The sequence below is a fragment of the Prosopis cineraria genome, unplaced genomic scaffold, assembly GCF_029017545.1.
Source record: "Prosopis cineraria cultivar Desert tree isolate PC_DT_omini unplaced genomic scaffold, ASM2901754v1 PC302, whole genome shotgun sequence".
NCBI lineage: Eukaryota > Viridiplantae > Streptophyta > Magnoliopsida > Fabales > Fabaceae > Prosopis > Prosopis cineraria.
In genome coordinates, this window is record NW_026555629.1 from 1 (window position 1) to 56312 (window position 56312).

A 56312-nucleotide genomic window follows, 5' to 3' on the forward strand; every position below is an offset into this window, starting at 1 on the left:
TTAATCATTATCATCCCAGTCACATTCAAATAAAGCTGAACCTAATTGAGGATAATTATTTCAAAGTGTTTCTTTTTGTGTTTTTACTCACGAAATCCAATCCTCAACTTTGCCAAATAAAAGTTGAATCCCACCAATCTACTATTAAATATAAGGAAAAATATGCAGTGGATACGGATACTCAAGAAATTAACTATGCAGGTTAATTTAGGTCAATCATACAGATAGGGATAGATCATTTAACATGGAATTTAAGTCTATTTCGGTTCTGATTTTTTTTTTTAAAAAAAAGGGACTGACTTTAGTTTCAATTAAAGAATTGATAATTAATAATATAATTATATCTTTTTTTCCATTAAAAAATTTATAACTATTTTCTTTTTAAAAAAAAGCTCCTTTTTTTTAAAAAAAATCCTTATATATATTTAGCCTCCTACAATTTTCTTGATAACTACTTCGACTTTTTAAAGGGTGAGCTGCTGGGGAACGGTTTGTGCTCATTTAAGATAGAGATTTAGACGGTCTAAATTAAAAATATTATTTTATATTAATTTATTAAAAAAAAAAATTAGAAAATTATAAAATAATTTTAATAATTTTTTTATTTTTAATCTGATCTAAATTTAATTTAAAGAATTTAATTTAATATTAAAATTTTTATAATTAAATATTTTAAATTTTAAATTTTCAGATATACTCTATATAGTCTAGATATTCTATGTAAAGTTTATATGGATAATCAATATACATCAATTATAAAAATTTTAATATTAAATTAAATTTAAATCAAATAAAAAATTTATTAAATTATTTTATAATTTTTTATTTTAATAAATTAATATAAAATAATATTTTTAATCTTTACCGTCAGATTAAAACTTGGACGGTCGGAGGTTCAATTCTCAATTTTATTATTGGAGAAAAACGAAAATTGCATCGACTTACAGCATTGGTCACGGCCTTCTTTACGGACTTCATATCTTCCAGGCGGAGCTTGGCAGTAGCCAACTTCCTCGGCCACTCCTCCACCCCTGCGCCGCCGCTTATCACCGTTCTACGGTCACGAACCCACAGCACCTCAACACAAATTCAATCGAAAAGACCACGCAAAAACCACAGCGTTACCACAAAACCCCACAGGTTCTTCCAATCCTCCAATTCCTTCCTCTGCCCTTCTTCCGATCGAAAGAAACCATCGTTGGCGGCGCCTCCGGATCATCCACCTTCCGGCAGTTCGCAAGCAACATAGACATCAACGAAATCCCATCACCTAAAGCGTGATGGATTCGGAAAATCACGCATTTATGGGCAATTAAAACGTGTATTTCCACAAGGGTTTGTCTGTGCTGAGTCCAGCAGCGTCGATGCACAACTCCGCCAAGTAATCGTTGACTGCCGATTCATCGTCGCCGGCAGTGGTGGAGATGGAATCTTCGATGACCTTGATGTGTTGGTCGATGTCGACCTCCGTTCGCCGCCAGTGCTCGAGTCCGCGATGGTCGCGTACCATGAGGCTGGTGAATCGTGGGTGTTGGAGCATGAGAGAGTCGCGGATTAAGGGTTTGATGGAGTCCACGTCAATGGGGTTCTTGACTCCGATGACACAGTGGATTACCTGATTCGTGTTTGGCTGGAGGAACAGCCGGCCGGCTGGAGTGAGAGGTTCACCGGATTCGTTCGCCGTCGACCTCATGAGAGAAGCAGAAATCCTTTGTCAGTTGCGGAGAAGAACTGTTCTGAGATCTTACTCGCGGCCTTGGGTCCCGCTCTTTGTAAAATCTCACACCAACTTGCAATTGCATGTTAGCTAATTAGCTAGTACTTAATGTGAAAGCGATAATTTAAACAACGCAGCAGTCTGATAAATTTTTAGAGGGTGATTCTTTTACATTTCTGGCGATCTGGCCATTGAGGCAGAACTAGGAAATGGACAATTATTTGTCATGGATGATAACAGTATAGTATCGACACAAGAGAGACTTAACCAGCCCAATATTGACTATTTCCTCTCTTTAAATTTGCTTTTTTTTTTTTGAATATAAAAAGAAAACAGAGTAACTAAAAAACAACTAGCAAAAAAAGTTCACAAAGAAACTTTCTTATTATTGGCCACCACCTTAATACAATAAGGTAGGAACAATCAAAAGATTGAAACTTACCTACTATATTCAAAGCAAACTTGGGAGAAAAAATGTAAAGTATTTTTAATTAAATATCATCTTCTAATAAAATAATTACTTATTTTTAAATTAACACTATCTTTTCATCTTTATTTTTATTAAATGCTCTACAATAAATATAAAATTATCATAGGAATATTAAAAAAAAACAAGAATTACATCTTGAAAGATTAAAAATGCTTTATATTTTTTAACATTTAATTTTTAAAAAAATACTTTATGTTTTTGAATGGAGGGAATATTTCTTTTTATGAATTTTAAAAAATGGATATAAATATAAGATTTTTTTTAATTTTATTTTTACTAGGTAAGAATTATGTAAATAACGAACTCTGCCAGTGGTTGAATAATTAAAAAAATTAAAAAAAAACTTACTTATAAACATTTTTTTAAAAGCCATAAATAACTTTTTTGGTTGAATATCTGCCATGTTTTATTTAGCATAAGAAATCTCAGCTCTGTTGTTCTCTCTGAGTTGGGCATGGCTTGGGCTAATATTTAGCACAACAAACCCATACTCGTGCTTATGGATTGGGCATCTCAACATTTAGATTATTTAGAAGCCTTGTAACCCACAGAAAAAAAAAAAAGTTTCTCTTTAGAAGCCCTAATGTATGACTATATAACTCTTCATCTTTCAGCTGCGTTCTTTTACAGCAGCGGAGGGAATTAGGGTTTTCGGCAATACAACAATGGAGCAATCACAGAATCAAGCTCTCGAACAAGTCCAGTGCTTCGGCCGCAAGAAGACTGCTGTGGCCGTGACCTACTGCAAGCGTGGCCGTGGGCTCATCAAGATCAATGGATGCCCAATTGAGTTGGTGCAGCCGGAGATCCTCCGATTCAAGGCATTCGAGCCGATCCTTCTCCTGGGGAAGCACCGATTTGCCGGCGTGGACATGAGAATCCGTGTCAAAGGAGGCGGTCACACCTCGCAGATATACGCAATCAGACAGAGTATTGCCAAAGCCCTCGTCGCATTTTACCAGAAGTATGTCGACGAGCAGAGACAAGAAGGAGATCAAAGACATCCTTGTTAGGTACGACAGAACCTTGCTGGTTGCCGATCCCAGGCGCTGCGAGCCCAAGAAGTTCGGTGGTCGTGGTGCCCGCGCAAGGTTCCAGAAGTCCTACCGTTGAATGCTTCGCTTCAGTGGAAAAGGTCTCTTTGTGGATTTATATTTCAATTTTCGGTTCATGTTTCATGCTGTGGAAGACTTTTGATGTCGACTAGTAGTTCTATAATTTTGGGCGTTTTACTTTATGGATTGTTGAGATGCTTTTATTTATATCGAGCGTGTCATTTAGGTTGCAATATGAGTATCAATGGCTCTATTTAATTTTGCTCAGTGGGATAGCAATGTTTATGAAATGAAATATGTTTTAGATGTTTAAAATTTACTATAAATTTCTTTGTTTTGTTGGATGATAACCGACATTTTTATTTGTTTATCATATGCTTAACATAGTGTCAAACATAATTAAAATGTTGGTGGACTACAGCGATTCGCGCTTAGTACACGCTTTTCAATGTGTTTAGCATGCTTTCAGGTTAGTGTTTCATCCTTTTGATTGAGATGACTTGTTTTTCTTTTTTTTTCGTGCTCTATTCCGATGATGTTCTCAGGCGTCCGTTGATTCTTGTGCAATATATGTTTAGATTGTGAATGATTATGTTCTCTTTGCTTTGATATATATCTTCTCTAATAGAAGAGGTTATGGGTTATGGCGAGCTGTTACGGGAACCCATATAGTATGCCGATGGGATGGATCTGATGCCGTTTTGCCTACCGTGTGCCTCGTATGAGGTTGCCTTGGTTTTATAATCCATGATTTAGTTGATTTTGCCTGGATTTGATAAGTAGTGGTCTTGCCATAAATTTGAGGCCTTCCCGGTGGATATTTGAGTTATCTTAGTTAAGAACTCAGTATCCTGTCAGAATAAATTTTTTATCTGGATCTGACGCTTTCTTTTATTTTTTGGTCTTTATTATGGATGAGTTATTATTTGCATTGCAATTCAGAGGATAAGGAAAGCTTTTTAGTATGGCAAGGTTGATTTAGGCTTTACAATTGAATTCAATTTTATGTTGAAAGTCTGAAGAGATGGATTATAATTTTTACTGATCATTGTTTCAATGATGCCGATATCCAGAAATGAATGCGTGTCATGGCTTCTAGCCTTCTAGCCCCGATGGGTCAGTGAGAGGTTTTTCTACTTTACTAACTATAATAAACCCTTGTTTCTCTGATTATGATTATGGTGCTAAGTTTTACTAGAATGTTTCTGAGAATCTATTTTATATGTATAGAATTTTAGGACGGACGAGTCTTTTTTAGAGGAGAGGATCCTCTCCTCTTCTCTTCCCATCATTTTCCCCTCCTCTTCCTCATTTTTAACCACTAAATCAAAATTTATATGGTTTAGATTGATGTCTTATAAAATGTTATGTTTTGTTTTGTTTTTGCTATATTTTTAATTGCTTATATTGAATTTTAACCGTATGAATTTTATTATTCATATATTTTTTATAATTTAACATTTTAATAATAATTTTATAAAAAATCAAATCTGAACCATTTAAATATCTAATAAAGAAGGGAAGAGGATGGGAAATGAATCGGGAGAATCCTTGCCCCTTTTTCAGGAACACAAACCGCGTTGTTCTCTTATTAATCTGGATCTTGGAGAGATTTGATGGTATATATTTTATTTAGACATTATTATTGAGATATTAAAATTGAGGGGGAAACAGACATAGTCTTGAATCCATGAAGTTAGCCTCATGTTTGAAAATAAATCTATTTGAAAATAAACCTTATGTTGGTCACTTGAAGTCTTGAAACCATGAAGTTAGCCTCATGTTTTAGTTTGCTGTGTGTGCATGACTGTGGGGAAAAAAACAGAAGGGTTGGTACATCCTTTGGACTTTGGAACATGCGATACGAGTACATGGTATCTAACCAATCTACTTTGCATTGGTTGATATCGATTCAAATTGTTAGAGCAAAGCTATAGCCCTTAGTTACTTGGAATAACCAGAAACTTGTGCATTATCTTTTTGGCTTGCTTAGAAATTTTGGGACCTTAGCAAGAATTACTAGAAGGGTCTAGTGTGATGTAATTAATCAATTTTTCCTGTAATTTTTGTCAAGGTACAATAATTAATCAAAACCTTATAAATAGAATTAATTAATAGATAATTAGACATGTATAGTTCATTGCCTTTGAGAGTTCAATTGAATGATCCTATTCCCATGCAATAAGGAACCTGTGAAATATCTTTAAAGTGAAAATAAAAAAAGACTAAATGTGCATTTATGTCATTGAAGTATTATCTGAGGAGTATTCAATATTTTAAAGTATTTGTTATATCATTTTCGACCCTAAAATCATTAAAATAAAACAATTTTGCCTTCAATGTTAAATGCTCTGATATTGATTGTTAAATTAGGTGAAAGAAAGAGGGGGGGTGAAAATTGACCCAACATGCCAAGTATGCTGCCACATCAACCCCACTCTAACCCCTTCCTTTGTCTAATCCCTTCCAACCCGCTCCAATTTCTCTTGCATCTCCTATTCATCTTCTCTCAAGGCGTCTGTCATTTTTCTGATGAATTGGATGATCAATCAAGATCTAACAGATATTAATCAGATCTCCATGGAGAACAAGATTGAAGAACCATCCTTTAGGCATCAAAATGAAATCTCAAAAATCAGTGGACCGTTATAGGGATGCTGGCTAATTATGGTTAGCTTCTCGACGGAGACCCGATGACCATCAGCTTCTCGACCTGGTGTAAGTACTTTCGTGGCGCTAGGCCAACCACTGGTGGTCCCGTAGGAAGTTTGATCAAGGAAAACCACGATCTCCCTCTTAAGCGTGGCAACATTGTTGGTGCTACCGAAGGTGGGGGAAAGACTTGGTGGCTTGAGCATCTGGCTTAATGTCTCCCTGGAGATGATGCCGTTAACGCCACATGCCACACCAACGCCCTCAAGACAGTCTCATGTCACAGAAATGGGGCCTGCCAGACAATGTGTAATGGACATTTGTGGATATTTAGCATCAGGGTGAGTTATGTTTCGATTGAATTATTTTAAAAGTGAAAATGCGACAACAAATACTATAAAATATTATGTGCTATTTAAATAATTCTTTAAATGTAAAAATGCACTTTTATTTAAAAAAAACGTATAAGAGTATATGAATGATGAAGCTGTACTCCTTTGCTATTCAAGCATTTTAATTACCTTTCTTGAAGGAAAAAAATTAGTGACACTTTGTTTCCGCTTGCTCCTTTGAAGTTCAGAAAAAGGAAAAATAATTTTATTTACAATATCCATATTATCATATGCCTTTTGTTCACTGCAAAGTCAACGTCACTTGAAAATAACCAAAAAGGAAAATCAGAAAACAACTTATTCTTATTTATCCACCAATTTTATACCAAAATAAGAATTACGATCAAGAAAGACAAGGATATGGAGTGTTACATTAAGAAGACAAGAGAGAAATATTTAAAACCATGAAAAAGTCAACGTAGGCGGATTTCAGAATATTGATCTTTGCATGCTGTGGAATATTAATCTTTGCATGCTGTGTTGGGGAGGAGAGGATATCACTGTGGTGAAGTTTCAGAAAGTGAACTCGTATGATCCGACGGTAGAGAGTGACTCCATCACCAAGCGAAGCTTGCAAATTTCAATCCTGGGTCCACAGCAGGGGCCTGCCTTGCTGATCTCCAACTTAAAGTCTCTAGACGACATGACGTGTTTTTTTATGGGCGCATTACGTGGTGCCCCGATAGAATCTCTCCACGCGGTGTGTTGTCGTAGCGGATCACACCCCTAACCTTTGACCCGCTCGATCAGCCTCTTGTGGTAGTTGAGGTAATTGTCCTTGTCAGCATCCACAAATATGAAATCGAAGCTCCCATGATTCTTCTCCTGCATTTAATTTCTTTCAGAATTTTTTTGAATTGTTTCATTGTTTTTGAGAGAAATTTGAAGATGAAGAAAGTTTACATCTTTAAGGAGTTGGTCAAGAAGAGAAAGTGCAGGGCCTTCTCTGAATTCAATTTTGTGAGCAACATACCAGCTTTCTCAAATGTTTGACGACCCACCTCATAGTTCTCCCTACTAATGTTTGGGACAAATATTTATGAATAAAATTTGCAGAAAGAAAGTAGTTATTTTTTCTTCTGTTTTAATTAATAGCACAACCTAAGTAATCATTTCTCAAAACATTATAGTCATTGAGGACAAATATATCATTTCATCAAAAATTAAAATGAGAGGCAAATCTTCAAAAACTAAATAATAATTATCACATTTTACAGTATTTAATTATCCTTTGTATATTTTGAGATTTTTTTTTGTCATTTTCTCTTTCTTTCCCCAACAAGGAGAAATGTATTGAGATGAAAAAGAGTCTTGCAAATTGCAAAATATAAATAAGAGGGGGTGATGGCCCAATTATTAAGAATCATTGTTCAATTCCCCAACTTTTTATGAATAGTATGCTCTTCCTTATATTTTCCAAGATACTTTTTCAAAAATTGCAAAAAGCAATGCAAACAATTACATGCATTTGAATAAGATTTGAATTTTTATTAAAAAAATACTCATATTTAATATTTACCCATTACTTGAATAAGATTGTCTCGAAAGGATACCTATGAATAATCCAAAAAAAATTAAATACACTTGCAAATTTTAATTTTCTTTAAAAAGGAGTATAAACATTTAAAAATTCATTCATTTAAAACAACCCATAACTAGCATTTTCTCTTTCTCCATTAAATTATGGAGGGTATTTTACAATTGTATTTTTTAATGTATAATTGTTTTTTCCAAAATATATTATTAGAAAATGAAACTAAATAAATTTAAGTGCATCTAAGATACATACCTCTTGAATAACGTTATATTAATATTCATGACCATGGCCATGTATTTGTATCCTTTTCCTAATGGTCCACCAACCGCTCATTAATAACAATCCCATTCAATACATAAAAGTTTGAATATTCTCATGCTGTCTTTGGCTAATATCCCCTCCGTTTACAAATAAAAAATATTTTTAATTTTTTAATATATAACTATTATCTTTTTTAAAAAAATGTTCCTATTGGATAGATTATTTTATACCTTTTAGGGTGTAAATAGGGTGCATATAAAAAATATAGGGTTAATTTAAAGATAAGTATTACTTTATTAAAAATAAGATTTTGTTAAAAATGTCTGACATTTTTTAATAGAGGGAGTAATCTTTTATTGTTATAATATTTAAAAAATTATGTGATATAATTAACATTAAAATATGTCTTCTACTGCTGAATTTCTCATATTACGTGCTCAAAAGATCCAAATTAAATCCATATAACATATAGTGATCAGAAAGAAAGTGATTTTCTATTTGACTAATTTTTTATTATGACTTTGTATTCTATAAATAGAGACTTTGTTGAGTGATTTTGAAGATAAGATATGATGGGAAAAAAACAAGTGCAAAATAAATAAAGGGAATGATCTTTTGATTTTATTTTTTCACAATACCTACTTTATATTAATATATAAAGGAATAAAGGATTAAAAATAATATTTACCACTCTACCAAAGGAATAATATTTACCAAAAAAAGGATCGGAAACAAAGGAACCATTTTAAATAGTGGACGATCCTAAAAACCCCTCCTTATTGTTGGCACCAATAGGTAAAATTATAGTTTAAGTCATGTTCAAGAACATTATCCTTAAGAGTTATTTCACTACATTGGATTGATTACGCAACAGCTCCCCAGAATAACTCAAGCAATACTAACACTGATAAAGCAATGAGAGAGGAAGAGAGAAAGCCAATCTTTGAGGCTCTCTAAAAGCATGTGGCAATTATTACCTTTTATAGGTAGGTATCTCAAAAATTAAACAATAAAAACACATTAAACACAATTAAAAAATAATTTCATATAATAATGAGGTTTAATATATATGTTACGACATACTTTTTTTAAATAGTATTTAATACTATTAATTTATAATAATTTATTTTAAAATACTTATAAATATTTTATAATATCCCACAATCTCCCACAAATTTTAAAAGGAGGGAAATTTTTTTGAAAAACTATCTTATACAAATAATTTTATATTTCCACAAAATAGTTTTTGAAATTTTGAAAAATTGCCTAGTATCACGTCTAACTTGTGTGCAATTGTATGTGAGAACTTATTTCTCCTCTAAGCCTATTTATTAACCCAAATTTACATTTTAGTATTTATAAACTAAGGCTTCCATTCATTTGAGCAACATAGAACTTTTTCTTTTAACACCATTGCAACAATCTCCCATATATGTTAAAAGAATCACTATCATTTGAGTTATTACATAGAAGATAATCACTTCGAATTTAGTATCTTTCGACTTGAACTAAACCTAGACTAATAAAACTTAGAACACCAAAAAGTTGATGTAACTTTGTTATTGAACCAACATATCTTGGTTATGTGCTAAAGGCCTTATTAATTGAATTATACCCCCGTAATTTTCACTATTATCAGCAATTTTACACGTTATCGGCCATATGTGGGCTGATTTTAACAAATGTTTTAAAAATTTTGCCACAATCTCATAGGAGCAACCCTATTATACATTCGTATTGGTAATTTTATCAAGTGTATCTGCAATGAATATACCATCCAAAAGGATTATGAAAATTATTAAAAGCTTTTGCTCAGCCTCTAATCAATACATTCTAGTACTTTCTCTAGACATAGGAAATGACATAAAATTTAATGCTAGTAAAACTAATAAGTGACTTATTCTTATCCACTGAACCTTCTTCATAGAATCTCCAATCATAAAAGTTGAGTTGTCATCACCGTCAATTTCAAATAGGCTTAAGTCTCATTTTCCTCGACATTTTAATAATTAATTTCTTCCCTAAAGGTTCATTAAAAGATCTGTCAAATTTACATATGATCTCACATAATCGAATGAGATAACTTCCTCTTTTATCTTATTTAATTGTATCTCAAATGATGTCTACCTATGTCACTGTTCTCTTTACAATGACTATCGTCATTTGGCAACTGCATAAATTATTAACATAATATGTGTCAATTTTACTCTCAATGCAATATTATTCACTATGAAGTTTCTCAACTACTTAGCTTCATTACTAGCTAACTTTATAGTAATATACTCTGACTGACATAATATTTTATTTGGCTACCAATGAATTTTTTCTCATTTGAATGTAAAATTCAATCACTGTATTATTTCAATACAATGGAAATTCATTATATGTGATACCATCATTTATGGTATCCCTCAAACACTCACTTGTCTCATCCTCTTAAGACTACTTGATATGCTCAATCTCCATACAATATGACTATATCATGAAATTAACATTAATAGCTTTGGCACACTTTATTTGAATCCCTCAGCCACAAATCATATTATGATATCATACACCAAAATCAAACAAAGTAAAAACTAGATATTTGAACTTATCTCTTTTTTTTTATTATTATTTGCAATCAATTGGAAGAACTTTATCTATAGGCAATAGTTCTTAAAATTATTGACACCAATAGATAAAATCATAGTTTGAGTCGTGTCAAAGAACATTATCCTTAAGAGCTATTTCATTACACCAGGTTGATTGCACAACAGCTCCTTAAGATTAAATAAACTCATCCTACAAAATGAAAGGGAATACAGAACAACAAAAATTCTTAAAATAATTCAAGTAATACCAACACTGATGAAGTGATAAGAGAGGATGAGAGAAAGCTCATCTTTAAGGCTCTCTAAAAGCATGTGGCAAATATTACTTTTTATAGGCGGATATATTAAAAATTAGGCAATAAAAACACACTAAATACAATTAAAAAATAGTTTCATGTAATAATAGGGTTTAATATATATATATATATATATGTTATAATATAATTTTTTAAATAGTATTTAATGTTATTAATTTATAATAATTCCTTTTAAAATATTAATAAATATTTTATAATATCCGACCCTTACAACTTGCAAGGTGCGTCATTTCTCCCGAGAGGAATCATCATCACTTGTAATTTAAAGCAAAAACAGAACAACAACAACAACAACAACAACAAAAGAAACGTTACATAGAGAAAATCAACAGCGCACTTTTCATTTGATTCGACGGCAGAGAGTGATTCCATCACCAACAGAAAGCATGCAGATCTCAATCCTAGGGTCCACAACGAGAGCCTTGTTGAGCTCCAACACGAACTCTCTGTAATACGTGACGAACTTCATTAAGGGCTCATCGGGTGTTGCCACGACAGAGCCGTACCACAGGGTGTTGTCGTAGCCGATCACGCCCCCCACCCTCACAAGCTCAATGAGCCTCTCGTGATAGTTGAGGTAATTGTTCTTGTCGGCATCCACAAATATGAAATCGAAGCTCCCATGATTCTTCTCCTGCATCCATTTTTCCTCCAGTTTCAGCCTTTTTTTTTTTTTGCACTTTTTTATTTTGGGATTGAAATTTTAGAGACGAAGATGCACAATGCTTACGTCTTTAACGAGTTCGTCCAGAAAGGGAAGTGCTGGGCCTTCTTTGAATTCAATTTTGTGGGCCACACCAGCTTTCTCAATTGTTGGACAGCCCAATTCATAGAATTCTCTTTTCATGTCCATAGCCAGTATCTGCATAAAAAAATCAAACCACCTTGTTTAAAAAAAAAAAACAAAGAAAGAAAACAAAGAAAAGAAAAGAAACCGAATACTCCTACATTTTTTACTCTGTCGAAAAAAAAGTGAAAATTAATTAAATATTATAATGTTATGTCTAGACAAGTGAAGATTTAGATTTAGATTCAGACCAAATAAATGTTTCTATTTTAATAATAAAAATATAAAATCGCACAAATCAATCATTTATGTTGAAAATTTATAAAAACTTTTTTAATTTTTAAAATAAAAATAAATAATTGAGGCATCTATAAATTTCATTAAAATTTGATAATCCCTTGTATACACAAGTTTTTTAAAATTATACAAAAATATTAAAATTGAATATAGAAATTTTAAAAATAAAAATATACAAAATTTGAGTTATAATTCAGTAGAAAATTATATAAACTATTCTTTTTTTTTTATGAAATCATAACTGTCATTTTATATTTTCATGTAATATAAAAACTCCATCGAGCCAATTATATTATGAGATATTTTAAGTTTTTCTTTGCCAAAATTGAGACATTTTACGTAACGCATACAGATCAATCATTGCAATTAGACAACGTCCTAAAATATTCTAATCTCTTCAAATATATACGTTCATTAGATATAATTGAGGCTCCTAAAAAAATTAGGAAGAATGATATAAAAATCCTAAAAGGATCAATTAATTCAAGTGAAATCATAAGTGTCAAATTTTAAAAATTTACAACTCAATCTTTCAATTTTACAATTATGTTATAATGAATTTGCAACTTCTCTTTCAAATTTTATCATGGTTGAAAAATAAAAATTTTTATTTTTCTTGATAAAATCTAGAATATAAATTGTAAATTTATTACAATGGAATTACAAAATTAAAAAATTGAGTCATAAATTTTTAAAATTTAACACTTAAAATTTAACTTAAATTAATTAATCATATTTTGAAACCTTTCTATCGTTCTTTCAAAAAATTAATAAAGGTAAGTACTCACATTTTTTACGGGTTTACCTCGGGTAAGTACTGAGTACTATTACTTTACTCCCTCTGTTGCTAATAAATTACTGGCCAATTTTTTTTTTTTCATTGCATAAGTTACTTCAATTTATAATACATGGTAGTAAAATAACCGATTCTATTTTGGAATATGATTTTTTTAAAAATCAAATTCTCAAATAAAATTTGTTCAAAAAAAAAAATTCTCAAATAAAATTGACTCATAAGAGAACACTTATGCACACCTTGCCGTCATCAGGAAGAGCGAGGGCGGTGGCGAGCAAGGAGTAGCCGGTGTACACCCCAATCTCCATGGTGTTCTTGGCGTTCATGAGTTTAATTAGCATGTTTAAAAACTGCACTTCGTCAGCCGATGTGGCCATTATGTTCCTATACATCATTATTATTTTCATCATCAAAACCAACCCACAGATAAACCTGAATGCACATGTCAATGTATCATTACGAGAATCTCAAAGTGTACGTACAATGGATGCTTTTCTGTTATCTCTCTCAGCTCCTTCATGGATTCTGGTTCTCTCGGATACACACTGGTTTCCAGAATGTACTGCAACAATAACATTCGATCTTTGTCAAGTTAATAAGAAATGGCTTTGGTTTTGGGATACGTCGTCGTACCTGGTACAAAGCATCGCTCTGCAAGAGGTTCTTGCGGACAGCGTCGTTTTGGTGCATCGCTGCTTCACTTTGCTTTTGGTCTCCGTTGGAAGCCATTTGTTACCTTTTTCTGGTCTCTCTTCCTTGCTTTTTCGCTCTGCGTTTGAGAGTGGCAAAAGGCTGAGGATTGGGATGAAGATGAACGGAAAGATGGCAATATATATATGTGTGTGTAACCGACTACCAGCAACGGGTTGAGGAACATTTACGTTTTGTGGAAGACTTAAATTTGCGAAACACGTTAAGATTTTTAATTAACAACTTTTAATTTAAGAAAAAGAATTTAAAACATTTCTCTTGAGCAGTTTTTCATTTTAAAAAGGTAAAAGTGCACACTTGATGGCAATCTAACTCCACACAAGATTTTAATTTTTACAAAAATTTCTTTTCAATCCTCTAACTCTAATAATATTATTAGTTCCGTAAATAAAAATGGTTGGGATTGTAATTTTGAATGCTGATAAATAATTCGAAAATTGTGAAGTTAAAATGTGATGGAAAATAACGTGTGCATTAAAGTTAAGCAAATGAACCTGACACCTTTTGTTCGTTACAATAACTATTTTTAATCAGTGGGCTGGGCAATTCTAATTGCCCCTCTCTTTTCACTTTAGCTAATCCGCTATTATCAAATTGAGATCAAAGGATGAAATGATTTTCTTTATAATATTCATATTATTACAAGATGCCTCATTTTCTATGGAGAGGTGTCATCACTTGACAATTTAAAGCCAAAAATAAAAAATAAAAATCCACTTCAACACATTTTCATTCATTTCCTGTCGTATAAACAGAAGTAGACGTCACATAGACGACAAAGTCTTAGAACTTAAGATTAGTCAACAGCGGCCTTTTCATTTGATCCGACGGCAGAGAGTGATTCCATCACCGACAGGAAGCATGCAGATTTCAATCCTAGGGTCCACAGCGAGAGCCTTGTTGAGCTGCAGCACGAATTCTCTATAATACATGACGTATTTCCTTAGCGGCGCATCAGGTGGTGCCACGACAGAGCCGTTCCATAGGGTGTTGTCGTAGCCGATCAGACCCCCAACCTTCACAAGCTTGAGGAGCCTCTCGTGATAGTTGAGGTAATTGTCCTTGTCGGCATCCACGAATATGAAATCAAAGCTCCCATGATTCTTCTCCTGCATCCATTTTTTTTTTTTTCCAGTTTTAGTCTCTTTTTGTTTCATTTTTTTTTTTGATTAAAAATTTCGAGATGAGGATGCGTAAAGCTTACGTCTTCAACGAGTTCGTCGAGAACAGGAAGTGCTGGGCCTTCTCTGAAGTCAATTTTGTGGGCCACACCAGCTTTCTCAATTGTTGGACGGCCCAATTCGTAGTTTTCTCTGTTAATGTCCATTGCTAGTATCTGCATCAAAAACAAATAACAGTTCTTTTTTAAAAAATATTAAATAAAAATCCAGAAACTGAAGACCCCTGCATTTTACATTTAAAGCGAACATCATGGCTCATTGAAACGGATTAATGATAGAAATAAAGTGGGGGTGGGGCATTTCATTAAAATCTCTGGTAAAGGCACTCATCTCAATGCAATTCTCAGGAACTGATGATAAAATCACACAAATCATTCATTTATACAAAATTTGAGTATAATCACTGAAAATTTATATAAACTGTTAATCAATTTTTAATAAAATAATTTTATAAAAAAATTATAATAAAATAAAAAATAAATGCATTTCATTTATTGTATTCATAAATGTTATTTTATATTTAGATATAATATAAAGCCCCGACCAACCATATTATAGTACTAAGACATTATTAATCTTTTTTTTTTTTTTTGCCAACCATAAGATGTTACAACTAACTAATAATACAAATTCATAAATTTAAGTAAATTCGTGACAAGTATGTAAATTCACATTGTAAACTCAAATCATAAAACGAGTTTATCTCTATTAATAAATATCCATTGAAATATAATTGTAATTTAATTTAAATATACTAAAAATATAAATAATTAAAATTAAATTCATTTATATTGATAAATTATCCTATAGAAGACATAAAAATTTTAAAATAGAGGAACTTATTTTTGACATTTTTGTTTTTTTTTATTAATATTAGTTTTTACATTTCAAGTTTTTTTTTCTTTGAACCAGATCTTATAACTTTTATAAATTAAATTTTTTATAATATATACTTAACTCATTCAACTCAAAAAAAATTAATGAGTTTAACAAGTTTAATGAAGCTTGCACCTAGTTCAAGTTTATAAATTAATTGATATGATTTTATAAGTTAGAAATACAAAATGGTAAACTCATAAATTTAATTAAATTTATATTTAATTTAAATTTATGAGTGAGTTAACATGATTTTATAAATTTAAAATATTAAAATGTTAAACTTGTAAAATCAACTTGAGAATTTGACAACTATGATACAAATGCAATTAGCCAACGTTCTAAAATATTGTTATCCTTTTAAATATATATGCTTTTCTCAGGATATAATTGACCGTCCTAATAAAAAAATGAATCAAATTAATAAAGATTAATGGCCCGTTTTTTCTTTTGATTTCCGGAAGTTGCTTTTTCATTATTAATTAATAATTGGAATAAAATGAGACTTAGTACATCACCTTGCCGTCGTCGGGCAGAGCGAGGGCGGTGGCGAGCAAGGAGTAACCGGTGTACACCCCAATCTCCATCGTATTCTTGGCGTTGATCAGCTTCAGCAACATGTTCAAGAATTGTCCTTCGTCCGCCGATGTTGTCATTATGTTCCTGTTTTTTTTATTTTTATTTTTTCATTTTAGTATTATGTTTTACCAACCCAGAACCAGACAAAGCAGAACAAACAAACAAACCAACCAACCAACCCAAATATTCATAAAGATCAATTATGAGATCTTTCATACAAGTCTCCCTTACCAGGGGTGCTTTGCTGTTATCTCTCTCAGCTCCTTCATGGATTCTGGTTCTCTTGGGTATACACTCGTTTCCAGAATATACTGCAACATCGTTTACGTAGTCACATATATATTGATTCTCGTATCACAATATGAATATATGTTAATTATGAGAAGGAAAAAAAGGTTTCGATTTGGTGCAGTGTGAGTACCTGGTACAGGGCATCGCTCTGCAAGAGGCTCTTGTGCCCAACCTCTTGGTGCCTTCCTGCTTCACTTTGCTGCTTCTGTTCTCCGTTGGAAGCCATTTTGACACCTCTAAATGCTCAACCTTTTATCAACTTTTTCCCTTCTGAGTACTTAATTATGCTCTGCGTCGTCTAATGTTTAAAGCAGAGCTTGGAGATGAAGGTGAATGAACATGGCCGTATAAATAAGGCCGGGGAAGTCCGGCTTGAACCGGGGAGATTTTTGCTGTGTTTGTTTGAACCGGTCACTACCCGGTCGGGGGTTGGTGAAGTCGTTGGATGCGTGAACCTGGGCCCACGCTCCACACTCTATTATTGAGTCTATCATTGGGTCGCACTAGTCTAATTTTTATTAAAAATAATTTTATAATTTCATAAGATATTCTTAACTGGATTTTTAATAAAATAATTTATAAAAGCCAGATTTAGTTTTAAAAATACACTTTGGTAATAATCAGAGCGTGGGTTTAATTTGAATTATTTTTTAAAATGTAAGATACTCCATTTAATATGGAAAAAGAATTTATATGTAGAAGCTACTACTGTAAAGTTTTCAATTATTGTTCCCTCTGTTTGCAGTCCAAAAAAGTGTGCTATATTCTATCTTTTTGTTGAATGCAGCATGCATCTACAATTTTTTGGCCAGAAATAAGACACACTGTACAGGTAGGGGTAGGTCCAAGAGGGTGTGGTCGGAAGGAGTCGAAAGTTTATTGGGGTTGGTTTGGGGTTGGTGAGATTCAAAACAAAGTAAAGTTATTCAATGAATTATCTACAATTAATATTATTTATTGCCAACAATAATTAATATATATCCACGAGTTAGTACTATATAAGTTAAATGTTTGGACTTTTGTGTCGGAAAAAAAATATTTGGATTCATAAAAAACATACAATACCTTTCCTTAAAAATAAAAAATATTTTTTAAAAGTCAGATATTTAAAAATATAAGATATTTTTAATTTTTTAATATGTAATTAATAAATTTTTTAAAAAATATTCTTAATAAATAAATCACTCAATCATTTATCTTTAAATAATACATTCTATTAAATAAAGGTGAATATAAAAAAGTGATATCAACTTAAATACAATTAACTAATTTATTAAAATATAATTTAATTAAAAATATTTTATATTTTTAAATAAATGGTATGTACAAAATGTGTGGATCAATGTTTAGTTTTAAAAAATTAAAAATAAAATATTAGAAAAGAATGAAGGAAAGAAGGTTGGTGGGCACCATCGGAATACGTGGAGGAATATCTTGACAATGGAAGAGTTAGGTACTCGCTGAAAAAGTCAAGATCCTTCGTTGTTCATGCATTAATGTGATTGTGATGTTGCCTCCAATGGTTCAAGTGCAAGTGAAAATGTGAAATGCGCGCATGACTTCAATGACGTTTTGCTATCATTTATTTTTTCACTCCAAGAGGAAGTTCCGGTGAGATTGAAAATAAATTTTAGAGAAAATAATAAAAAAATTCTTCAAAATATATAAATGGCAACGAAATTCTGCAAAATATGTTAATTCTTATCAAGTCTTTTGAAATTATTGCATCAATAAATTTTAAAGTAAAAATCACGTTTTTTCTTTTCACCATTCTCCATCTCATACTCTATCTCTTGTATGCAGCATTCTCACATCCATATTAAATCCCACCTTCGGATCTTCCCAAGACCTCACCCACCGCCACGGCCTTTGATTTCTGAGACAAAGATGAATTCAAATGTTCTTTTTTTTTTGTTAACTTTACCTCAACGTGAATTTATTTGCTACAATCTGCAACAATGGCACAAAAACAAGCGTCCGCAATTCCAATATGCCCACATCACATTTCCCTCAATAAAAAGACTGTGATGACAGTTTACTGGGTAATGTGGTGCGGTCATATCATATGTACCCCAAAAATCAGTGAATTCATCTTTAAATCTCACATAAGCTTTCTCGTTGATCTTACATAAGCTTTCACAACGAATTCGTATCCCAGTCTGCAACAATGCTACTCATGTTGACGTAAAGTAAAAAACAAGAAATCCTTCGAATTCATCTTCGGGTCCGTTTGGATTTCAGTTAGGTATAATAGATTATGAAAATAATTGATTAAGTGGTAGATTTTAATTATAATTGATTATGTTATAACGCAATCTGTTTGGATACTATTTTTTTAAAATTAATTTTAACAGAATTAAAAATATTTGAATAATTTAATCAGAATCAATTTTTTATATAAATTACTATATAATTTAATTTTTAAATATAAAAAATTAATTTTTTGAGGATATAAAATTTGAATTTAATTAAGGAAAAAAAAAGAGAGAAGAGAAAAGAGTTTAATTTTATTTTTATTAAATTATGTGCTTTATATGTAATTTGCTCGTGGGCTTTCTTTTGTAATTTTCTCCAACGTTTTTTGATTAACTTTTGGCAAAAGCTGATTCCATCAGCTTACGAAAAAACGCGCGTAACATGCGAGAATCGATTTTTGTCTTATTTTGACTGTTTGGATAATTTGTTGAAAAAATCGATTTTGGAGGGAGAAAATCGATTTTTTCCCTTATCCAAACACACTAAAATTGGGAAGATCTGAGGGTGTAACTGAATAGCAGTGTGACAATGCTGTATACAAGAGACAAAGTAAGAGAGGGAGAATGGTGAAGGAAAAAAAGTGCCATTTTATTTTAAAATTTATTCACACACAAGTCTTTAAGAACTCAAAAAAAAAAACATATTTACCAAATTTTATTATTATTTGTATATTTTAGAGGGATTTTTTTGTCATTCTTCCCAAATTTATTTCTATTTACTTATTGAAAAGGAAAATTAAAATATCTATTACATCTTTATTATTATTTATTAAAATTTTGTTGCTAACGTTTTGAATAGCAGGGTTGATTAAAAAATTTATACAAATAGATAGGTAGATTCTAGATTAAAAAAAAAAAAAAGCAATAACTTTAAAAGCATGGACCGGAAATCATGTCCTCGTATCCTTTGCAGTTTGCACCAGTTGTCCTTCTAAGTTATTCCTATGATTTATGTCACTACAAAAAGACATGTTTAAGCGGCGGTCTTTATTGGCCGTTCTCATGTTTTTAGAATTGAACCATATATCAATCCAATTAACGGCTTCTTTGGATAAACAACTTCTTATTTATGGGAAGTGGTTTTCTACTTTTAACATGTAAGAAGTTACTTCTTCTATTTAAAAATATAAAGTATTTTTAATTTTTTAAGATATAATTATTATTCTTTTTTAAAAGTGCTCTTATTAATAAATAATTTTATAATTATTGTAGGGTTTGTAATAAAGGTAAATATAAATAGATAAGGTTAGTTTAAAAGCAGATAACTATTTTATTGAAGAATAAGATTCAGTTAAAAATATTTTATATTTTTAAATGGAGGGAGTATATAGTTATTTTTTGAGGATGAAAATTTACTTTTGAGATGTCCTCTTAAAAAGGCAATGCATGTGGGACTCTTCAACTTAAATAAGAATAGCTTTTATACTTGGAAAAGTAAGTAAGAGTTTTAAAATATTTCAAATACATTTTCCTTTAACTTGTTACCCTCCACTCTCTAAAAACCATAAAAGCCTCTCCATTGTGAATATTTTGCTTCAGATGGATGAATAAAATGCCAGCTTATTAATCTAATATAGGAAGTATTTAGCGTGAGAAAATTAAAGTGAAAAGGGAAAATGATATTCTAGCCCAAAAAAGAAAGAAAAGGGAAACGGATATATTAACAACACATGCATGCAAGTAGTATTGTATGCGTGTAATATGTTAAACATATGTTTTTAAATCTAGAATATAAATATTTTTAATATAGATCTTGTCTTACATAAATCACATTCTTACAAATGTAGAATTTTTGTGTATTTTTTTAAGTAGAGTCAAATATTATTAAAACACAAAATATGCATGCTCATAAAGCCATCAATTAAGGCCGAGCTTATCGGACCGACCCTTTTAAATTCAAGAAATGTAGGGTCGGGTCACTTCTTTGAGGTGTAAAATAGTAAATTGAGTTTAAAAGTTGTCTTCTTAAGCCTAAAAATAAAAGGGCCGATCCTTTTAAGTCTTATTATATTTTTTAAAAAAATTAATATAAAAAATAAATACTACAAAATTGAATGTTATGTGTAATAACTTATGAGGCTTCACAAGGAGAGTGATTAAATTATATTGATGTCGATGACAATACAAATTATCCAAATTTAGTCGACAGTGCTAGTAGAGTTTAATTATTATCGGTGTTGATTTTGTGATATTGCAACTTTTGATTAGACTTAAATTTGTTATTATGTGTATTGTCTTAAATTCATTATGCTAGACTTAAAATTATATGTAATAACTTGTTTAGGATTTTAAATATGTTTTTAGAATTTTAAATTGAAAAATAAAAAAGGGGCCAAGGTCCTGAAGGCTGACCCTTTAGCCTCAAGGCCTAGGGTCAGGTCGACCCAAATGAAATCTTAAAGTGAAATCAGGCTTACCAAATCCAGCTCGTTTAGGTCTTAACCCTTCAATAGCCGATCCTAATTGATAGCTCTACATGTTCATAAAAACCCCTAAGCAAAACACTTAAAGGCCTACACATAACAGGCTAAAAGAAAATAACAAAGAGGATAAACAAACTCAAAGGAAAACATACATACCCTATACACTAAACCATCATATAAACCTAAAAGACAAACAAAATCCAAAGAAGCAAAAGCTCTAATTATGCTTATCTTGATCATGCAAATGTTATGGAGTTGAACTCACAATGATGACATGAAGAACAAGCTTAAAAGCTAATTCACAATGAGCTTATTTAAGTGCAGTGAGTAAATTAATGAATCATGCAATTTTTTATTTAGTAAATCTTCTCCCGTAGCATTTTGAAAGCCAAAGCTTGATGTGAGGATGATTAGGATTTTTGGTTAAAACCTTGTGAGAGCCATCAAGATCATTAGCAGCCTCAGTTCCTACATCAAGAAATACAGAAAAGAATCTCATCAAACCATGAGGCACACTCATATTTGAAAACTTTAGTTGTGATAGAAGAAGAATATATGTTGGTGTAGAAACTCAATGGTGGCCAAAAGTCTAAGGAATAGCACTAATCTCCATTAGGGAAAAGTTAAAATGACCTCTATCACGATTAGAGACATCCATGAAGTCATAGTAGGCATAACCAATAATTACAGCAACTAGAACATGGACATATGTTTGTGATGCACAAGGATTGACCTTCCTTACCTCTTGACCAAACAAAACCATCTCTTGAAGCACATGTATATTGACATCTGTCTATGATGTATAAAGATCGAGCTTCCTTGTCTTGATCTTTTTATCCTCTAGTTAGTCATCAGTATGAGGCACAGAGAGTAAAGAAAATTTTCTCTTACAACTCATATAGGATGTAGCATCTTAAGTTTTAATCTAAAATTTAATTACTAATTAAAAAGGTAATTTAGTAAATTAGTATCTAGTTAAATTGTGATTTCATGTTGTTAATTGACCTTTTGGATTGTTGGATAGCTTCTATATTAAGATCTAGAAGACATTGGAGTAGATCAGGGTCAGAGTGGGAGAGTTGAAATGAGTTTTCACTCACTACATCACGCATCACGGCATAGCGCAATGTGTCATAACACATGGTACAAAAAGTTGATTAAATAGGTCATGAGTCAGGTCAAATTTAAAGAGGAAAAAGGGAGAGAAATGAAGAGAACAAGGGAAAAGGAAGTTTTCTTCATTAGGGAAATAATTCAGTGGTGCTTAAGAGTTAATTCTAACCTATCATTTTTCATGTAAGCTTTATACCTCTTTCTTCTTCTTATCTATTTCATTTTCTTTTAGTTTGAGAAGTTGAGAAATTATGTTTTGAGTTTATGAAGGGTTATTCTCTTCTCTAGCCTAATAATCGTTATAGGGTTGTTGGAAGTTAAGATTAAAGTTTTGTAACAAGTTTGATGGTCATTGATTGAGTTTTGAGGCCTTAATTCAATTTTAGGCTTAAGTAGAAGGTTTTAAATTGTGAAAAACTCTATATTGAAGTTAACGGGGTTAGTAGAAGTTGTGGGAAGCTTGTGGAGGTTGGTTAGGATTTCAAATTGTCCAATAATAGAGGTTAGAAATTTAGATTAGTTTAATTGTTCTATTAGATACTTATGTTCAGTTGAGTATTGACATGTAATACTTAATCTTGTAAATTGACATGTCTCAAGTGCATATTAAGAAATTTAAAGTATGAAGAGTGGTAACTACCATGGGTAACCCTTTTAATAAAAAAATTATTAAGATAATAGGATAATTCATACAATTTATTAGCTTGTTTAACCATCTACAAGTTATCTGTGAATTTAAGTATGTTATATTTTATTATTGTATGATTTTAGAACTTGTAGAATGGGAAAAGAAAAAAAATTTAAAAAAAATAACATGCATTTATTAATCATATTATAATTAAAAGACAAGTGAAAAAGATATATGAATATAATAAGTACATTGATTGCTTTGTGTGAAAATCATGGGCATGATAGTGAGAGTAGGAGTTTACTCTAGGTGAAGTAAAATTTAAAATTCATATGATCAAGCTAGCATCATAGGACATTCGGTGTAGCAAACAAGTTATGGACTATTACTATGATACATCTAAGCAATCATATCATGACTATGAGTTCCTTAGTACCTTAGCATCCGAAAGGGTGCGATGTTGAAGTAAACGATAGCCTAATTATATGTGTAATAGAGAAAACTCGTTGTTTGAAAGTGGGACATGATACTTTTGGCTAGATATTTCTCCCACGAAAGGTGAGCTTGACTTAATTCAATCAGAGTTGGTATAGTGTTGTAGCTTACAGATTCAGTTAGAGGTTAATGTAGAGGTTCAGATGGATAGTATATTCATGCATGTGATATTGATTATATGTATTATAATATATGGTTTAGAATCCTACTTTACATACTTGTTTACAGTTTTATATGTTAATAAATAATTGTGAATTATCTTGATTACTGAGACTTTATCTCAATACTACCTAAAATATAAAGATATTAAGTTTTAGAAAAATCTGCGCAAGTGAGAAAAAAGATTCTAGCAACCATAGGAATGATATTGATGAAGGAATGATCAAATTAAAGCACAAAATAGGGGGAAGTGAAACTAAAAACAAAGCAAATACAAATATTTTTAATTTAACTAGTTAACACAATTGGCTTTTTAGCAACGGCGTCCAAATTTTGACATTACTATGAAATATTACCAAAATTAATAAAAATTAAATTTTACAGTAAAGCACAACTTAAATCATCTTTTTAAGAGTTAGTTCATTAACTACTTAAATTAGAATTATAAAAAGCTAAATAGCTGGGAGATTTTTTTTATGAGGAAATTAATTTTAAAAAAACTAAATAAATAAAGCAAATTTAACTAAAAAATTACCAAGAATATGCAACGTAATCAATCACAATTCAATCACCTAAACTTAATCTTTCTCATCTATAAAATAAATTGAATTTATTTAATTTTTTCTATTCTTCTTTTATTATATATTTTTTAAATTATCATTTAAAAATTGAATAAGAAATTAAGTTATGAATTAATTAAAATTTTCTTTAACCCACAACTTAATAACTATTTTAAGTTAGCCATATTAAAAACAAAGCATGAATAATCACTTAAGACAAATCAAATTACCCTTTTAATGCTGTATCAATTGATCATAGTAAGTAAAATTTTAGATAAAATGTATAATCCAAAAACCATGCAATAAAATTACTATAATTAGTAATAACAATTAAAATATAAAATTTTGAGGTAGAGAAAAAAAAATAAATTAAAATAAATATAACATAAATTTCTTTTTAAATATTAAAGACTCTAATTACAGTTTAGAGTTATAGTTTGTGATGAACCATGCTAAAAAAAATTAATTTTTCATAGCTATAAAAATCAACCAGCACAGAATTGAGAAGCGATCGCCTAAGGAAATTGAAGGGAAGGATAAAAAACGAAGGACGATCACCGCGTCCACCTCTCCTTCTCCTTATCTCAACTAGAAGTGATGTGCGTTGCCTCTTGTTCCTTGATTTATTATTCAATTCAATGTGATTTTGTGCGTCACGTGCTGTGTCTCTTCTTAAATAAAACTTAATAATGTAATAAAATAACAAAACTATCTTTAATAACCTTAATTAAAAAATACATTAAAAAACCTAAAATAAATATAAATAAGTTTCTAAGATTTAATTTTTAATTTAATTTTCAAACATGTCCACATTCTTTTATTCAAAAATTTTAAATTAGATTCAAAGAATCTGTACAAATAAAATAAAACTAAATAACAAATGTGCAAAAATATGACATCATTTATATTTTAAAATCTAAAATTTAGGTATTTAAAATTTAAAAGTTAAAAATTCACTAATAAAATTAAATAATATTCAATTAAAATTAATTAGTCTTAAATAAATATTTAAAAGTCTAAATTAAAAGGATAAAAATATATAAAATTGTTACTTATCACCACCCTTACTTGTTTTAGTCACTTTTCCTCATATCTTCAAATAACTAGTAACATTCAACTAACACGTGTAAAGAATCAAATTTTTATAAATATAATTAATCAATTGAGCTTCAACAAATAAACAGATAAATATAAGAACATGAGTCACCTAAATACAAGAGCCCTTGTGCATGTGCAAGCATTTTGGTTGGAGAGTATTATAAACTTAGATTATAATAAGCAACAATGGTGAGGCATAAACTTGAAAAATAAACTCATTAGATTGCTTGAATGAGAGCAATGTGGGTTTGCATTTTAAATCTCTCAAATCAATATAAATAATTATGAAAAAAAAATTGCAACTTGTTTGGCCGGACAAAGTATCACAGAGTAATGCAAAATTAAATAAAGTAAAAGTAGATAGAAAATATAAAAAATAAACCATAAAAATAACATAGTAAAAGGAATATATAAATATATATATATATAATATTGGGATGGGACAAGACGTCTCAAAAGATATCTCGAGTCCCTAGCCTCTTTTCTGTCTCTTTTGAAAATGACTCGTTTTGATTTTTTTTTTATGTTTTGGGATAAAGAAAAATCATTTCAAAATGATCAAGATAGATACGGCCAACTGGGACAGGTAGAACTTAAACACCCTGGTTAAGAGTTGCCATTCTTTCAAAATAACAAGCCCTCCGTTTAAAATCCATGGACCATGTTGAAGCATAAGGTTCAAATCATCCGTATTGGCAAAATAAAGGGTGAGCTTATTATTAATAAACTGGACCACTGAAACTTCTCCTTGAAGCTGCCAGAACTTGTTTATGTAAGTTTGAATCTTGGAAGGTTGAAATTGACGTTTATCCCAGATGATTCCATGAACATAATGTCACTTACACCTAGAAGAACAAGAAAACTAAAATGGTCCAGAAGACATCTAGAAGCTGCCACGGGAGTACCAGAACCCAAAGAAATAGAAGGCAGAAGACCAAAAATCTGTAAAAGAAGGGAAAACGACCAGCAAAACAGGAGATCGGCGAAGAAAAAGATAGATCCTGGAAAGAGTTGATGCATAACACAAAGAAAAGGAAGACAAACGAGATCCGACGGTGATAGAAGCAAGAAGCTGCGGCGGCATAAGGGTTTTCGATTTTATTTTTATTTTTTTTTTTTGTAGAATTTCAGTGTATGAAAATGGGATAGCCTGTGAGGTTAAGATTTTGAAAACTGAAAATGTGAAAAGAGTAAATGTCATATAACATTAGAACTAATCATTTCGATTGCAATTCTCTGAATTCTCTGATTTCCAGTCTACAAGGAGTAAGAGATGCACTACCCTGATTTTAATTAAAAGAGAAATTATCATATCTTTGTTTGTTTTTTATTTTAAGTAAAATTATAAATTTTAAAAAATATTGATTACAATTTTTTTAAATTGTTTCTCATAAATACTCCCTCCATTCATATATATATATATATATATAGGGTATTTTTTAAAATCTTATTTTATCTCTAAATATAAGTGATGTTATCATATTTTTAAGTAATTAAATAATTTTATACTTGTCTTAAAAATAAAGGAGATATTATTTGTAAGCTTTACCCAACACTACCATGACATTAATTGACGTTATTGGCAAGCGTGGAGACATGGGGACCAACAAGGGCCATGGCCTTCTAACCTTTTAATTTTTTCTTGATAAATTGTAGGGATTATATATTTTCAACTCCTAAATTGACACATTATAGAAGCCTCAAGACCTTAAATGAAATTCTCATTTTAAATTTATAGTAATATTTTACGCATGTATAGTTCAACTGCTACAATAACTTAAAGATATAGTTATTATAGGATCTATTTATTTTCAACAAGATAACATTATATTTGCTCTTAAATAATTGATATCATTTAATTTTGCTTTTTATATTTGATGAAAGAAATTATACGAATCATGACTACCAAACTATAGAAAGTATTGCAACAAAAATTTCAAAATATATTGAATGAAAAACATATCAATTGAAATAATTAATAGTAAATTTAATGAGCAAATAATAGAATTTTTTATATTGAATGAAACTTTAGATCCCAATTATGAATTTAAATTGTTCAATACTTATGAAAAAAATAAAATATTTACCAATTTAATCATAAACATGATAATTAATTATTCTTACGCCATAAAAATTAATGAAAAAAATTAATATATATATATATGGTTAATATGCAATTTAAACTCTGAACTATAAGTTCAAGGATAATTTAAATCCTAAACTTTTAAAAGATGTATTTTAAATTTTAAATAATTAAAGTTAGAGCAATTTCACCCTATCATTAAATTTAACAAATATTCATTAGTTTTTTAAAAATTAGGGCTTGATGTGCAATTTTTACCAAATTTCACTCTCAATGTTCTCCTAAAATAAGGAAAATTGCACATTAAGCTCAATTTTGATGAATATTTATTAAAATTTAATGATGGGGCTAAATTATTTCAATTTTAATTGTTTGAAGTTCAAAATATATCTTTTAAAAATTTAAAGTTCAAATTATTCCTGAAATCATAGTTTAGAGTTTAAATTGCATATCAACCTTATATATGTGTTTGTCTAAATTGAATATAAATATATAGGTTGAAATATTTATGTTAAGTTGGTGACATATATAAATTTAATTTTCTTTCAATTATCATATATGCTTTGTTCTTTTAGTCTTCCTAACAAAATTTTCTAGCTTTGCCCCTCATATTAGGGAAAAATTAGAAAATTACTATGATTTAATGGGACTTTAACTAAATAACAAACTTTTATTAATATACATAATTATATTAAAAAATATCTCATGTATATAGACGGGTGGAGTAGATAGTATCATTAAATTAGAGGGGAAACGTAAACATTAATTATAAAAGCATTTTACTCCAAACATTGTAATTTTAGATATAATTATTATGAATGACTAATTTTCTTAAAGTGTATAAGTTAGTTAAAATTTTTCAACATTCAAAATAGATGAAGTATGCCAATGGCTTTGTAGCCTGATAGCATAAGAACTCTCTTATAAGTGAAAAATCGCAGGTTTAATTTCGCTTGTAACTCTAAACTGTTAGTGCCTACCTCAGTAATTAATTAAAAAAATGGATGAAGTATTGTTAAAATTGGTTAAACACTCTAAACAAAATGGTTTCCTCTCCTTACTATAGTATTATTAAACTTTGTTGAATTAGTAAATTATCATGCTTGTCTTTCTGTCAAAATAGTTCAAATTAGTTAATGAGACTTAACTTGAGATTATATATCTTCAATTCATTCATTAATTATATTAATCAATGTTAGAGTTTTCAGTACATTCAAATTACCTTATGAAACATCGAGATTGAGATACCCTTGCTCATGTTAGCTGATCTGTATTAAAAATTAGATGTAAAAAGTTCTACTTTGATAAAGACACTCATGTCACATTTGAGTATATCTTATTAGCCCCTGTAGAAGTTTTTCAGGCCGAAAAAATAAAGAGCCATTACAAGAGTTTTCCTTCATGTGCCATGATTTAATTTAAAATATGAACAAAAAATTTCTAATTAAAATCAGTCAAAAGTTATCCTCGATTAAAACATATAATATTCAAATAGGATAACAAACTTAATTAAAATGTGGCCGTGTCATCATTAAAAAAGAGAAAAAGAAAAGAACCGATTTAGAAAGTCAAACTGGGGAGTGGGTGAAGAATAATGAAAGGAGGTGGTTGGAGTCAAAGACAAATGGATGCGGCATGCTGTGTACTTTCATTGAAAAGGCTAATTAAAAAGAAAAGAAAATTAATAAAAATTGGGAAATTAAAGCAAATAAAAAACCCCATAGGCATCCAATTATTGAAATGATTTTCCCCCCTTCACTCGTCCGTTTCTTAACGGGAGAATGATAGACAGATTTTGAGGGATTAATTACTTCAAATTAAATTTTAACTGATTTTTAAATTTTAAATTTTAGAGATTTATAAGTTTGTGCTCTCAATTTTATAACTTCATCATGATGAATTTATAATTTATTTTTAAAATTTTATAAAATTATAAAAATAAATTATAAATTCATAGCAATGAAGTTATAAAATTAAAAGACGAACTTATAAATTCTTAAAGTTTGACATTTTAAAATTGGTTGAGATTTAATTTAAATTAATTGATCTCCTTAAAACTTATTTATAATTCTCCCTTTCTTAATCAGATCTTTTACTTTTTAATCTCCTCCTCATTTAAAATAAATAAACTCACTTCATCATTCTCTCTCTGTCTTAAAATAATTTCCATTAAATCATTAATTAAGTTATAATAAATGTTTTAGATCATTTTATTCATATTTTTAACATAGCTAAAATATCTTCATAATCCTTCCGTTTAAGTTTGGTTTGCCTACTGGCTGGTTAAAAATGAAAAGGAAAAGAGTCGGTGATCAATCAATGCCATAGGGTCGAAATCTTTTCTCTGTGTTGTTTTATCGTACAGGCATCTTTTTTAATAGAGGTAATTTTATTTAAGACACATTTGAATATTAAATATAGATACTGTATAAATGCGAATTTACACTTTAATTCATCGTGCAAGAGAGGGATCCCTTACTATAGACTTGACTCTTGGTTTCTAAAATCTTTTCCCTTAACTATTGCATTTCCGACCAAGAAACAAAAAATTTAAGGACTCTGAACATCTTGTAGAATCAAAATAATGACGTTATCCTGATCTCTTTGGGATCTAAATCTTATGAAATGACAGCGATAATCATTCCAAAAACGAGTTTTTTGGTAATCAGCGAAGAGATTAACTGACTAGGTCAACCAGACCATGCACAGTTAATTGTGTATATATATATATATATATATTGGGGGAGAAGGATTCTCTCTAAGAGATCAAATTTTGACTGTTCAATAATCCTAATCCACTGATTAAAAATTAGGAAGAGAAGAGATTCCTCACCCTTCCTTTCGTGGTAATACTGGTGGTAAGCTATACGTCTTCTTATACGCAATTACGCATAGAATTAATAATCTCAAGCATGCGAGACTATAATAATTAATTACATCACATGTCGCGCAATAACAGAGATATAATCTGTAGCCTTGCAAATTATATATGTATTAATTAGACTAAATTCCATAAAGATGCCTTATTGGAAACATTTTTTAGGTATTTATTTAAACCCATTTACTAATGACTCACTATGAATTATGAATCGGTAGTTGAAGATTTGAAGTCACACTAAATAAAAAATTGAAAATTTCAATTCCTTCTATTTTTATTTAAAATGAAAAAAAATAAACCCACTCGGCAGATTTTATTTTTATTTTTATTTTCGGCCAACCCCACTCGGCAGCATTGATAGCTCAACGACTTGGAATTTTAAACTCTCTACGCTCTTGGATTTATGTGGATACAAAATAAAATGTCATGTAATTTGTTCATGAATATACATTTGTTGCTTACCCACCCGTTAAGTTTTCTATTTCTGAAAAATGAACAACAGTTTAACTACACACATACTAGACTTAGAGTTTGTAATACGAATTGCCCGTTAACAAGCAGCAAGTTGGATAACATGCAACTCGATCAAATACAGCTCTGTTTTGGCTCAAACTATTTAACTTGAGTCAGATATAAGCTAACTTGCCAACCCACCAAGTGCAAGTTAGGATGGAAAAATTCAAGCCTACCAAGGAGCGGGCTTTTTTAGCCTGCACCCACCAACCTAAAGCTCGCTATAGGCCGACCTGCAACTCATAAGTTGACTTATTTTTTTAATCATATTCTCAATCTTTTATTTTTGTTTTGAATTTAAACTCGTCATTTTTTTTTACTTTTAAATTTTTTTGCACTATTCAAATAAAATGTTTTAAATATATAAATTTTAAATATGAAATTTTAAATTTAAAATTTAAAATCTAAACATTCAAATATTTTAAATTTGTGCTTTGAGAAAATAACTTGAAGATGACTATATGTAACATCACGTCTTTTAAAGCGAAGGAAGGTTTCTTTTGTTTTGTTTACTATAACCCCTTGAACTGGAGGGCCATGACTACTCCATGTACGAAGAGACATTCAAGCTAGCATTCACTGGCTCACTTTTGCTCTTCTGAAACCAAACATGCCAAACACCATCATATATTTGGGGTCGGTAGGTGTGAAATTTGGAAATTTAAACCGTCTAGATTTTTTTATTTTACATTTTCTAAACTAAAAAATTATATAAATTCTAAAAAATTAATAAACATGTTTACCAGCCTAAATAGTCTATATTCAATATTAATGGTCCACATTTAATTTATGAAAATTATACAAAAACTAATGTTAAACCTGTGCTGTATAGAATATATTTGGAAAATCAATTTATGAAAAATGTGATATTAAATATAGACCATTCATACTAAATTTGGATTGTCTAAATGGGTGAACCGATTTATTAAAATTTGTTACAATTTATAAAATTTTTATTTTAAAAATATAAGATAAAAAAAATTAAATCATGAGGTTCCATACCTCCTCACCGGTGGCGCCGAGGCAAGGAAGCCAACTCCCATATAGTCCTTCACGAGTACCAGTAAAAGCCTTCTGTGGATGAAGAAATCGTTGAGGTATTTCCCTTTGGCTAATCACCTTGCTTGTCCCTTGAGCGTACCATATGAAACTTTGGTAGGTGCATCCTGAAATGCTCAGGGACATACACCATTCCAAAAGATTCTTCATAATTAATTGTAAGAATCTGACCAAACAACATTATTGCCTATGTAAAATCAATTACGGCTCTACATCACCTTCCATTCCCCAGTAACATCACCAACAACGAAGTTTCCCTACTCCTTACACAAGTTAGAAGAATATTCAAGAATCTGTACGATCCCATTCAGGATCATACAATGCTCCTGTATTGTAGTTAACAACACATAATTTAACAGACGCAATTTTGATCACAAATCATTTGCAAGAAACAGAACACAGCCATGATGCAGAACAACTGATACAACAATACAGCCAAGATAGGGAAGAGTGAACTGAACATATCGATAAGCAAACAGCAAGCTGTGGCAATTCTAACAAGTCTTTCAAGTGAACATGAGCATCATGATTTCATGCCAATTAAATTTTTGTGCTTGAATGTAAAAAATAAACTACAGCTCATTAGCTCAAGTCAATAGCTAGAAGCAAGGGTAACATACTGACTTCCCAGCAATAGATGGGATTCTGAAGTTTGGCAATGGAATGGTAAAAGTCTGTCCCTGTTAGAAATGCGGATAAATTAATGAATCCTTCAAATATCTTGTCCGCATCATTTTGCTCTGTCCATGGTAATGACAGCTGATCATATGTTGTATCATTAACGTATCATGTAAAGGTAACATATAACAAAACTATAGGTTCAAAAACTGTAATCATATTGTCATAAGCACTGAAGAACAGCATTTGTCCTGTTACTTTCCCCAAGTACTATAAAAAAGGGAAGACACTGTTTATCAAAGGAATGCCATCATAAAACAATCCATGGGTTCACCGCTAGCTCTATGATTTTCTAATCCTGCTTCCCAAGAGCCATAAAAAGAACTAATTGGTTTCAGCAGGACTGATGAAAAGCAAAAAAATATCGAGAATAGATGTTCATCAAAGTTTCAATAGCACATTCTCACCCAGAAGCAGAGATTCTGTAGATGGAAAACTCTAAACAGGAGAACGATTTGTGATTAACAGGAAAACAAAAACCTTAATCGTCCTCAAAAGATAGGATTTACATTTCCAAGGGAACTCTGACGACAATGTGATCAGCAAAACTGAAATCAACCCACGAATGAAAACCTACTGCCAATCATTTCTTCCAATCAAAAGTACATAAAAACTAGGAGAAAAATAGCAGAAAGAATTTCTTGATTCTACTTTCTGTGATATCTTTGAAAATTTATTTTTAAAAAAAGGAAGTAAAATGAAAAATGAATTCAATTACTTGTCTACTGATGAAATCACCAAAGATCCATTATGTGCTTGAACTATCGCTTTTCTTGGCTCTTGCAGACAATGCGCTTCGTACAATCCAAGCATTCCTAGTATTTGAATTTTCCTCCAATCTAGAGTCTTTATTACTCGGATGCTGAAACTGGAAATCTTCAAGCCCACCAGAAAGTGCAGAAAAATCCTCTCTCATTAACAAACTATTGTGCAGTATAGAACAAGCACCAATATAAGCCACTGCCATCTTCAGTTCTTCCTTTATAGGACGGCTCAAAACGCCCCAATTCTTCAAACTATCAACAGTTCTAAGAGCTGAAATGCGCATAAGCTTATGAGCAGAATTGAAATTCTCTTCATATGAACCAGGTAGAGATTCAGCAAAAGGAATCATCAACCATGGAAGAAAAGGAAAACTTGAATCTCCTATCAAATACTGATTTATAGCCACTCCATCTACGTCAGTTGCTGGAGAGTTCAATAGCTTCCCTTCTTCAATGTCTTTGTACAGAGTGGACGACATGAGAATTCTCGAATTGCTCTTATGGCCACGATACCCAGCGATAATACCCAGAATCCGACACGAGGAATCGACCACTATCTGGGCCGCTATATTGTCTTCGCACGATGTTTCAGAATTAACTACGTTAAACCTCGCACAGTCGATCACGCCACAGCAATTCGGCAACCCAGAGACGTCTTCAAAACCTCGCGATACAGATTCAATCTCGTGCGAGTTCGGAAAAGCAATCCAGAATCGGAAATTGGTACACAAAACCCTGCACAACTGCTTCACGCAAAACCTCGCCACCGACACGGAAACCCCGAATCGGCTGGAGATTTCGGCGTAATCGGAACCGCTGGCAAGCCGAAACAAGCCGATGCCGAGGCGGACACCGGCAGAGAGATTCAGAGGAAACAACTCGACCGGGTCGCGACACTCGAGCAATGGCTCCAGCAAACCAGAGAGCCACTCAAAAGTAGACGCCGTCATTCTGAAACAGCTCTTGAAAGAGTCAGGGCTCCGAACCACAACCCCAATTCCAATACCACTCGGCGGGTGCTCATCAATCGGGTCAGGCTCCGGGTCAACTCGCTTGCGTTTCTTGTTCTTGGAGAAGGAGAGGGAAGCGGCGATCTCTTGGGAAAAAAGAAAGTGCTGGACGAGAGGGAATGCATTGAAGTGGGGATTGGAATCTGAGGAGGAAGAAGAAGAAAATGAAGGGAAGAGAAGGAGGATGAGAAGGAGGAGCTGAGAGATGAGGGAGGAAAGTAAAGCTGCCAATTTGCGAGATTCCATGGCGGCTTTTTGTCGGGGAGTGGATTTTTTTGCTGTGATTTTCGGAAATCGAGGTATGGATAATGGTGGGTGAATCAGTAAAGAGCGAGATACAGGGACACATCTGGCGTTTTGATTAGTCCTATGTATTCATTCGCTTTGATGAAACTTCCATTTTTGGATGCACGTCAGTGAATTGCAGGCTTTGGAAGATTCTATTTGCACGTGCGCTTGACATCTTTCGCGATGAGACGAACAGCCGTACTATACTGCTATTCGCATTTCACCTCTTTCTCTTCTTTATGCATCATGAAAATTGACCCAGATATTTTCATATTTTCAAAACATATTATCAGCTAGTAAAGTACTCGTGTCATAAATAGATATGAAGAATAACTTGCATCAGATATCTTCTGCATACCATCCTGTATGTAATGAGGTTGTCTAATTATAATGGTCAAATTAACAATCAACTTTATTAAATTGTTTGAATCATCGAGTAAAACATCAGCTGTGTTTTTAATATCTACAAATTATTTGTTAGTTCCAACAACAATCTCATCATCAATTGAGATAATCTTGTTTGAAAATTCTTGAAGGACATTGATAGGTGTTTCATTATTTGTTGTTAAAGTCTCATGCATTGTTAGTGTAACAATTTAAAAATTATTTGAGAATAAAATGTTAATAGCAACAAAAACAATATCTTCTCTTAACCCACCTGAAATAATAGAGAGGCTAGATTTTTTTTTAGTCTCCACCAATCATAACAACTTTTCTTCTAAAAAGTAGATAACTAGCTAATAGGTTGTTTAATTTTTAAAATATCCTTTAAACATATGTCAAGAGTTTCAAGATAAAATTTATGCTCTATTGAAGCCTCATCCCATACAATCAATGACGTAAACCAATAATTCAACCAAATGACTCTTCTATTTCATGTTACATATAGTGTCTTCGGTGATAGAAAGAGGAATACAAAACTGTGAGTGAGTTGTCAGTCCTCTTGGGAGCAGGGGTGGAGAAAGGGGAGACCGACAGGGGCTACAACCACGCCTAACTTTTTAATTTTTTTAGTAAAATGTAGAAGTTATATATTTTCGGCTCCCATAAGTTAGCACATTATAAAAGTTATGAAACACTAAATGAAATTCTCATTTCAATTCTATATATAGTCTTTTATGTATATACAGAGCAATTAATTCAATAGTTTAAAGATATGGTTGTCATAAGATCTACTTATTTTTAACGAGATAATGCTATACACATTTTTAGAGTATTGATGTCATTTTATTTTACTTTCATTTTATATTTAATGAAATAAATTATGAGAATTATTATTAACAAACTTTGTTAAGTATTATAACAAAAATTTTAAGATATATTGAATGTTATGTGCTTAATATATATCATAAAATCATTTGTCCAAAAGTTAAGAGGTTTGATGAAGATGTTCTTATAAAAAAAATTATTTTTTTTAAATAATTAAGCTATTAAAATTTATGATATGAATGGTTTTTACTCTGATATAATTTGATCTCATTGACATAAAAATTTTATGACAATTGAACATTATATATAAATGATAAATATCCCAAACCTAATCCCGAACTTGAATACTCTAGTTCATGTACATATAAAAATAACAAATCATCACGAACCTAACTTTAAACCTAAATTCGAAGCATAGAATAATAAAAAAAGCATTTCAAAGTATAGAATTGAAGCATACCTATAAATAAATACTTCCTTTTTAAAAAATATAAAGGATTTTTAACTAAATCTTACTCTCAATAAAGTAGTTACCTACTCTCAAACTAACCCTATCTTTTTATATTTACCTCTATTAAATACTTTACAATAAATATAAAATCATTCAACAATAGGGGCACTTTTAAAAAACAGACAACGATTATATTTTGAAAGACTGAAAATATTTTTTATTTTTTAAAATTTAACTCCTCAAAAAATACCTAATATTTTTTGAATGAAGGGAGTAGGTGGTATTCATACATAGTCTTTTATCTTACTTTTATGCATATAATAATTTATGGGTTGGTAATTTACCATAAATTTAAAAAATTTATTTATATTCAATATTTTCGTTAAAGAATTATTAGGGATGCTAAAAAATACGGTACTATATAATGATTGGATTTAAAGCTTATAAAGTTGGGATTGGTAAATTTTTGTAAATTTTTTTTAAGAAAAAGGGAGAGGATTTTGTTTTTTTATAAAAATAATAAAATAAGTGAAAGTATTAAAAGAAATAACCTAAATTCACTAGTCTCAACTTCAAACGATTTGGTCCAAAAGGGAGAGGAAATGGATTTTATCTTGTATGGAAAGATAATTATACAAAAATAAAATATTGTTTGGAAAGAAAAAGAAAAGGAAACAAATGATAATTTGATTAGAATAACAAATAATACACACCACGAGTCAGTTCTGGTCAGTGCGTGCTATGGTATAGACTTGTAAAGAAATAAAAAAAATATAATTATAAGTCCCATTTAAGTTTTGTTATAAATTTTTATATTTTTTTTTAGTATTTTAAGTTTCTGTATTTTTATTTTTAGTAGAATGTCAAAAAAATTATAAAGATTTAAAATACTGAAAAAAAAGTGTAGGGATTAATATTTTTCCTGAAAAAATTTTAGAAGTTTTTTTTTTTGGCCAAAAGGGAAAAGAAAAGAAATTACAAATGTTCTGCTCATAGGATAGGCCCAAAAGCGTTCGAGAATTGGGCTTTATTGGACCGATATTTTGGTTGGATCATCGATCGTCCAACAGAAACTTTTAATCATAGAGTTATTCATGGCCCAAAATTCTTCTTCCCCCCTCCCTCTCTGTTTCTCTGCCATTTTGGGTAAACCTCCCCTCCGGGTTCCCTCCCTCCCTACCTCCCTCTCTCTCTTAAATGCCGACTGAGTGTTTTTTGGATGCTATGTGCCGACTGAGTTTTTCTTATTCCTTAAAAACAAGTTGAGAATGAAGAAGTCTAGAGATAAAAAAAGGCACAAGACTTATGAATGTAACATTATATATTTAATATATTTTTATCCAATCAAATCAAATATAAGATATATGAATTTTAATGTGTTAATAATATTAATTACAAAAATTTATTATATAATAAATAATTTATAAAAGATACATATGCTGTAATTTAATTAAAAATAATCATTTTAAATGTATAATGTTAAGTATATAAATTTTTTTTAAAGGAAATCATGGACCAAAGGATGTGATTAACCTGATAGTAATTGACAATTGAAAGTGAAAAAAAAAAAAGCAATTAAACTGTTAACTCTACTTTTCCAATTTGACTACATACCAACACATTTAGTATGCAAATTTCCAATTGCACAATATTTATAAAGTAGAAGAGATCTAAATCACACACACACACACATCAAAGATTTTTTAAAATGCGTATGTCTATTTAAAAACGGAGATTAATTGAAAACCATAGAATTATGAATCCAGCAACGCATATCTCTAAACTATTCATTAAACCGTAACAAAAATATTTAATTATACAGTTTTAGATGCATGATAATCGTCCGTGGCAGAGGTGGAAAAAACACTACCTGGGGCCAATTTTTTTTTTTTTAAATGATCACATATAATTTGTTTGATAACGTAAATTTTAATTTTTAATTTTTAATATTCATTGGTGTACGTTGTGCAACAAACCTAACTGATATGGGAATGGGCTATTTACAATTAGGAATTCAAGAATTAAATAAAATTATATTCAAGTGGATGGTTTTTTATTATTTATTTATTTATTTTTTTGGGTATAAGCGGTTGTCCATTTAGCATAGGTGGGTTGAAATTCAAAGTGATTGCTTGGGGGAAGACTGCCCGAAACTTTGGTGGCCCAAATTACAGCCCATGCATTTTTTCAAAACTTAATTTGAGTTTGGTCCTGATAACTCAAGCATGTCTCTAAATCACTTATAAATAGAGGTGTTTACAGAACAAGACAGGATCAATACACTCTTGTCCCGTGCTCCATCTTAAAAAAAAATTGAAATTAAATTTTTATTTAGTGTTTTGTCTAGTCTTAAAAGTCGTCTTGTCCTATTAGGAAATGATACAAAATTGATACAAGATTTAGACATCTCATTGTCCTGATAAATCGAATAATATCAAAGAAAAATATGAATGGTAATGTTCATTAAAATTATAAACCATATAATTTATTAAGTTTAAAATTAAAACAACATAAATACATAAATCACAATAATTTAAAATCAATTATTAAATTATATTATTCACAATTATACATTATGATAGCAATTAAGAATAATTTCTAAGCCATAAGAGTAGCAACAATAGGCAAGTTAGTACAATAACAAATCATTGTTTTTTCACTTTAGTTAAAATATGCTAAACTAATTACTCTTTCAAAAATAAAACAAAAATTATGATATAAATAAAAGTTATTAAATAGATAGATATAAGAATAAATTATATGAATATAATTAATAGATTATAAAGAAAGATATCACCCTATTTACTTTATATCATTAAAATTATCAATATAAAAAAATTTTTAGTTTTATATAAGAATTACATATATTGAAATTATAATTGATATAATTAATATAAGTATAAATTATATTAATATAATTAATGTATTTAATGTATATTTTTAAATAAAAAAATAATATATATAATATTCAGGACAGGATGGAACGTCTCAATGATAATCCTGTGTCCTGTCCTGCCTTGAATCTCTTTCCTATCCTGTTTCAATTATTTTCAAATTGAGACGAGACATGTCTCGATATGATCAGGATAATACCGAGCCAATCGAAATAAGTATCAGTTGAACACCCTTATTTATGAATATACTGACACATCATTGATTATGAACTCACAACTTTATAAATTATGAGCTAAATTTTGGTTAATTAAATTAATCTTTATTGGCATAACAATGATTAGATAAGGGAGGAAAAAATTAGAGAGAATACCAATGAAATTTTTTTGAAATAATTTAATATCTAATAAAGACTCTGGATTGATCAATAGTTGTTAAAATAATAACTTTAGTTCTTAATTTATTAATATTTACTTATTAAAAATCCTTATAAAATATAAAATTTTTTTAGGGACCCATTCATTGATATTCTCCCAAAAAAATTGTACTAAAAGACCACAATTCTTTTTTTAAAATTACAGGAGAGATTGAGGTTAAAAAAATAAATAAATAAATAAACGCTCTTACACAATCGACAACATACCTCAATCATAAAAATCTCATAAGTTTAATCGTAAAATTGAAAGATTTTGTTGTAAAAATAAAAAAATTGGTTGCATGTTAGTTATGAATTGTGAAAATTTTCTAAATTAAAAATACCAACGTTAGTTATTATTCATTGACAGGATGTGTTCCATTCAAAAAAAAAAAAATCAACATTAATTCATTTTTTTTATATCTTGAACTCGAATATATATGTTAACAAATCTTCATTTTGTCTAATAAGATAACATTATTTTTTAAATTGAAATTTTGTACTTTCTCTATTTAAAAATATAAAGTATTTTTAATCGAATCTTATCTCTTAATAAAGTAGTTACTTATTTTTAAATTAATATCATCTTTTACATTTATCCCTATTTAATAGAGTGTGTTCCTCTAAAATAAATATAAATTAATTTTTTATTAGTGGCACTTTTTAAAAAAAATTAATGATTATACCTTAAAATATTAAAAATATTTTATATTTTTGAATATCCAATCCTTTAAAAAATGTCTTACATCTTTTAAACAGAGTAATTAAATGTTATGTGTACTTCTTCAATTTTCTTAATACCAACTGGTTCTACAAAGATAAGAAGAATTGGTTATAAAAAATTGAAAAGTTTAGTTGCAAATCAATGGTAAACTATATATTGTAGCGAATTTTCAATGCCTAGTGCAAGAAAGTTGGAAATTGCAATTGTAAATTGTAAAAAGTTTTATTGGAAATGATTTTTCAAAGATGTAAAGTAATTAATATTATCCCATAAGAAATTAACTAACTGATTTTTTACTTTTTACAATTGAGTTCTTCCTTTTTTTTATTTTTACAATCAATTTTTTTTGTGTTTATAATGCTTTTATAACTCACAATTGACTTGCAACCAGGCTTTTAATTTTTACAAATGAATCTTCCTAATTTTATAATTAATTCTTTTTTAAATTTTCAATTTACTAACTGTATAAAAATACTTTTTTTAACAAATTTAGTCGTTTTCTAGAATTTTACATAAATAAATCAATGAACTTACATTTAATGGAGGACTGAAGTAGTGCTAGTTATCAGCATGAGGCTTTCAAAGGCAGCAACAATATAAACAACGTTTGGACTTTTTACCATCACATGATTTCTCACGTGTTGATGTTGATGCCTATGTGAACCACTTAGGATCCCAAAAAATTTCATCTAAATCTGAATGAGGGGTTACTGAAGAAGGTATCTGTACTTTGTACCAAACAAAATATTTCCACCGCTATGCCAAATCAAACTATACCATGCCATATGAAGATCATTTTCATCAACCACCGAAATCACAGCTTGAAAATTCCAGTTCCTTCCAAGATCCGCTGCTTCGTGAATACACTTCCATTGAACACAGATTTTATGTTCATGCATAGCATGAATAATGTCTAAGGCAGCCCAGATCCAGATTTTAGAATGCTCGAACAAACACTTTTTGATTCAGGAACTTGCGTAACCTCTCCAGCCTTTGGGTTACATAATCATCCTTGTCAGCAACAACACGCTCTATTTCCACCAAAAACAAGCGAATCAACAAGTTCAGCATACTTTGGTGGTAAGGAATTGGAGGAAGATAAATGAAAGTGAAAATGAAACCCATAAACTTGTTTATTTGGTTCGCATGAGTTGAGTTTTTAGGGAAGAGAGTTCCATCAAATTTGATGAAATTGAGTTCCTTAGATAGGCCCATCGACTCAATGATTACATGGAGGATAATTTGATAATGCTTGATGGGCAATGGCTACTCCCAACCATCGTTGAAGAGCACCTTTCCAAGATCAGCAACGTTAACACTTAACAGTGGAAGTGAAAGGTAGCAAAGTAAGCCATGTTTGATTTGCTTCTTCGATGGTAGTGGCTGACAACAGAGCTTCATCAATGACATCTTCGATTTGCTTCTTTGACGATAGTGGTTGTGAGGCAGCAACCATGATGGAGTTTCTCAAATTTGGCTCTTTAATTTGCTCGTGATGATTTGCTGAGCACAAGTGACTAATTTTGGAGCATGACTATGCGTCAACGGGGAAGAAGCACCGGATGGGAATTGTTAGAGAGGACTTGATGATGAAAGAGCTTTGGCAAGATCTCCATGCTTGGGACAAAAAAAGGCGCAGCCCTATTTTGAGGTTTAGTGGAAATGGCAGTCGTACTTGCAATGGATCAATATTTTAAAAACTGGATCGAATAATGAATCAAAAATATCAATGGATCATGAGTTTCATAATTCAACCGGTTAGACTGGTGGTTGAATCGGTGATATAATAATTAAATAAAAAATAATATATATATATATATATTAAAAAATGGGTCAAAACGGTTCGACCATTCCAGATTTCGAATTTTTGTTCTAGGTCTTTAAGAACCGCTCGGATTAAAGCGGGCCAACTCGAGTTAACTGCCAGAACGGGCCAAATAATTGAACCAAAATGTTTTCTTTTTCGGGTGACGGTTCAACCGGTCAGACCGTTCGGGTCAGTTCGGGTCTTAAAACATTACGATGGATGATGAACATGGGCGGCGCTATGTGTAATGCACTCCTTGAATTTTAAAAAAATTACAAAAAAAGGTTATATATTTTATCATTTTACATTCATTGGCCCAAATATTTTGCATCCACTAACCATAACCAAACTTTAAAAAGATATTTGGGTTCTAATTTTTTTTAAATATATACAGTTGAAATTAAAAAAAATGTTGCACCCCTTTGGTTCAAGGTTCTAACACCGCCAGATGATGAAGATGATGCGACTTTTTTTTAATAATTTTAAGAATATTTTAATCTTTTCAGAATATAAATACATTTATTAAATTTAATTTTTTTTGGGTCTCATTTTCACTGCATTCTAAACATATTCTTAAGTGTCATTTTCATTTTTATTTCTACCCAAACCACTTCTTTTTACCAATAACGAATCGGTCAAGAAAACATTTTCTGGACTATTATATGAACTCCAACCATTTTCATCTTGAACCTATGATAAAATTCCGAATTTTTTTACATGATGTAATTTCTTTTGCCTTATCTTGAACCAGTCAAATAGCATGAATATCGTTATGACGGGTACTTTTGCGTCAATTTTTTTTTTTTTTTTACATATCTAATATTTTGCATTCCTATTATCAGTTATTAGACAAACGTTTAATCATTTTTTCCTCACTGTGCGGGAAGGCATGACATAGCTTAGAGCGAATATTCTGAATCTAAAGAAACGCGAATTTCACAACCAGCGATGTAATTTCAACCCACATGGGACCCACATGGCCTCATGCGAGCTACGTGTACGAAGAATGGCGCCTATCAGGCCACCACTCAGGACCGAACCCAATGGCCTTCTCTCTCTCCCTCTGAAATGAATCAAAATCTTAAATTAGATGTTAGGATTACTGTGCTTGTACTCTTCCTCCTTTAATCTCTCACTTCCCCACTTCCGCCCTTAATCTCTCGTTTTTTACCTTCATGGTTCTCTTCTTTGTCGCCTTCTAATCAGCTTCTTCTGTGATGATAAAAATACCAAAATTTGAGAGAGGGGAGAATCGGAGAGAAAAAGCAGAAACGGAGGCGCTTCTGCTTGACCCATTTGGATTCTCGGGATCCTCTTCTGGTAATTTACCCCTTTTCACCCTTTCTATTGCATTTGCTTCCATCTGACTCAATTCTGATTCGCGTATGCTTGTGCTCATCACGATGATTCTCTGATAATATTCCCTTTCCCTAGAGAGAGAGAGAGGTGTGGATTGCATTTTTTACTGGGAAATTTATCCCCTTCCTTGGGTTGGGGTGGAGGGATCGCGTCGACCCGCTAGGTTTTAGCCATTCAATTTGCCCCCCCTTTTTTTCCGCTTCTTTTGAGATACACAATTGATCCGAAGCACACTGTATTTTCTGGGAGCCTTCAAAGTTCGATTCGTTTCTGCTGGTTGTAGTTTGAATCTGGCAACTTTTATTTTCGCTGCTGGATTTGACATTGGAACCCCAGAAACCTAGAATTGAGCATTGTGAAGCTTCACTTCTTAATTGTCTGGGTGATCTCGGCCTGACTGATTTTCCCCTCGTGATTATTGGCAAGCTTATGTGTTATCTTAGCCTGTTGTGCCTAAAGATACTGATGTTTCCTGTTGCATCGTTGGTGGAGGTGAGAATGTGGTGAGCAAAAGCATTCCCTCGAGACGCTGTGCACTTGTTAATACGTGGTTTTATATTTTTGTCGTTCACTACAGGACTCTTACTGTTAACTTTATTGAGCGTACAATTAACACCCAGAAATAGAAAGCCAAGTTGTTTTTACAGGTTTCTGAGCTTGTGAATAGCACTAGGAGAGATCTAGTATCTCGTATTCCACATGATTTTCGTATCCTAAGCATCCTCAAGAATTTATTCATCCTCATTTCATACAAGGTCAGACTTTGTTTTAAGGTTTCCGTTCCACCCTCCTAAATATCTTTATGGAAAATCAGGTGCGCACCAGCAAGTCCATTTCCTATAGATTTCATCAGTGACAAGCGGCCTTGTCGAAAGAATATACCATCACTTTTTGAGATTTTTGATCTCACGAGTAGCAGTTTTATGACAATGTTCTAGTTCGTTCTCCTGTTTCTAAGAATTGTTTGTGATTTAATTTTGCTGAAAAAAATCTAAATTTGTTCCTGCATGGTAAAACTCCTACAGTTCTGCTTCAAGGAAAAAGGTGTTCTGTGCAGGTTACTTCTGTGATCTTGGGTGCATCTCTGATTAGCTTGAAAGTTGAGAAGCTGGTTATCTGGTTATAAATCGGGTTGGATAAATTAATATCCGATGCAAGGTAACAGAAGGACTCTTGGCTCCTTTCCAGCGATTGTAAGTATGTTGCAGGAGCCTAGTTCTAGTGGCTCTGATATGGATCCGCAGACTTCCTTGAATCACATGCAAAATCCAGTTGATGCTCGGCTGTCAGATTTTCTGGGATCCTCTGGTGAGAATGCATGTTTATGCACTAGTGATCCTGATGTTCAGAACTTTGGTGGATGGAATGCTGGTGAACCTAGTTCTAGTGTGAATCTTCATAGTCAAGTCAATAATGATGGGCTAAAAGCTGAACATGGTTGGTCTTCTTCATGTGGTGTTTCTACTGAGGATGTTCTAAGAACAGAAGAACGGCAGTTTGATCCAAATAATGTAACTTTCCCTGGCAGCTCAAATACTGACTTACGTGGAAATCAATCCAGAGTTCAGCCTTTCTTCTTGCAAGGTTCCAGCTCCAATCATAGAACCCAGAATGCGGCTTTAAATATGGGTTCCATTGCCAGCCCTGCTAATCATGGGAAAGGAACAGAACCTTGTAGCAGTGATAGTATTCACAATACATATGGATTCACTAGTAAGCATACATCATTTGGTAGTGCTTCCTGTGATCATGTAGGAACTTCATCTGGAAGCTCTGGTTACATTGTTGGGGGAGATAATGATAATTCAAGCTCTTCTTTAGTTAATTGGGGTTCTTCCTGCAAGAGAAAGGCTCTTGAAAGTACTTCTGGGCAGCTGTGTACTGGAGGAAGTTCAAGCTCTTTTCTAGAAGCTGAAAGCAGTTGCTGGCCTACTGGGACTTTCAATTCTAATAATGCTTCCAGCAGTTTAAATGTGTCTAGACCTTCTGAGGATGTTCTTGTTACTAATCCTCCAGTAGAGCAGGACCCAAGAAATGAGATGAGGCAACTAGCTTCTGATGCATTCCCTTTGATAGGAGTTATGGGAAATGTGAACAGGCCCTTGAGAAACTTTGACAGGAGGATGAATTATCCACAACGACAGGAATCTAGGCATTCTAATCATTCTTCTTCCCGCCAAAGACCTACCTCTCACCCATTTAATGATTCTCTAGAGCTAAGGTTAACAGCTGGAGTTACAGCAGCCAGTTCTGGCGCTCCTCAGTGTCAGTCACATTTTACGCACATCCCTGGTTTGCCAGGGAACACACATCCTTTTCCTTGGAGTGGAGCTTCTAGTTCAAGAGGAGCCGGTTCATCTACTTCTTATAACTCTGCAGAAAGGGAAGTTCGTGAAGAATTGAACTTTAGAATTTTTCCAAGAGACAATACAGAGCACCCCATCCTTGCACCTTCATCTTCTGGACTTGATCCTACAAGTTGGCATGTATCATCTGGTAATGTGAACAATTCTGGAAGTGTACCTCCTGCATCTTGGATTGGACCCAGTTCAAGTGTCAATTCATTAACTAATCCGAGCTGGATTGTTCCCCATGAAGTTCCAACACAGAGCCAGCAAAGATTATCAGAGTTCAGTCCCTGGTCCTTTTTTCCATCAATGAACTCAGTATCTGGCGTTCATAATGTTCATTCTGCCTCATCTTCTACTTCTTCCGGCCCTCCTTCCTTTATTCCAGACATGGGCAACCATCAATCATATCCAAGATTAGCATCATTGATGGAGAGAAGAGGTGATGAAGTTCTTAATGCACCCCATTCATTGCGGGCTTTAGCTGTTGACATTGAGGGGAGACGACGATTGATATCTGAGGTATTATACTTGTTATGTTTATATTTTCCTTTTGTCAGAATGGCTTGAATTATTACTTAAAGGCTATGCCGTTTAATGGTGACTTAGAACTTATTCTTCTCACAATCTGAAGCATTTTGTAATATACAAGACAGATGGAGGCAGGAATTATGAATTAGTGAATCCATAGCGTAGATTAGCACTCATTTATATCATTGCTTGAGCAAGCAATTTTCCCTGAAGTTGTCATCTAATTTCTGTTTGCTTCCTAATGAATTTCTAATTTTCTAATCTTCTTTTCAAATTAGTTTCTTATAATTCACTGGCAGTAAACAGACATTTTGATCATTTGAAATCTGATAAATCATTTGGAGTTAGTTTGAATTTGGTGGCAAGCTGGTCCAACCTGAACGAACTGCATATGTTGCTTTTTTTTTTTTTGGCCAGATTCGCCAAGTCTTAAGTGCAATGCGCAGGGGTGAGAACTTACGAGCTGAGGTTTGTGTTTTTGCTCACAGTCTTATATATATACAGTTGATGACAATGACATCATATTATGTTGGAATTATTGTCATTGGTTCATTGCTGTTGACAATGTATTGATGTGCATGCTACTCATTTTTCTTTTATTGTTATCTTAGTAAATCTAAGAATGGAAATGTCTAGTTGGCATATGCAGCTTCCCATGTTAGGTTTTCATGTAGAGGATATAAGTTTGTGTGTAGTTACAGTTTTTGAGGTAGTTGTGCTTTTCCTTATGTTGAGCATTGCAATGGAAACAGTTTTATGCTGAATGTCAAGTTCATGCCAGTCTTATCTCAGGATGCTTGGTTTTGACTGCTACCTAGGATAAAGTTGGCTTGATTTTGTGCTTGGTTAGTAAAACATGAATGTATGTGAAAGTCAAAGTTTTAAGTTCTTCAGATTCAGTTATATGCTTTGTTAAGTTCAGATGCTGAGCTTAAGGGCTTTGATATATCCCCTATCTCATAATAATTTCGGTTCGCACCTAAAAGTGGGTGTGCAATTCTGACAACCTAATCCTTATGATGTGTGTTGTTTGTGAATTAAACTCTGTCCTGGCAGCTTGTGATGGCAATATTTAAGTTGGACTTAGTAACTCTATACTGATTATTGAGAATTGGGAATACTAACTTGAAAAATGTTTGCTTTCTTACTTGTGATTCAGGATTATATGCTCTTTGACCCGTTCATATATCATGGTATGGCTGAACTTCATGATAGGCACAGGGACATGCGCCTTGATGTTGATAACATGTCTTATGAGGTAAAAGAATGAAAGATTGTATTCCTTTACATCTTTCATTGAAAAGAAATTGTATTCCTAATTTCCATTCCACACAAAATTTGGCTGGGTAAAATACATTTATCTTCCTTGAGAGAATTTTATGATAGTTTGTCAATTATAAACAGACACAAATTTCTCTTAAATCAAAAGATGCTTCAAGTAAGTCCAATAAAAGAGTCCTCTTATTGTCCCAAATCCTCTTATTAATGGAGGGTATTTTAGTGAAAACTTATGGCATTGGCTCTTTGACCAGTAGAATTTTGAGCCAGGCAGATCCCTTGGTCAAATTGGGGGTTGTTGTAGTATAGTAGCTTTCAAGTTGAGAGGCTATGTAGTTAAACCTTTCCTCATGGGAGAGGGAAATATATCTTACCCTTGTGTTACTTCTCTCAAGTGTCACTTGGATTTCAGGAATTGCTGGCATTGGAGGAGCGCATTGGAGATGTGAGCACTGGATTGAGTGAGGATACCATTATGAAGTTGATGAAACATCGGATCTACGTGTCTGTAATGGCCGAGCCTTCAACAGATCTCGAACCTTGTTGTATCTGTCAGGTATTTACAGTGGTTGTCTGATAGTGATGTCTAATAGTGCTCCTAAGTCATACCTCAGAAGTTTTACATGCCTGTAAATGACTGCATTTATTTGTCCAACAATGGCAGGAGGAATACACTGATGGGGAGGATGTAGCCTCACTAGATTGTGAACATGAATTCCACACCAACTGCATCAAGAAGTGGCTAAAGCAGAAGAACCTGTGCCCCATTTGCAAAACAACGGCCTTAGCAACATGATGTAGAATCTCTATCATTTGGACCTAAAAGAACTGTCATATCATGCCTTTAGACCTTAGCTTTGTTTCATTTGATGAACTTGCTGCCGCTTATTGAAGGAGACTGGAATTGTCCATATGTGGATAGGAAAGGAAACTCAATTAAAAAAAAAAAGGGGTAAAAAAAGACAAAGGGAGTAAAGAAATTGGTGTTTTGAGTAATAGGGAGTTCTATATATACTTTTTAATGGATAATTACAGTTAATTTATGATATAAGAACCCTTGAACTTTACCTCAATTTTAGGTTTCTTGTTGATGCCTGTTGATAAGGATGATGTAGAATACCTTGGCTGCCTACTGGAGATGCATGTGATAGACTAGTCTGCCATAATTCAAGTAGTGCCTGTCTCCAGTGGTACTTGTATTTTTTTTTAATATTTTGTTAAATTTTCTTATTAAATAGGATAATACTAGATACCTAATAACACGACTATTGGGGTATTCCTTCAAAAACTACGTTAGTGTAGGAATTTTCTATGGAGAACGAAAATGTGATATTTGCTTTGAAATCAGTCATTAAACCCTAATGGATAAGTCAATCAAATTGATATTAAACATATTTTTGTGATATTTGCTTTGATATATTAAAATGTATTTTTTTATTGATGAAACTTAATCATTATTTAATTAGATATAATTTTAAAGCTCTTCTAATAATCCGAGAAATCTTCAACTTTCGCAGTTCTCTTTTCTGGTTCTCTCTGCAGAATCTTTGGTATTAGCATGACATTTCAGAGGGAAGTGTCAATTTTGGCTAGTCCAATCTTTGTTTTTTGTTTTTTGTTTTAAATAAAGCGACTTTGCAAAACAAATGACTAGATGATTAAGATCTAAGTGGATGGTATCAGAGGTGGGCAAGCTGAATGCCTTAGGATCAACAAATTCCTTGTTAATTCAGATTATATCCGAAGTCTTCTCTGTAAGATTTTGAGGGTCATTGAGATCCACGACCTTCAAGGTACATTTCCAGAGACGTGAGAACTACAGGATATGTGCTGCGATAAAGTCTTGATCTATTTCCATTCATGCGCAAAAAAGGAGACGGCTGAAGTTTATTTTCCCCCTCCCTCCATCCAGATAAACCAGTAACTTTCAATTTTGAAGATCATAGGAGTAACAAAATGTTTGTTTGGAAATTTAATATTCCCTTTGAAGAGATTGGATACATAATTATCATCCCAAACACTAAGCCATTTGGTATCCTGTAAATATTTTTGATGAAAAGGGAGCTGGAGAGGGAAATGAGAGGGGAAGTGAGTTTTTTTTTTTTTTTTTTGTTTTGGGAATAAATTGAAACATACATTACAAATCAAACCAAATTATAACCACCAAATTCAAATTGTGGGGGGATCCCTCATCATTCTCCAACCCTTGAACACTTATTAGAGGATGATCAAAGATGAAAAATTAGTATTTAAATTGAAAGACAACTTAGCTAACCTATCAGCAATAACATTCTTTTCTCTATAAAGATGAGTAAAAACTACATTTCAATCTCTATGAATCAACATTCTAGTGTCATCAATAATGTCTTTGGAATGATGTTGTTCCTTGCAGTCTCTGGTTATCAGGTTTATCGCGTCAACACTATGAAATTACTTGGATATTCCTATAACCATAATTGAAGCAAAGAGCAAGTCCCTGAAAAATAGCAAGAACTTCTACTATGGCCAATGGGATTGGAGTTAGTTTACAACGGAAGCCTTTTTTTCATCCACCGTTCTCGTCCAAGATAACTCCTTCACACCCAATATTACCATTAAAGCTCACAGTCCCATCAGCTTCCAACTTGATAAAACCCTCCCTTTAGGCCAAGTTAGTCCGGCTAACATTTTCTTCATAACTCAAAAAAGGGGCTTTCCTAATTAAATCAACATCAACTGCAGCACGAAAGAAAGACGACTGGTCACAAGATCTAGCCTCTTGAAACTCATCATCAAAAACTTTCCTACATCTGAAGACCTAAATGTCCCAACAAATGTATCGAAACAAAAACATCCCGTTGAACCTTACTAGTATAAACTACACCAATTTCATTAAGAAGATTCCATTTTAGCCATTCAGAGCCTTGCATATTGGTGAAATTGCTCCACTGTTCATTGCTAACAACAGTCTTCCAATGTTCCAAAGCATGTGGGCAGTCCTTGAGTAGGTGCATTTCAACTTGCGTGTTGCAACCAAAGGACAATCTTGCTCTACATCAAGTCCTCAGCTTCTTTGTAATGTCGATGTATGAACTCTGCCATGAGTGGATAACCACATGAATGATTTGATTTTTTTTTTGGCAATTGGCCACTGCCAAAGGATCTTCCATATGCTAACCACATTTCTTCTAGTACCTATATCTAAAAAATTAAAAGAAGATTTCACAAAAAAAAAAAAACCGCCAGTAGCCAGTTTCCAAAAATGTTTATCCTCTCCTCTCTCCTCACATGGTGGATGAGCATTAGTCAAATAAGTAACAATATTAGGATAGAATCACATTCCCAGCTGTTTATTTAGTAACAAAAGTTGATATATCCCTCCCATTATATGATTTCCAAAAAAAAAAAAAATGTTTTACCTATCCTGTTTATTTAGTAACAAAAATATTTTAACCAAATTTGGTCTAATTAAATGAATTTTCCAAATATTCAAATGTTTCGCCACAATTTAACCACAAATTTGTTCTACACTTATCCCATGAAGTAGAAACTTAAAACATTACCATCTGTTGATGCCAAGCATTGATCAGATTCACATAATTGTAATGGGTACGGGTGCTCATCACCAAATTTGAATCATGAATATTAAAATTCGATGGTCCAGAATTAATATTATTTTATTTTTGGACCTTTTAACCAATCACAATAACAAATACCTCATGCTCTTGAGAATATAGTCTAAGGTTAAAAGTTCCTTTTAATTCTTTTATTTCTATACCTAGAAAATATATATTAACGTATTTAAATTTAAACTCTCCAAATTATATTTGAACAGTATAGATCTCATTGCAATTAATGTTGAGGAGATGCCACCTTATAAGAAAATAAAAGTTTTTTTGATTGCACACATGCATGTCCTCTTATTAGAGGCAATTTCTATTTGAGATGTATATGGTTAGATACCAAATATGGGTTGGGCACCTCTTGATTCTTTTTGTTATGAAAAATTAACTCTTTTTACTAGATCTAACTCCGTTGGTCTAAGAAGATAGAAGTTTACTCAACTTGGGATAGGTTCAAAAATTTAGTCTCTGAAACTGTTACTCAAAGGGATATAACTGATGTTGATATGTGGTTTTTCATGTGATGAGGTTCTGTTTCCCAGGTGAGACATCAGTTACATTACAGGAGGTCACACAATTCATATTCATTTTATATGCCAGTTTGCTTCTCACGTGAACACTCATTCAACTTCGTTGCAACCTAATAAGCAAAGTTACGTTGAAACTGTATGGTGTATGGGTATTCCTCTGTTTACTTTTTACCCACTTTGAGACAGCTAAGCTAGCCACCAAGTTCATGACAGTCCCTAATATTACTGGCCAGTAAATTAAATTAGTAGAAACTTTTGAATATGAAAAACCATGTGAAAAGGGAAGTTACTTAGCATCTACTCATCATTTCCTACATTGAAATCTGCGACTGTTGCAACTATGGCCCACTGTATGAGCCACCAATCCTTGTGCTCCCCCCTATCATTTCATGCTTATAAATAGGTTCTTCATCATCACCAACCTTTCACACCTCTCTCTGAAGCCACCATGTCTGCAGATAATTCAGATGATTCTGATAAACAAATGGAGAACTTGCACATGAACCCAGCGACCAGAGGGAAGGAGAAGCTTGTTAGTAGTAGTGGTGATGAAGTTGATACTGCTGAGAGGGAGAGGCGCAGGAAGATAAATGCATTATTTCGTGGCCTTAAAGCTATGCTGCCTCATGTTCCCTCCAAGGTATATGCATGTTAATTTTGGGGATCTCTTTATAATTCAGACGATCGAAATTCTAAGTAAGATCTTTTTATATTCTGTTTTGCAGGCTGACAGAATCAAAGTGGTGGATGAAACATTGAACTACATAACAACTTTGGAGCAAACTCTGGAAAATTTGGAAAAGAAGAAGATGGAGCGATCACTTCGATCGTCTGTCTCTTCTAATGCTGGCCATCCCAGTGGTACTTCCAGAGATGCTTTCATGTCTGAACAAGTAGCTTCATCCTCATCACCCACTCCGAGTGCAAGTCCACATGGTTATAATAAACCAGTAGGATTTCAGACTTGGACTTCTCCGAATTTGGTTGTCAACATTTGTGGCAAAGAAGCTCAATTCAGCGTAACCTCTTCTAAGAATTGGTGCCCCTTCAGCACCATCTGCTGTGTTCTAGAGAAGTACAAGATCGAGGTTTTGTCTGCTCACATTTCATGTGACAATGGTCGTAGGTTCTATATGTTTCAAGCACAAGTAAGCATACATTATATGCCAAGTGTATTAATGAAGCTTTATCTTTTTGAATTTAGCAATCTCTGCATTTATTTATTTTTTTTTAACAAAAAAAAAATCTGAAGTTTCATTGAATTATGGTAGTTAAACGATTTCTAGTTTAGGGTTATTTGGATGAATCTTGCAGGTGAGCGGAGATTCGGATCAGGTTCCAGGGGCACTATCAGCAGAGGAAACATTCAAGCAAGCTGCTGAAGAAATTATTCTGCGTATCACTTGAAATCTACCCAGCAAGCTCTTGCCTTGTCATAATTTGATGGCTTTAATATGCATTATCAACAGGGGAATAATTGTTAATTTTCCTTTATTTCTTTTATGTTTGATGTTTTAATATGTGAACTTAAGATGTGATTCCATGGAAGAATTTAAGAGTGCTTGCTTATTACAAGATTCTCATACTACTGTATTTATTTTTCCATCAATTACAGTCCAACCTTTACCTCCCCGCTAAATGTTAAATACCAGAAAACTAAGGAACATAAATGCTTCGTACGTCTAACGATTGCACAAGATAATATTTAATTAGCGGCGATTGTTAATTTTCTGGTAGAAAATGAAATATATATATATATATATATATATATAAGGAAAAATTAATTATTTGATCTTTACAGAAAAAATGCATGATTAAAGCAACAACTGCATAATTGATTTCGGAAAAAGAAATTGAACGTTAATAGCGAAGATCGATGCGGGCATACGTTAATATAAACACGGCCTTTTGAGCGGATAAAGCTCACATGCAAATATATAGAGAGAATGACCAGGAAAAGAAAGCGCAAGCGCTCTCTCTCTCTCTCTCTCTCTCTCTCTCTCTCTCTCTACACACACACACACACACACCACACTGCATATTTGGAGTGCTGTTATTCTGAATTATACAATTAATTGGTCTAATAAGTAGCCACCTAATATATATTCAGCTAGTATCACTCACACATGTAACATTTTTGTAACTGTAAATGATACATATTCTCCAGGACAAGAATCTTAGTTCCAGCTCATTTCATATGTATAAATCACATATTCTCTATGTGATTGCAGTTACCTTGAGATTATATTTTTTATTTTTATCCAACCCCACATATTTCTGTCACCACTACTCTTTTTTAGTGGTCTTATCAATCATCTCTTTGATGTACTCCTTTTAATTCTTATTGTAAGGCACTTTTATTAATAATATCGTCGAAACCAAAAAAGGGTGATTAAATTATTAGTTTTGTTTGAAATAAAATGAACTTTTAATTTTACTCTTATTTAAATGAGAATTTTTAACATTTACATTACATTCTCTACTATAAGCAATGGGTTTAAATAAAAATAATATTGAAAAAAATATATGACCTCATACCACACATAAACAACCGTGTTTGATCAACAGAGGAAAAATCTATCTAATTCAAATAACACTCTGGAGAATCTGGAGAAATAATCCCTGAGAGAGAAGAGAGCTATTAACACAGTTGATGTAGAAGATCATCATCATGACTCTCATAAAGAAGGAAGAAGATGAGGCTCTTCAAAGAAACTATCACTTTTAGCTTTTTTTTTTTATATAAGTAAAATTACATTTTTTTAATAAGTATTTATTGAAAACTTTTTAAATTATCTCTCATAATTTTACCATTCATAATCATAAGAGATAATTAATGAAAGCTTAATAAATATATTAATAAAGGGTATTATAGTCCAATTTTTTTATTTACAAACACACTTAATATAGTTAATTTATTTTTTTGAACTGTGTGATATAATTTTTTTTTCTTGCAAATACAGAGGAGGGAATGATGTAAAACACACAAACTTACACTCACATTCATTGATTTGAACAGAATAGGATAAGAGAGAAGAAACAAAAACAGAGAGTGGGAGGTGGAGGGGAAGTGAGAACAGAGAAGGTGAAAAGAGAGAGAAGTGATTGAAATATGAGAGAGGGAATAAAAGAGAGACGCAGAACTAAAGGGAGAGAGGGAGATTTCAGAAAATCATAATGCTTCAAACATTCATTCATCAATATCTCCTCTTGGATACACAAATCATGCTATTTATAAGCATGGGATTTCCTTCCTAACAAGGAAACGTCCACTTGCTGCCTAGTTTCCTTCACAAGAAGGAAACTTACAAAAATTAAATGAAAAACAACAAAACAAATAAACTAATGAAAAGCAATAAAATTCACTTGCTACTTGGTTTCCTTCACAAGAAGGAAACTTACAAAAGTTAAATGAAAAGCAACAAAATTAATAAACTAATGAAAAGCAATAAGAAGTAATAAATTATTCCTCCTAAAGTAATATTTGTCATATTTTCTATCAGGGAATATATGACAATCATTATTGTTGATGAAGCTATTAAAAGTACATTAAAACCCTGAAAAAACATTAAAGATAGGGCTTCAAACTTGGATTTACCAAATGTATGTGGTAGGTGAACATTTGCGGCAAAGAAGCTCAGTTTAGTCGCGTGTGCTTTCCCAAGAAGTAAGGCCTCTTCGGTGCCATCTGTGTTATGTTCTTCATAACCACAATGTTGAGGTTTTATCAGCCAACATCTCATCTGATAAAAATAATAATCTTGTATATGATTCAAGCACACGTAAGCGCGAACGCGCGCGCACCCCAATCTAGTGCTAGCACAACCGCTTTTTTTTTTTTTTTTTTAAAGATTACTTATAATATTTATCATTGTTTTGTTGAATTTAGAAGGCAAATAGGCGTTCAGATCAAATTTCAGAGGCATTTTGCAGGCAACTCATGCTTTGGTGTCTCTTTGATGGCTCAAAAAGTGTTCAAAGGAACATCTTTTATAAGCTTTCTTTCAATATTGGCTGTCCACTTTTGTGCTTGCTTTTAATTTAAGATTCAGTAGTTACGTTGTTTCATGACAGAATTACAAAATATGTGTGCCTTTGGATGGAACCATATTACTTGGGATGAGTTTGTTCTGATTAATGATTAAATGAGATTCTATTACTAAATGAATCTTAGGAAAGACGCTATTTATAAAATTCCAATACAAATTTTACTTTCATAATGAACACCCTTAAAGGCTAGCTATATCCAAAAATCCAATGAAGATTTTTTTTTTACAAGCATAAATGATACTTCCTATATTTTAAATTATAAGACACTTTTAGGAGAGATTAGTCGTCACAAAATATAAGGCACTTTGAGAAAATTAATATTTTATTAAATAGACTTATTTCAATATTATCTTTTCTCTCTCTCTCTATTTAATACTAATTAAGTATAGATTTAAGGTTATTAAATGAAGGGTATTTTTAAAATTTTATTTTATTTAAAAAAAATTTTCTAATTTAAGACAAAAAAAGTACCTAGTTCTGATTATTCATACTCGAGTGCCAAGTATGAGCCTTGATATATTAAACCTGGATGATCCACAATTAATATTGTTTTAAATTTTACACTTTAATAGCTTTTTT

General features: G+C 31.9%; 5 protein-coding genes and 2 pseudogenes across 8 annotated transcripts; 3 read left to right on the plus strand and 4 right to left on the minus strand.

The window, feature by feature from the left end:
* Window positions 1–852: 852 nt before the first annotated feature.
* On the minus strand, window positions 853–1968 carry LOC129296309 (wax ester synthase/diacylglycerol acyltransferase 11-like; annotated as a pseudogene).
* An 852-nt stretch (window positions 1969–2820) lies between these two features.
* On the plus strand, window positions 2821–3606 carry LOC129296310 (40S ribosomal protein S16-like; annotated as a pseudogene).
* Window positions 3607–11253: 7647 nt separating this feature from the next.
* LOC129296313 (caffeoyl-CoA O-methyltransferase-like) lies at window positions 11254–13669 on the minus strand. The gene is made up of 5 exons (XM_054934901.1): window positions 13529–13669; window positions 13378–13457; window positions 13135–13279; window positions 11746–11877; window positions 11254–11649 (listed from the first exon to the last, which is right to left on the minus strand). Exons 1-5 carry the CDS (start codon window positions 13622–13624, stop codon window positions 11356–11358), a joined length of 747 nt encoding a protein of 248 aa, XP_054790876.1. The 5' UTR covers window positions 13625–13669; the 3' UTR covers window positions 11254–11355.
* Window positions 13670–14200: 531 nt separating this feature from the next.
* On the minus strand, window positions 14201–16856 carry LOC129296315 (caffeoyl-CoA O-methyltransferase-like). Its single transcript, XM_054934904.1, has 5 exons — window positions 16664–16856; window positions 16474–16553; window positions 16182–16326; window positions 14811–14942; window positions 14201–14715 (listed from the first exon to the last, which is right to left on the minus strand). The coding sequence occupies exons 1-5, from the start codon at window positions 16757–16759 to the stop codon at window positions 14422–14424; spliced, it is 747 nt and encodes a 248-aa protein (XP_054790879.1). The 5' UTR covers window positions 16760–16856; the 3' UTR covers window positions 14201–14421.
* Window positions 16857–31245: 14389 nt separating this feature from the next.
* Window positions 31246–34577, minus strand: LOC129296314 (protein ANTAGONIST OF LIKE HETEROCHROMATIN PROTEIN 1-like). The gene is made up of 3 exons (XM_054934902.1): window positions 33194–34577; window positions 31741–32537; window positions 31246–31336 (listed from the first exon to the last, which is right to left on the minus strand). Exon 1 carries the CDS (start codon window positions 34493–34495, stop codon window positions 33224–33226), a length of 1272 nt encoding a protein of 423 aa, XP_054790877.1. The 5' UTR covers window positions 34496–34577; the 3' UTR covers window positions 31246–31336; window positions 31741–32537; window positions 33194–33223.
* Window positions 34578–43129: 8552 nt separating this feature from the next.
* LOC129296312 (E3 ubiquitin-protein ligase MBR2-like) lies at window positions 43130–48624 on the plus strand. 4 transcript variants are annotated; one of them, XM_054934899.1, is made up of 6 exons: window positions 43130–43897; window positions 44452–46264; window positions 46691–46741; window positions 47433–47531; window positions 47964–48107; window positions 48216–48624. In XM_054934899.1, the coding sequence occupies exons 2-6, from the start codon at window positions 44546–44548 to the stop codon at window positions 48345–48347; spliced, it is 2145 nt and encodes a 714-aa protein (XP_054790874.1). In that variant the 5' UTR covers window positions 43130–43897; window positions 44452–44545; the 3' UTR covers window positions 48348–48624. The 4 variants fall into 4 exon arrangements, with proteins under 4 accessions (XP_054790874.1, XP_054790875.1, XP_054790872.1 ...); XM_054934900.1 differs by having other exon boundaries at window positions 43130–43355; window positions 44420–46264; XM_054934897.1 differs by having other exon boundaries at window positions 43130–43355.
* A 3507-nt stretch (window positions 48625–52131) lies between these two features.
* On the plus strand, window positions 52132–53090 carry LOC129296311 (transcription factor bHLH95-like). Its single transcript, XM_054934896.1, has 3 exons — window positions 52132–52323; window positions 52409–52831; window positions 52998–53090. The coding sequence occupies exons 1-3, from the start codon at window positions 52132–52134 to the stop codon at window positions 53088–53090; spliced, it is 708 nt and encodes a 235-aa protein (XP_054790871.1).
* The last annotated feature ends 3222 nt before the right edge of the window (window positions 53091–56312 follow it).

What these genes read in the sequence shown, in the direction of transcription:
- LOC129296313 (XM_054934901.1), bottom strand. Translation starts at nt 13,624, where the DNA reads ATGGCTTCCAACGGAGACCAAAAGCAAAGTGAAGCAGCGATGCACCAA. An exon ending in AGAGCGATGCTTTGTACCAG is followed by an intron (nt 13,458 to 13,528) that starts GTACGACGACGT and finishes TTATTGTTGCAG; the next exon opens with TACATTCTGGAAACCAGTGT. An exon ending in CTCTTCCTGATGACGGCAAG is followed by an intron (nt 11,878 to 13,134) that starts GTGTGCATAAGT and finishes TTTTTTATGCAG; the next exon opens with ATACTGGCTATGGACATGAA.
- LOC129296315 (XM_054934904.1), bottom strand. Translation starts at nt 16,759, where the DNA reads ATGGCTTCCAACGGAGAACAGAAGCAGCAAAGTGAAGCAGGAAGGCAC. An exon ending in AGAGCGATGCCCTGTACCAG is followed by an intron (nt 16,554 to 16,663) that starts GTACTCACACTG and finishes ACGATGTTGCAG; the next exon opens with TATATTCTGGAAACGAGTGT. An exon ending in TCGACGAACTCGTTGAAGAC is followed by an intron (nt 14,716 to 14,810) that starts GTAAGCTTTACG and finishes AAATGGATGCAG; the next exon opens with GAGAAGAATCATGGGAGCTT.
- LOC129296314 (XM_054934902.1), bottom strand. Translation starts at nt 34,495, where the DNA reads ATGGAATCTCGCAAATTGGCAGCTTTACTTTCCTCCCTCATCTCTCAG.
- LOC129296312 (XM_054934899.1), top strand. Translation starts at nt 44,546, where the DNA reads ATGCAAGGTAACAGAAGGACTCTTGGCTCCTTTCCAGCGATTGTAAGT. An exon ending in GACGACGATTGATATCTGAG is followed by an intron (nt 46,265 to 46,690) that starts GTATTATACTTG and finishes TTTTTTGGCCAG; the next exon opens with ATTCGCCAAGTCTTAAGTGC. An exon ending in TTGATAACATGTCTTATGAG is followed by an intron (nt 47,532 to 47,963) that starts GTAAAAGAATGA and finishes CTTGGATTTCAG; the next exon opens with GAATTGCTGGCATTGGAGGA.
- LOC129296311 (XM_054934896.1), top strand. Translation starts at nt 52,132, where the DNA reads ATGTCTGCAGATAATTCAGATGATTCTGATAAACAAATGGAGAACTTG. An exon ending in TGCCTCATGTTCCCTCCAAG is followed by an intron (nt 52,324 to 52,408) that starts GTATATGCATGT and finishes TCTGTTTTGCAG; the next exon opens with GCTGACAGAATCAAAGTGGT. An exon ending in TCTATATGTTTCAAGCACAA is followed by an intron (nt 52,832 to 52,997) that starts GTAAGCATACAT and finishes TGAATCTTGCAG; the next exon opens with GTGAGCGGAGATTCGGATCA.